At 34.6% G+C, this 57011-nt stretch overlaps 1 protein-coding gene and 2 long non-coding RNA genes across 3 annotated transcripts; 2 read left to right on the top strand and 1 right to left on the bottom strand.

The window, feature by feature from the left end:
• The first annotated feature begins 34756 nt into the window (after nucleotides 1–34756).
• LOC134238335 (uncharacterized) lies at nucleotides 34757–54460 on the top strand. Its single transcript, XM_062720460.1, has 3 exons — nucleotides 34757–34816; nucleotides 37943–38106; nucleotides 54246–54460. Exons 1-3 carry the CDS (start codon nucleotides 34760–34762, stop codon nucleotides 54376–54378), a joined length of 354 nt encoding a protein of 117 aa, XP_062576444.1. The 5' UTR covers nucleotides 34757–34759; the 3' UTR covers nucleotides 54379–54460.
• Nucleotides 37823–38450, bottom strand: LOC134238336 (uncharacterized). Its single transcript, XR_009985974.1, has 2 exons — nucleotides 38323–38450; nucleotides 37823–38079 (listed from the first exon to the last, which is right to left on the bottom strand). It is a non-coding gene; the product is annotated as an uncharacterized LOC134238336 (long non-coding RNA).
• Nucleotides 49022–50172, top strand: LOC134238334 (uncharacterized). Its single transcript, XR_009985973.1, has 3 exons — nucleotides 49022–49068; nucleotides 49315–49439; nucleotides 49825–50172. It is a non-coding gene; the product is annotated as an uncharacterized LOC134238334 (long non-coding RNA).
• Nucleotides 54461–57011: the final 2551 nt, after the last annotated feature.

Genomic DNA, 57011 nt, shown 5'->3' with positions numbered 1-57011 from the left:
ATATATTTAATTAATCCCCATAAATGAGTCAACAACTATAATCTTTGTGATATATTCTGAATTATTCTTAATTCTATAACTTATTTTTATTTTTTTAAATTCAGATATGTAATTAGAGTTACAAATCATTAAGGATTCTATTGCCGCATCATTGCTATATTCAACTTCAGTCTATGTTGTCACGTAGGACATGACCATTGTTTATATAACAATTATCACCTCAACACCTGCCTTTTAAAACACTAGCCTATATTTCAGTCGGAAGCACATGTAAAACATATCTGTAAATACAGTCAATATTACATTCAAGAAAATTATCGATGGATACCAAGAACTGTTTAATTATTAATTTAATAAAAGCCAAATTGTCGACACTAATATCGCTTGGGTATGACCAAGTTTTGTTTATACTTAAATACTGACATGCGCTTGCTATATATGCATTATACCGGTTAACATAACTTCATAACACGCTTGCCTTGGAATTAATTAAAAAGAAAATAATCAAGTATTATCTCTGATAAGATAATTATTAAAAAGATTAAATTTAAAGGTGCACATATGCACACTTAAAATGGGAAGATTAAAAAAAAAACTGATGTGCTACTTTTGTTTCAGATTTGTAAATTTTTCATTATTTTATTTTTAAGTTACTATACTAGGAAAATTAAAGTCACATTCATGCAATTTTTGGGATCACTTTTTACATAAGGACCTGCATTATTTTTTCATGATTTCACTCCAACTTCGGGGTGCATCCTTTACAACATTGCGGCCAATACACACGACATTACAGTAATGATAAATTGTATTTGCTGACAAGGTCATTGTATCAACCATGAAACAAACGAAATGGTGACTTTAAATGAGACTGCTGATATTCTTGTTTCATCTTCAACTTGTTTGTCAATAATTTACCTTGCTTTAGAAATTGTTTATATGTCGAGCATGCTTTCGCGTATTGAATCAGTTGAGATATATAAACCCCATATGCAGGTTATGAAGGTATATTGCTGCATAAGTAAGGGAAGTTGATAATTGAAAAGTTAAAGTCATCACGTTTATCATAAAGCTTGGTTCTTAGATTACCATTAAGTAAAAGTAAGTTTCAAGTAAAATATCTAAATATGAAACATATGTGTCAGACTCTGTTGTATCTTTTATTTAAAGCTCATCAGGATGCATCATATCAACACAAGAATGGAATACTGAATAATCCCTATTAACTGCCCCTACCCCTATAAGCACCCCCTGGGTCTTTTTCAATTGTCAGGAAATAAGGGCCCCCTTTACAGTGATCAAAATCATCCAGAATCGTATCAAAAGTCCGCCATAATGAAGAAAGTGAAAATGAGACTTTGTTATTAGGTAACTCATACATGAAATATTCTTGAAAGTAAAAGATTTTTAGAACGACCTAATTATGTATTTCTGAAAATGAATTTCGAAAGTTAAACACACACAAGTATAAAATTTGTTCTCCTTGTCTATTCCCTAATTTTGAAGTGGGAAAATGAGTCATATAGCATAATTTGGGTGGATTATTGTAATATAAAGGAAGGTTAGAAAATTTTTAGTGGTTCTCTGTTATTTGTATTTTTTTCAAAAGATTTCTTGAAGTCAAAATATGACATTCAAAATTTTACCAAGAATATCAAAATAACCTTTCTGCAATTTTCTAAGTGCCCGGGGCGGTTAATAGGGATTATATGGTAACCATTGTTAATTGACAATTAAGGCTTATGAGAATAAGGTAGGTTTATGTTGAAAATAATACCATATCTTTAACATCTACCAGGTTGGGTTCTTATAGTTACATTTAATTTGTTCAGCGATTCTGATTGCCTGTTATTTTAATATAAAACTAGTGCTAATTGTAACAGGGACCATTACAGATGTTCCCCAAATGCTCCCCAACTCCCTTTTGGTGCCATATTCCCTGTAAGCTTCAATAAATAAGACACACTCTACGCATTTGAGACTTTAACGTTTACTCAGAAGTGTACCAAGTTCATTCAAATTTTAGCATTGCACGCGTGTGCATGTGAATGCATGTGCGTAATGACCATATCATTTTGTCTACACAATCTATATATTTTGATATACTAAATATTAAAATATTTAATCCAAAATTATCCAATAAATACGCTCATTCAAGTCTATTTTTAGGTCACCTGAGTAAACTCACTTGACCTATTGCTATCCGTTTTCGTCTGTCGTCGTGCGTCGTGCGGTGTGCGTCGTGTGTTAACATTTGAACATTTTCAGCTTCTTCTCTGCAACCGCTCAACCAATTTCATCCAATTTTGGCATAAAGCATCTATGGGTGAAGGGGAACAGAAATTGTGAATTTCATGGTCCCTGCCCCCCTGGGGCCTGAGGGGTGGGGCCAAAACCACTAAAATTAGTGCAATCTTTAAAAATCTTCTTCTTTACTCCTGGACATCAAGCAGTCTAACTGTTGGCATGATTGTAATGAGCATTGAGTCCTCTACCAAAATTGTGAAATTCATGGCCCCAGCTGGGTCAGGGGTTCTAGTACTAGGGTGGGGCTATATAGATTATATAGTGAAAATGCATTATTTCTTTGAAAATCTTCTTCTCTGCTCCTGGGTATTAAAAAAACCAACTAAGTACATAATTATGATAACCAAGAGTGCCTCTTCCAAAATTGTGAATTTTATGGCCCCAAGGTCAGGGGTTGTGGTAATAGGGCGTGGCTCTATTGATTACATAGTGAAAATGCATTCATTCTTTTGAAAATCTTCTTCTCTGCTTCTGGGTATTAAATGAACAAACTAAGTACATAGTTATGATGAGCAAGAGTGCCTCTTCCAAAATTGTGAATTTTATGGCCCTAGGGTAATGGGTTGTGGTGTTAGGGCAGGGATCTATTGATTATACAGTGAAAATGCATTAATTCTTCAAAAATCATCTTCTCTGCTTCTTGATATTAAATAATTGAACTAAGTTCATAGTTATTATGAGCAAGAGTGCCTCTTCCAAAATTGTGAATTTTGTGGCCCCAGGGTCAGGGGTTCTGGTGTTAGGGTAGGGCTCTATTGATTATATAATGAAAATGCATTTATTCTTTGAAAATCTTCTTCTCTGCTTCTGGGTATTAAATAGACTAACTAAGTTCATAGTTATGATGAGCAAGAGTGCCTCTTCCAAAATTATGAATTTTATGGCCCCAGGGTCAGGGGTTCTAGGGCTAGGGATGGGTTCTATTAATTAAATAGTGAAAATGCATAATTTATTCTCTGAAAGTCTTCTCTGCTTCTGGGTATTAAATAAACAAACTAAGTACATAGTTATGATGAGCAAGAGTGCCTCTTCCAAATTTTTGAATTTTATGCCCCCAGAGTCAGGGGTTCTGGTGTTAGGGCGGGGCTCTATTGATAATATAGTGAAAATAAATTAATTCTTTGAAAATCTTTTCCTTTGCTCCTGGGTTTTATGCCAATGATCCAAGTATGTATATTTATAATGAAGAAAGGTGCATCTAGCAAAATGGTTATTTTTTATGCCCCCTGGGTCGGGGGGGGGGGGGGTGTTACAAAGTCTGAAAATAAATTAATGCTTTGAAATCTGCTCATTGGTATTAATCAACAATTTTATGATAAAATTTGCAAAATTTGGAAATACCAGGTATGTGGCCCCAGGGCCAGTGGTTCCTTTGAAGTGAGGTGCAAAACTGGTTATAAAGTGGAAGTGCATTTTCTCTTGTTACTCTGATATACCTCTGGGTATTAAGTAAACAGAGTAAGCATGCAAAGTTTATACATGTAATTATGATAAGCAATGGTGCCTCTTTCAAAATTGTGAATTTCATGGCCTCTGGTTTAAAACACAAACCAAAGGTAATTGTTTGAAAGTTGTTACACAATACTCAGGTGACCTATAAGGCCCGTGGGCCTCTTGTTGGTTTTGCTCATTTCCCGTGCACACACATGCATACATGAGCGTGGTGACCATACCTTCTTGTAGAAGTCCATTACATCTATCTATATTCTAAATATTACCCCATTTGGTTGAAAACCAAGGGAGTTATAGCTGTTTAAAGTTTCAACCAATCAAATTGCAGCGAACGTACACGCACGTGTTTGCATGTGCATGGTGACCATACCTTCTTGTAGTAGTCCATTATATCTATCTATGTTCCAAATCCCATCCTGTTTGGTTGAAAACCAAGGGAGTTATAGCTATTTAAAGTTTAAGCCAATCAGATTGCAGTACACGTGCATGCACGTGTTTTCATGATAATTCCTATATATCAGGTTGTAGGATATTCTAATGCATGGCTATGTTTAAAATTTCAAAGGATTTCGTCAGAAAACAAGAAAGATATTGAGACTTTAGTTTCAGCCAATCAGAGCGAAGCGCACGTGCATGCGTGTTAGATCTTGCTATTTCGACCATGTCATAATGTCTATGCTACTAATATATCCTTATGTTGTAAGTTTCAAAGCATTTCATAAAATTTTTTAAAAGTTACGCCTATATCAATTAAATCGGTCATATCACGTGTTGCACGTGCACGCTCTTGCAAGCACGTACGCGCAAAATGACCTTCGTTCCGCAAATCTACATAACATGCCTACTAACCTTAAAAAGGTTTTACCTAAGTCGGATGTGTAGTTTACAAGATCACTCCCGGACAAAAAAGTACCCAGGAAGAAGAAGAACTAGAGCCGGGCTCATTGCAAAGCAACGCGTAGGTCTTCCTTCGGAGCTGCGGACAGGGAGAAGTGACCTTGAGTCAAGGTCATGCCACGTTTTAATGTTAAAGCAATCTTTTAAGGGTAGATATCATCTTATGATTTACTATTTAAAAAATGAATAGTAAAGGAATGTTTGCGACCTTGACCTTGTCAAAATGACTTTGCGACACACCATGACACACGCTGGTAATGAGCATATCCTATTTGTCTGCTACCGTATTGACAAATTCACACATGTTCTTTAAAACAATGCATCCAGCCAGAACATCTTACCCTAGATGACCTTGATTCAAGGCCATGACACACTCTGCATGATTTAAAGGCCGGGGCCCGGATATAAAAGTTAGCCAATAGAAAAATGTTGGGGAAATTCAACTTTCTATGCAGCTTTCAGATCTGAGAAGCATTTTTGAGAAAATATGCTTTTTATAATCATTTTAAATTCTTATTTTTGGCATGGAAGCAGCCATCTTGATGGTGAATAATGTGTCCATCTTTCATAGTTGAAAAAAAATTATATCTTGAGAAATTTAGGAATAAAGTTTTGAAGCTGCACTGAATTTTGAATTTCTTCTCAGTGATTGACAAAGTAGGCGGAGATAACCAGTGTTTTGTTTACACAGGAAGTGGCTGTAGCCATGTGCTGCAGCACATGCTCTGTGTGGAATTCTGTTTTTCATACTATGCTATAAATAGCTTTCACTAGTATTTTTTATATAATTTATAAAGAGAAAAATGACAGGAAAACATTTTTATTTTGAACAGTAAGTAAACAGGTTTTGAAAATATATATACATTATCAGAATTAATTTTTTTTTCATACAAACCTTAGGTGAACAAGTGATAATTAGCTCACTTAATATATTCCAGTATATTCCAGTCATTTAATTATATATAAATAAAATATTCACATGTCAAAAAAATATTTTTAACATGGGTTTGAGTTCCCAATCACTCCCACATATGTCCCATGTACGGCTGATCATTAAGATTCAGTAGCCAATGTCTTACAGTGCTCACAACACATTTTGGCATAAGGTCCCTCCTGTGATAAATGTAATTTTTTCTGCGCGGATCCTGTCTTAGGGCATTCCTTTTCCGCTGAATGTATCTCGGATCCTTCCAAACATTTCTATGGAACAACATTGTCCAGAATCTTTTGTATTTGTCCTTTCTCCTTTGAGAATTGCTTCTGTTTGGCAGCTCCGGATCCTCTAACCACCACATTTGACGGTTGGTTTCCGATGTTATGCAAGGACGGCATAGACAATGGACACATTCCTCTTCTTCATCATTTTGATTTATAATTACGAAATCAGCAACATCTTCATTGTTCTGCTCCTCTTGGGCCTGGTTTACATTGTCCTCGATTGGAACCTCATTGAAATCCCACTCATGGTGTGCAAAAAGATGGCATATTGTTTCTCTCTGAGTTTCTGTAACTTCAATTGCTAAAATAGATTTGTCTTCTGTTCTCTCCATGTTGTAGTCAGCAAATACCAAGATGGCTTCACATTATACTTGGAACACTGGAAAGCCCAATCATTTCAAAAGGACCATACAGGATACATTGAATACTTACATGAAGAAAGAGAAGCAAACCACATATTTGTGAATTGAGAGCTGCACAAATGTATCATAATATTTTAGGAGCTCTACATTATCATTATTGTTTAATTAAAATATTTTAAGATAGATAAATTTTAAGAAGAATTTTATTAGATAACCCTAATGTGCCTCTGTAACTCTGCAGCGAAAGGTCAGATTATGTCATTGTCAGATGCTAGATCAGGATTTTGGTGGGGAACTGCTAACTACAGATAGGATTAGGTGTCAAGTCTGACCATTTTTATGTGAGGGGTGTCAAGATTGCAGATATGCAGCTTCTTGGATGTAGAAATCTAAAAATTAAATTGTTTTTAAAAATTTATGTTGAAAAAGAAATACAGTCTTTATATAAAGTGTTCATATATGCAATTCAGCATCATTTGTCGAGTTAAAAAAATTCATATGCATGTTTGTAAACAAACACCCCTTTTTCAACAATAATAGTATATTCCCAGAAATAGTATCTTGTACATTTGTAAAAAACCAAAAAGTTCAAAACAACCACAGCGAATGAAAGTGAATGTGTCTAGTCCACCGAAAGAGAACACCAAGTTTCAGAATTGAATTATCAGATGAAAATAAGACACCAAGAAAAGAAATGAGGAACACATCCAAGGTGATGTTCAAAGAAAAATCTCCAGCACTGAAAAAAATATCTTCTGGACCAGCTTATCTTGAGGGAAAATCCTGGTCAAACTTGATGACAAAGTGAAAACTATGAAATATCTCGAAAAGTTATTTCAGAATTGGATTACATTTTATGCCATGATACCTTTTATGTTGAAAGCTTCAACAATGTCACCAAGATAAAAGTCATGATGACATGGGATGAATCTGAAAAAGTCACCGTATGCCCAAGAAGTGTGGAAAATTGATTTACAAAACATTATTCTCTAAAAATTCAGCTCAGTGCAGTTCTTAGAGAGCAAGCTATCCTTTTTTCGATAACTGAACAAACATCAAGTGATGAAAGTCCTAATCTGCCAAGCCTCAAGGTCACATTGTCAAAAGTCAGTGTATTTAGAAAAGTGTTGTCTTAGGTAATACACAGGGTAAAATAAAAGCCCTAACTCTTCTCAAATCTCTTTTCTCTATTGGGGACAATACACACAAAGTTTTATCATGTCAACAAACGAAATCTGATGATCAAGTGTCACAGCATGAAAAACTCGGAACAGAAAGAATATACCAGCATTTGAAAGATCAAAATGTTACTGTAGGAATTCATACTCATGACAGGAATCTGTCAATTAATAAATACATTCGTGAGGAATGCGAGTCTACAAATCAAAATGACACCTGGCATGCAGTAAAATCAGTTAAATCTTCTTTGAAAAAAATATCTTCTGGACCAGCTTATCTTGAGGGAAAATCCTGGTCATCTCAACTTGATGACAAAGTGGAGCCAGTGTGCACTCACTTTCATTGGGCCATTAGGAACTGTGATGAAGATACTTCAAAACTTCAAACACTTCTATTGAACATAGTAGAACATTACAAAAACAATCACTCAAATTGTCATTCGTCCTCCAGGTGCCAAATGGATCCAAACTATGAAATATCTCGAAAAGTTATTTCTAACCCGTGTGCCGAGAAGTTGTTGCTAGGGGTCATAAAAAATTCTATTGTTTATACGCATCCACAGGATTACATTTTATGCCATGATACCTTTTATGTTGAAAGCTTCAACAATGTCATGAATGTATACCAAGATAAAAGAATATCATTTTCTGATGACATGTACAGAGCAAGATCTAATTTGGCTGTATGTTTAATACCCAGGAGCAGAGAAGAAGATTTTCAAAAAATTAATGCATTTTCACTATATAATCAATAAAGCCCTGCTCTATCACCAGAACCCCTGACCCTGGGGCCATGAAATTCACAATTTTGGAAGAGGCAGTTTTATTCAACATAACTATGTACTTGGTTAGTTTATTCAACACCAGAGAAGAAGATTTTCAAAGAAATAATGCATTTTTACTATATAATCTATTTAGCCCCGCCCTATCACAGAACCCCTGACCCCTGGGCCATGAATTTCACAATTTTGGTAGAGGACTCAATGCTGATAACAATCATGCCAACAGTTTGACTGCTTGATGTCCAGGAGTATAGAAAATTTTTAAAGATTGCATTAATTTTAGTGGTTTTGGCCCCATCCCTCAGGCCCAGGGGGAGGGGGGGGGGGCAGGGACCATGAAATTCACAATTCTTGTTCCCCTTCACCCACAGATGCTTTGTGCCAAAATTGGTTGAGTGGTTGCAGAGAAGAAGCTGAAAATGTTCAAATGTTAATGCATGGTGCATGACGATGGACAAAAACGGATAGCAATATGTCACCTGTGTTTACCCAGGTGATCTTAAAATAGGTCTGCTAATAATGGGGTGCAAATGGTACAAATGGGAATTCTAATAAATTTTTGGAAGACCTGGTCTCCCAAAACCACATAGATATTTTCAATCAGAAACTCAAGCATCTTTTGAATATCAATTTCAGAGTACTTGTGTGTACAATCAGATTGTTTTTAACAAAATAACTTGCAAATGACCACGGACAAGGTAAGTAATTTTATGAGTTCCATTTTTATTGAAAAAGCAGCTGACAATGATATGAACAAGAGGCCCACGGGCCTTATAGGTCACCTGAGTATTGTGTAACAACTTTCAAACAACTTAAATTTGGTTCGTGTTTTATAGGCCATGAAATTCACAATTCACAATTTTGAAAGAGGCACCATTGCTTATCATAATTATTAACTTAGCATGCTTACTCTATTTACTTAATACCCACAGGTAGATCAGAGTAACAAAGAGAAAATGCACTTCCACTTTATACCCAGTTGTGCACCTCACCCCCAAAGGAACCACTGACCCAGGGGCCACATTTTCCAAAATTTTGCAAATTTCATCACAAAATGGTTGATTAATACCAAATAGCAGATTTCAAAGCATTTATTTATTTTCAGACTATGTAACCCCCCCCCCTCTGACCAAGGGGGCATAAAAAAAACCACTTTGCTAGATGTACCTTTCTTAATCATAAATATATATACTTGGATCATTGGCATAAAACCCAGAAGCAAAGGAAAATATTTTCAAAGAATTAATGTATTTTTACTATATAGTCAATAGAGCCCCGCCCTAACACCAGAACCCCTGACCCTGGGGACATTCTAGCTCTTGAAAAAAGGGGGGTAAAGAATATTTTCCATTGAAATCAGACTTTCAAGCATAACCATATTTTGAAATAGACTTGGATATAATTTAATATTCATTATATCTTTTCTTATGTTTTAGGCAAATAAAACATAAATATAATAATACAAAAGGCCCATGGACCTTATAGGTCACCTGAGCATCATGCAACAACTTTCCAGTGATTGAATTTGGTTCAGGTTTTAAGCTAGATTAGCTATGGCATTCACAATTTTGAAAGAGGCACCACTGCTCATCATAACTATACACTTAGCAATTGCTTAGTTTGGTTACTTAATACCCATAACAGAGTAGGGGAACAAAAATGCATTTCAACTAATCAGTAATATTCAGCAATAATCAGTAGTGCCCCTACCACACACGAACCCCTGACCCTAGGTCCACACATTGCACAATTTTTGAAAAGGCAACCTTGCTAATCAAAAATGCTTGATTAATACCAAGCAGCAGATTTCAAACAATACATTCATTTTCAGTATATAATAGAGCTCCCCCCCTCTATGGTACCACTGACCCTGTGGCCTTCAAATTCACATTTCTGGAAGAGGGGCCCTTGCTCAGCATAACTATATAGGTAGTTCATCTACTTAATAACAAGGAGCAGAGAAGATTTTCAAAAATTCAATGTATTTTCACTATATAATATATAAACTATAATAATAGAGCCCCGCCCTAACACCAGAACTCCTAACCTTGGGGCAATAAGATTCACAATTTCGGAAGAGGCACTCTTGCTCATCAAAACTATGTAGTACTTAGTTAGTTAATTTAATATTCAGGAGCAGAGAAGAAGATTTTCAAAGAATTAATGCATTTTCACTTTATAATCAATAGAGCCCCACCCTAACACCAGAACCCCTGACCCTGGGGCCACAAAATTCACAATTTTGGCATAGGCATTCTAGCTCTTCAAAACTATGGAGCCTCATTTATCCGGACGCTTTGTTTCCCAGACAATTTGTCTGGATATGTGAAGCGTCCGGATACCTGAATCACCACTTAAACAAGACAATATAACGTTAAAAAATTCCGTTCCGCTGAAAAAATGTCTGGATACTGATACGGAAGCATCAGCATTTGAAAAAAAAAGAATAACAAGAGATGTTTGTAAAACACTTACGCCCCCCTCCCCCACAAATTGGAATTTTTCTAAGTCCAAAAGGGCATAACTCTGTCAAAAATGGTGTGATCATACCCAAAACATAACTTGACCTAGATATTCATCTGACTAATTTGTATATTAATTCCATTTCAATATGTGCAACCTCTCAAAAGAAAATGAACGAAAACTGCAAATTATTGAAATTCGTCCAAGTCCAAGGGGCATAACTCTGTCAATTATGGTGCGATCGTACCCAAGACAAAACTTGACCTAGATATTCATCTGACTAATCTGTATACTAAATTCCATTTCAATATGTGCAACCCCTCCAAAAAAAATAAACGGAAATTGCAAAAATATGGAATTTTTCTAAGTCCAAGGGACATAACTCTGTCAATTATGGTGCGATCGTAACCAAAACAGAACTTGACCTAGATATTCATCTGATATACCTTTATACCAAATTTCATTTCAGTATGTGCAACGGTTATGAAGAAAATGAACGGAAACTAAATGGACCGACAGACCGACCGACTGACAGACAGCAGCAAAGCAATATGCCTTCCGTCTTCGAAGGGGGGCATAATAATAATACCGTAATTTTGGGATTATAGGTCGATGGGGTATATAGGTCGAAAGGCTCATTTTCAGCCTTAATTTTTGAAAAATCCTAAGATAGGACGAACTTACTATATAGGACGAGGCTTTGTTTCCCGTTTTCTAAAGATTCTTACGCAGATACAACGTATCAGAACAGGTAAACCCTAAAATTACCGGGGTTATTTTGTGACATGAACGTATCAAGAAAATAAACAGGTATTTTAATAAGTACAGCATTTAAATAAAGTTTTTAAAAAAATGTAGTTAAAACTCCTTCGAATTGTGTTACTACTTATTTTTCTCCAACTTGCCTGTTTAATGCCTCCGTAGTTTCACACTGTTGTTAAATCGGAGGCATAAATAACACATAAACACTTTATTATTTTACAGCTATAATTTGGGAAATACCTGAGACCAAAGAATAGTAATTCCGATTTCAGAACAACTTGGACACATTCCTAATAAATTTTATTCAGACATTATTTACCGGTGGACGACAATTACTTCGATGTCCGCCATTTTTATTTTTCCTCTCCAGGGATTTGCTAAAATACGCAAATGACCATTGAATGCATATATCAAGCAACAGTAAAGAATTGAAATCATATTAACACTCTATAAGTTTAATTAGAGTACATTCACAATTTGACTATCAACATGAATTTCAAGGCTTTGTTTGTTCAATGATGTGTAACACTAATACCCTATCACGGCACGTGGGTTTGTTAATCATGCCCCGCAGGCATTTAAACCAACACCTTTGCGTACACATTGTAAATCCCTTTATCTGTCAGACAATTAAAATTCTGTTAGAAGCCAATCTTTGTTTACCGGTAATTCAATATACTTCTTGTGTACGAAGCTTTTAATAATTATCATAATTAATTAAAATTTTAAAAAAAACAGTAATGACTCGCGGATTTTTTTTTTGGGGGGGGGGGTAATTAAATTTAGGAATTGAATGACAACAAATAATTTCACTCATTTTACATTTAAATAAGCATAAGACAATAAAAATATTTAATATACTATTTCAATTTATCGCTACTAATAAATGGTAAAAACACTACAGTTGTGATCGTGAAAAATTTCCGTATTTTAAATTTTGATATGTTTGCGGTTTTACTTTTAGTACACGATCGCGACTTCCTATCTTCACAAGATGGATACCACATGATATTAATGGATAATCCGTTGAGGAATTATTTAACAGATGAAGCAATGTTGTTTTCCTTTGTCATCAACGGATAATTAATGGAATTTATTTTGTAAGTAAGCTATAGAATAAATATTTTATTGTGTACAGGGGCATTAATTTTTTTGCGAAAAATAATCAAAAAAGTTATGAAAGTGGCACAAATTTGCTTTGAAATTGACGTATATTTTACTGATTTCATTATGATTTGGGGGCATTTTTCGTAAACTTGAGCCTTAAATAGGTCGAATTCTGAATATTGGGCGACCCCAGCAGTTCTGAGAAAAAAAGTATCGACCTATATTCCGTAAATTACGGTAATAAGAAACAATAGAATAACTATAAGGTCTTCGGTGAAGACGGAAGACCTTTATGAAACAAAGATCCATGTCATAAAAACAAAAGTCGTTATCAACAATATCCTCAATGTTTAATTGAATATTTAAACATTATTTTACTGATTTAAAAATGCAAACTGTAATTAATTTTCTTTTATTTTATGCAAAATGACTCAGAACTCGGCAGTTTGAGTATTTTATGAAATTTGAGTGTTCACCATCTTCAATCGCCATTTTGAGCTAATTAACACAACTTACAAGATAAAAAGACTAAATTTTCCAAATTAAAGTGATAATTTTAGTTCAGGGGTTCAAAATTTTTTTTGTCATGGTCAAGTCCAGGACTTAACGAGTAAATTTTAGGCAAGTCCAAGGAAGAAATTTCAGAGTCCATATTTACCTTAATAATCATTAAATATATGTTACTTATAATTTATTTTCATTTGTTAAATTGAATGAATAAAGACTATATATATTAATATATGTTTTATTTTTCCTCCATAAACTGTCATATAGTCATACGTATGAGTATTTCAACACAATACCAGACTGATAGATTATTGGTACATTACAATAACTTTTACAAATACTCGATCACTACTCAGAATAAACCACCTGTTACAATAAATAGAAATTAGAATATGCTGTAAGTGACAGCTAAAACCGAAATTTTACAAACTCATTGCCGTTTGTCATATAGGAGGAAACATGAGGAATTGCGTAAACGCAAGAGTCTAACCGCAACGGAAAATAAAAAAGACGGATTGTATTTTCGAAACATTCGTAATGTTTTATGGGTATCTTAACGCCCACAAACCCACATTTTTACTTATTACATTTGAGAATTTGCTTTAGATTTAGCTTTACGGTAATTTTTTTAACTTATAAAAAAAGATAAACAAGAAACATAGCCAAGTCCCAGGACTTTATGAAATTTGAATGCCGAGTCCAATCGCCATTTGTTAGTCCAACGTCGGGCTTGAGGAATTTTGAACCCCTGTAGTTGTTTCTTGCATATTCATTTATACATTTTCATCAGCGACTGGCCGATTACCCAAAGTTAACTTTTTTGATATACAGGTGACTCTCGATCTCTTGAAGTTCAAGGGACCGCAAGAAAAGTTCGAGAGATCAAAGAGTTTGAGAGATAGAAAGTAAATAAAATCCGGAATTTTCAGTTCCGATCATCAAAGTTCTACTTTTATAGATACCGTAAGTATATGTAAATAAAGTCATTGCTCGTTTTCTATCGTATTTTACAGGTAATATTTACTTGATATCAACAACAATGATCGTATTTCGACTAAATAAAACTAATTCCTAAAGTTTCAATACTTATTTGTTCTTATTTAATGATTACATGAAATCCGAATAGCAATTGTCGGTTTGACTATTCCGCGGCTTGATCGGGTCCTTCACCTGTTCTCCAGTGTTCACAAGATTTTTCTTAATCTGTATTTAGTCCTTCAGAATGGAATTTCTTGTGCAATATTTGCCATACTGGGATTATGTCGACTCTAATAAAAGTTCATAGCCTATGGGAACTTATTTATTTGACTATAAATTATTTTCTAAAAATCATTGTCTCGTTTTCAAGTCAAAATAAGTTGTGAATCTAAAAACAGTTTATAATTTACCAATAATAATCAATTAATAATATCAACACACGGACTACTCACAGGTGAAGTGTCATCTATGTAAACACCCAATTAACACCTCAATGCCAAGCCCCAGGCGTTTACTGTTTTCCAGGTAAGTTCAGGCTGCATCAATTTTACGCTTGATTGCCTTGTATACACACGCAATCAAAACTTCGAGAGATAGAGAGTAAAATTCAATGAAATATATGTAACGGGACCCATGTTTTGGTTCGAGAGATAGTAGGGCTGGGTATTGGCCAGAGATTTCGTATTGCGATATATTGCAATATTTTTAACTGTATTGCAGTATGTATTGCAATATTTTCATGCAATAAAAATGGCATTTTCTTACTACATTTACTTTAATTTACATGCAGAATTTACATAACTGTGATAAGTAACCAACATGAAGAAAAAAAATCTTGTTGATTTCATATAAGTTCCCACAAAACAACTTCTGTCTTACTGTTTGTCTTAATAACAAACTTTCATAAGTCCTTTTTTATATTCAATCATTTTGATGACAAAATTCCTTAATCTAAGTATATTGCCAATATATCAATATTACAAAATCTTATTGTGATACGATATTTTTTGTCTTTGTATTGCAATATATTGAAATATCGATATTATTGCCCAGCCCTAAGAGATAGAGAACTTCGAGGGATAGAAGTCCGAGAGATCAGGAGTAAATTTGCTTAGTTATATAGAGGAAAAAAAAAGGGACCGGCATACATGCCAACTTTTGAAAATTCTCATGGGGGATTTAGCGCGTGACGACAATTTTCAAGCTTTAAATTCGCGACATTTTGTCGTGAAAATAAATGATTATGAAATACTTTTTTTTTAAAATTATAATATTGATAGCACTTATGAATACAAAACAATACAAATTAAAGTTTTATTTTTCAAAATTTAAATATCTTTGCTTAATAGTTGTAACTCTGTTCTATTAATTTACATTTTGTTTCTGGTATGTACCCTTAAAATCAAGTGTCACTTTATTCCCTATAAGTAAGTATATAGACAGTGCAGCATTAATTTTATCTCACACACGAAACAATTTGAAGAAATAGGCCTAATTAAATCATGAAATTTTTAACACAAGCCCCACCCCCACCCATTCCAAAGAAAAATTAAAATTGTAAAAGACTACATCATGAACATGATGAACTTTTGCAGTCTTGGCAATGCCATATGGGTCTCTGGTATTTCCTTGACATATGTATGTAACAAAGAAATACAATGTACAATATGAGTATGGTCTATGGGAGAAAGGGGGGGGGGGGGGGTTCAGTGTGCTTAACATACATGAGAGTATTATTTAATCTATATTATTTTCAATATTTTTTTAAATTGACAAACTATACAATATTTTTAATATTAGCAGTTAAAATCAGCAGCTTTATATGCTTTGAAATTTTCTACTTTCGTTTTCAAAAAACGATCTTTTTGGATTCCATTTTTATTGTTTGATTATCATTTTATTGACTTTAATTTTTGTTTTTAATACAATGACTAATAATTAAGCCCATAATCTATGTGTATCACTTCGCATACCCCTTCAAACTGAAAAGATTAATCCCCTAACTGCTCCAGGCTATAAGCTACCTGTACCTGCTAAATAAACAATGAGACTTATCTGTGTGCATTGAATAAACAACTCTGATATTCTTATCCCGATTGACAAAATTCGGCGGTAGGGAAACTGAAAATCTGAATTTTTTCAAATCGGGAAATTGGGGCAATTTTTCTCTCCCGATCGGGAAGGCGGGATGAAGGGGTAAAATCGGGAGAATCCCGCCTAAATCGGGAAAGTTGGCATGTATGGACCGGAGGTTAACTTTGAGAGATCGAGAACTTCGAGAGATCAGAGTTCGAGCCATCTCGAGTCACCTGTATATGCATATTCTTTTACTTTTGTAGGTAGACCAAAACATAGCGCAGACTTTTGTCCTAAGAAGAAAGTAATAAACTTAATCTCATTTTAATTCAGGGATCATTGACATACCGTGTAAACTACGTCAACATCAATGACATAATGGGGTAAAATAACGTAATATTAAATTGAAGGGAACAAACAATTTTTCCTATTATTATCAATGCTGTTTTAGATCAATCTAAAAAAAAAAAATAACAAGTACCTGTTCATTTCTTCTGATTTTGGAGACCAGGTCTTCCAACAATCTATTGAAATTCCCATGGGTAACAATTGCGCCCATTATTAACAGACCTATTTTTGTATTCATATGAAGCAGAATTTGTGCAAAATCTTATGCGTGAAAAGAAGAAAACACTTGCTGTCACCTTCAACTTGACATTCAGATATATCGACGACGTACTGTCAATTAACAATGGTAATTTCCTTTCTTATGTCAATACAATATATCCTGGTGAGCTTGAGATGAAAGATACCACAAAGTCTGATACATCTGTTTCATATTTAGATATTTTACTTGAAAAAAACCTTAATGGTAATCTAACAACTAAGCACTATGCACCTGCATAAGAAGTTTACATATCTCAGTTGATTAGATAAATTATTGACTAACAAGTTGATGAAACAAGAATTTCAGCTGGCTCATTTAAAGTCATCATTTTGTAAGTTCTATGGTCGATTCAATGACTTTGTCAGCAAATACAATTTATCATTGAGTCAAATGCTGACTGCCGTTTTCATACTAATTGTTACTCCATTATTTATAAACTGAATTGACGATGGATTTTTCCATTATTTCCCGATCATGACAAGGAGCATATGGTGGGTGTGACGAGTCGGCAAGAGATGCTCACTCCTCCATGGCACTTGATCCCACCTCTAATGTTTTAGAGGTACATGTTTGCTCTGCTCCTATTTGTATTGTTTTATAGACTTTTGATCTGGAATACTGTTCGTTATCTCCAAATGTTTCATTGCTAAAATCATTTGTAAATCTAACATAAAATCTGATCGTGTGACCATCCCACCAATCCACTCCATTCAGCTTGCCTGAGCAAGTCTAATGAAAAATTGCATCGTGTGACCGCACCTTTACTTTATACCTACAGTTTAGTTGTATCAGTTTTAGGAAATTAATTCAAAACAAGAGGCTCATGGGCCACATTGCTCACCTGAGGATATTGGCTAGAAAAAAAAAAGCACAAATCAATTCAGTATTGAAAAGTAGGGCTTGAATTTTAAACTACCTGAAAATGCTTCCATAACAATGACAATGGCTTTACTGTTCTTGATCAGAAGAATTTTTCTTATATATTCCTTTGTATAAATTACATCCCCATTTTGGCCCCTCCCTACCCCTTGAATCATTATTTCAGCAAATGTGAATGTACACTTCTTAATGATGCTTCCATATCAATATAACTAAACATGGCTTTTCCATTCTATAGCAGAGGATTTTTCCTATAAAAAAAATTGTTCATTTATTTTTTCCCCAGCCTTACGCCCCTCTATACTATCTGAGGATGCTTCCACTTAAGTTTTATCTTTCCTGGCCCGTCTCCCGTGTGGTGCAGTGATTAGAGCATCTGCTCTCTAGTGTCGCAGAGTAAAGAGTTGATCCTTACATAGTGGGTTCGAATCTCACTGTGGAATGTGGAGACCGGTCCTTCAGATGAGAACCGACGTCCCTTGTCACAGTAGGTGCTGGCACGAAAAAGATCCCTCCCTGCTCAATGGTCCTGAGTGCTGAGTATGGGACAAAATTTGCAGCTCTCCATTGGGAAGTGGTGGCGTCTCTATATGAGTGAAAAATTTCAAGAGGGATGTTAAACAATAAACAATCAATCAACCCCTCCTGGCCCAGTGGTTCTTGAGAAGATTTTTCCTACATATTCCTATGTAAAATTTTGATTTTCCGTTGTGGCCCTGCCCTACTCCCTGGGGCCATGATTTGAAGTAACTTGATGCTACACTACCTGAGGATGCTTCCACCTGAGTTTTATCTTTCCTGGCCCAGTGGTTCTTGAGAAGATTTTTAAAAGAGGTCATTAATTTTTCACTAATTATTAATCATCTCCCATTGGAAGAGGGTGTGGCCCTTCATTTTATTTTAACAAACTTGAATCTCCATCACCCAATGATACTTTATGGTAAGTTTGGTTGAAATTGGACCAGTGGTTCTTGGGAAGAAATCGAAAATGTAAAAAGTTAACAGATGGACAGACACTGGACAAAAATGACCAGAAAAACTCACTTGAGCCTTTGGCTGAGGTGAGCTAAAAATGTATTTTAGTGAGTATCAAGTAAATTTTGAGTAAAAACTATGAATCATCATACATTTATCTCAAATCCTTTACCTCATTACTTTGAAACAACTTCTGGAACTCCTCCTTATTCCCAGGCAGAATTGTTGGAGCACTTTGTCTCTGCAAAATAAATATTAATGTCATGAGAAGGATGATTTGTTCTGCAACATGAAACAAGAGGCTTATATTGTTCAGCTAAGTCACATTGGCCTTGCTCTTCTTTATCACATTTTCACCATTTATATGACATTGTGTATTTCAGAATGTCCTTTGTGTCCCTGTCCTTTATATCCTGTACATATAAATAAGTCCTTGAAATTGCAAAAGTAGGTCATCATGACCTACATTTTTGGTTAAAACACTCTAAGAGCCTAGGATAATCAACTGACGAAGTGTGATGATTCTAAGATCCTTATTATGTAAAATATAAAGATATTACCATGAGATTTCAAAAGTAGGTCACAGTGACCTAACGTACAGGCCATGAGTTTTCCTCATCACACTGTGTGAAATACTATGTGTTACACTGTGTACACGGTGTAGCATGGTGTGTGTGGATTTGAAATACTGTAAAACGAGAAAATTTGGCGCATACATATTTTAGCGCAAACGCAAGTGGGAGTACATTGGTGCAAATAAATTTTAGCGCTTGCACTTGTCAGTAAAATATATAAATGTAATTTTTATCCACACCCATATTTGACTTTTTGGTTAGTCAAGCACGGAAATACATTAGTACTCCCGTATATCAGTAAACATTCGTTAACATTACCGCGGTACGTGTTGCTATCACATGGACGTGGCACAATGTTAAAATTTATTTTATTTCTATTTTCATTTAAAAGAAATGGAGTATTAACTCATTTAAATCACATTAAAACAATGCATGCATCGACAGAAAATTACTTAGACAAAACGGTAATCCTAATCAGGTATTGTCTGCAAGCTCAATCGCCATGCTTGATTGCATTGTTTACCTCGAGGCGATAGATTGACACGCCGAGAAGCCAAACTTTGAAGGTGCTAATGATAATTATCCGGTAACAACTACCGGGGTAACAATAGTTTAATTAAATTATAATTTGGCAGAACTTTCTGTCTTCCGTACATGTGAAGTGCTAGTGTGTATATAAAATCCAATGACCCTTCGGCATTATGTAATCGCGCGTTCCGGTTTACATGTACTTATGTAAAAGCTTTGAACACACACAAAAAATGATATTTAGAAATCCTTTAGCGCATGATAGATTTTAGCGCTCAGGGGCTCTTGCGCCGAAGGCGCTAAAATTAGTAGTGCGCCAAATATTCTCGTTTTACAGTATACAGGTAGGCACACCATGCAGCACCGTGTCTAGAGAAATCTCTGCTAATGTCCTCGGAGTCGCATTGTGTCTAGTAAATTTCCCTCTGTGTCGCACAGCGTGTCCAGAAAATTCTCCTACAAGCTGCACTGTGTGAATAGTATTACAGACAAAATCGTTTCTTTCTGATAAAAATTTAATAATAAATTTTGATGACAATTTATAATTTTGGTTTATGTATATAATAATCGTTTTTATTCTACCAGATATAGGACTCTGAAAAGCACACATGATATTGAGATTAGATATTGGTAAAAATCGTTAAAAGAAAATTGGTTTTCATTTGAATTAAGGACATATGCAAGGTACCTTACCTACTGATAATTTTTCAAGATATTCTAAATTTTAAGTTATAATACCATTACATGTTCTTAGACAAAAAATCAGCATGTGTTACCAGGGGTTTTGAAAAGATATAACATTATGAAAATTTTTGCATTATTCAAAGAAAAATGTACAAAAATTACCAAACATAAATTCCAGATTTTTTTTTCATCAAAATTTGTTTTAGATGAGGTGTACAAATCCATATATAGACATTAAAAGTATTGCACATAGGTCCTTCATTTAGTGGAACTCTTCAACTCCAGGGAAGAACCCAATAACGTTCGAACTAAGTTGCGTATGACCTTAATTAACTGTGTGTCTAGAAGTTTCTATTTAGAGTAATTATTCATTCACGTTACAAAATCAAAATTACGAATTTAATTTTAAATGAATAATCTAATCTCATGTGCTCATGTAACAAAGGAAGAGGAAATGGTGTTGAGCTGCATTCGTGTCACATACACTGTTTGTACGAGGGTTGTCGTGGACAAGTTGTCTCGTGTGAATAATAATCATCGATGCCTTCTGAAATTTCCACTACTCTTTAGTTCGTATTTTCTGAATAAACTTAGCAAATTTCAAATAAATATATGCATAAATAAACAAATTATGAGATTTTATATTATGTATTGTATCGCCTTACAGCGCATGACGGATGATTACGTCAAAGTGGCTAAAACAGCGTTACATTTCATCTTTGTGATAAAAATAAAGTTGGAAAAGTCCCACTTACATTAAGGAATTTCATTGATGCACATAATTTAGTATCCATAAACAGTTGAGGAACCAATCTGACACAAACAAGCAATCTTCTGATGATTTATTGGTAAGTTACGGACAATATTCCCATCACTATTCAACTAATAGAAAATATTATATTGACGGTCAACAATGACAGTGTCTTTTGCTATTACAATTATAGCAGTTTGTCCGTATGTTTGAACTACCTGGGGACTCGATCAAGAAAGACTTCACTATGATAACTCCCATTTCGATTCTATACTAAGGATCTGTTGATTTTTTAAAAAAAAAATTCCTTCCGTATTAATTATAATCACTTATGGTATTATTACACCATCTAAATCAAACTCAAACTGCTTTCCGGTGCACCGTAACTTCATCAAACGTCATATTTTTTGTATGTTGTGTTTACCACTTTCCCATTTCAAATGCTCTGGAAGGAAACTGCCAAAAATTAACCAGATACCTTCATATTTTTAAGAAGACGACAAAATTAATTGTGGAATCGAATAAGGATATTCTTAACCCAATCTTATCCGTTTAAATCTTTTATTTTGAATCAATACTCTTGTAGTCTCAAAAAAAAATCTTCGTTTTTTGAACGTGCCCCGTAGGACCATACCCTGCGCACATTCAAGCATAATAAACTCTTTATTTTAGTCTATATTTTATCCAAAAATTTATGTCACACTTCAGTTTGATAAATAAAGATCTACTGAAAAGAACAAGATAGGGTTTCAATATATTATCTGCCCCTCTGAACTGGAACAAATAAAGACTTCAGTCAGGAGTTGGTTTTTTATAAAAAGGAAGAAACTGAATATATATTTCTATAAAAAGATAATTATTTTTTAAGTCATCGCGAACTCGGCCAGTGACGAAAGAGAAAATCCAGGATTTATCCGGAATGTTTTATTAAGAGTTGAATTGATGATTATTGCTTAGTCTGTCATTTACAACATAAATTACCTGAGGTATAGTTTTTGTTGCACTAATGTGAATCAATCTTCGATTCAAATATATACTCTGAAAGGGGAAAATATTTAAGACACGATTTTACTTTTACTTTTTCTACAAAATCTAAGTGAAACAACAGAACAAGTTCTGGTGTAATTTTCTCTTCCATTATTTTTTTTTTCACTTAAATGCTCCTAGTACAACAAATACGTTGGAATTATTGCTGATCAAACATGATCCCATTGCTCTTGTTTTGTGAGCTGGCTGACAACGCTCTATCAACGCCGTGAAAACGCACTGTGATCGCCAACGGACGCTGTAGAAACGCCATGGGAGCACAATGATTGCAGTGACAACTCCGTGCTGTCGCCGTATAATCCCAGTCGAAAAAATCACAAGACGATAAATATCATTAGAAGCGCCGTAAAAATGCGATAGAAACGCAGTGAGATCTCCAAGGTCTCCGTGACATCTCCCTGAGGTCTCCGTGGAAGCGCAGTCTAATATCACTGCGTTTGTGCCGCGATCATGTGCGTCTTCACGGCGTTCGTACGGAGCTCCCACTACATTGTTGGAGATCTCACCGCACTGCTACGGCGATCATACTACGTTTCTACTGCATTCTTATCAGACCGCGATCACACGGCGCGTACTTTGTGCATGCCCAAAGTGATCGCCGTCCCCTGGCGTTCTAGGAGACCCTACGCGACCTCACAGCGTTCAGTGGAGATCTCGCCGCGTTGTTACGGCACTGCAGGAGACTCTACTGCGATTACCTCGGCGTTTTGCATTTTTTGAGGACGCCTTGCAGTCGCTGTGAGGAGGCAGCCCCGGTGTGACAGGGGTTTAATCATCATAACTGTATCAAAACATATCAGTCTAGTGTGCCAATTATTAACACAGGTAAGGTGATTGTGTGCGTCCAGCCAGTAACTAATCCCCTCATTATCGTACTCAAAGTGTCAGACAGTGTAAACAAGGGCTTCACTAAGGAAGTAAGAGGTGTGAACAAGGTCACAATTATCAAAAAATACTACGATGGTCCAAATTTTTGTATCAGATAAAACAAAATTCTGATATTTTCTCATCAGATTATCAGAAGAAATTATTAATAAATATATAAGAAATGGTTTTGTGCTCTGATATTATATTGAAATAGCCGAAATATTCGTTTAACCGCTATCCGATTAAGTGGAAGCCACTGTATGTACTAGGATGTGAAGTTTGACACTAATTTAGGAAAACTGAGATCAAGGTGAAAGGAAAGGTCAAGAACAATATGTTGATGCAGTTGAATATCTCTCATCAATTTGTATCAACATCTGAAGTTTGATTAAAATATCTTGAATGATTTCTTTAAAACCGACTTGAACACAATAAAAGTGAGGTCAAAGTCAAATGAAAGGTCTAGATCAAGGTGAAAGGAAAGATCAAGGTCAAATGTTGATGCAGATGAATAGCTCTCATCAGTACGTATCAGCTAATGAAGTTTGATAAAAATATCTTATATGGTTTCTTAGAAACTGAGCTAACTCTAATTTAAGACAAATGTGGACAAGGTCAGAGGAAAGGTTGAGGTTGAATTGCTTACATGAGTATGTATCAGCACATGAAGTTTGAAACTAATTTAAAGACAGTGAAGTCAAGGTCAAAGGAAAGGTCAAGGTCAAAATGTTGATGCAGTTGAATAGCTCTCATCAGTATGTATCAGCTAATGAATTTTGATAAATATATCTTAGATGGTTTCTTAAAAACTGAGCTAAAAACTAATTTAAGAAAAATGTGGTCAAGGTCAAAAGAAAGGTTGCAGTCAAAAATGTTGATGCAGTTGAATAGCTCTCTTCAGTGTGTATCAGCATATGAAGTTTGATAACACTATCTTAATTGGTATCTTTAAAACTGAGCAAAGCACTTATTTAACAAGAGGCCCAAGGGCCTTGAATTGCTCTTCTGATAAATTGTACAATCTATCACTTCTATTAGAAGCCTCCAACTCTATTAGTATCATAAGACCCAAAATGCATCAACTTACAAAGTTTGATAGTATTAAGCCAGCTAAGACTGAAGATATTATAATATAATTATAAAATACCATAAGTAGGTCACAGTGACCTATCTTTTGATTAAAATTTTCTGAGGACTCAAGTTACATTAATTGACAAAGACTGATGATTCTAATTAAATAAGTACCTGAGACATTCAAAAGTAGGTCACCATGGTCTACTTTTTGGTCATCATTCTCTGAAAACCCAAGATGCATCAACTGCCAAAGTTTGACGATTCTAAGCCAATTAGTATTAGAGATAATTAAATATAGCCATCAAATGTCAAAAGTAGGTCACGGTGACCTACTTTTTGGTCGACATTATTCAAAAACCGAAAATGCCTAAACTGACAAAATTTAATGATTCTAAGCTAATACGTACCTGAGACATTCAAAAGTAGGTCACCGTGACCTACTTCTTGTTGGACATTCAATGAAACCATAAGATGCCTCAACTGACAAAGTTTGATGATTCCGAGCCAATAAGTACTAGATATAATTAAATATAGCCATTAAATGTCAAAAGTAGGTCACAGTGACCTACTTTTTGGTCGACATTCACCGAAAACCCAAGGTGCCTAAACTGACAAAGTTTGATGATTCTAAGCTAATACGTACCTGAGATATTCAAAAGTAGGTCACCGTGACCTACTTTTTGGTCGACATTCTCCGAAAACCCAAGAGACAAAGTTTGATGATTCTTAGCCAATAAGTGCCTGAGATACTTAAATATAGCCATAAAATGTCAAAAGTAGGTCACTGTGATCTACTTTTTGGTCGACAATCTCCGAAAACCCAAGATGCATCAACTGACAAAGTTTGATGATTTTAGGTAAATAAGTACCACAGATACTTAATAATAGCCACAAAATGTCAAAAGTAGGTCACCTTGACCTACTTTTTGGTCGTCACTCTCCGAAAACCCAAGATGCATTAACTCACAAAGTTTGATGATTCTAAGCCAATAAGTACCGGAGGTACTTAAATAAAGCCATAAAATGTCAAAAGTAGGTCACCATGACCTACTTTTTGGTCGTCACTCTCTGAAAACCAAATATGCATCGACTCACAAAGTTTGATGATTCTAAGCCAATAAATACCTAAGATACTTAAATATAGCCATAAAATGTCGAAAGTAGGTCATCGTGACCTACATTTTGGTCGATATTTTTCAAAGACCCAAGATGCATCTACTGACCCAGTTTGATGATCGTAGGTCTGAAGGTAATCAAAATATGCGTTTTAAACAATTTGAAAACAAATGTCGGCAAAATTCAGAAAGTAGGTCACAGTGACCTACTTTTTCATGAATATGTTTTAATGACCCAAGAGGCATCAAAGTACAAGATTTGATGATTCTAAACCTCCCAATGTCTGAAATAATGGGATTTAATGTTTTTAAAAATATGTCATTAAGTTCAAAAATTAGGTCATTGTCACCTAATTTTAAGTTGACATTGTTTGAGGACCCAAGATGCATCAACTGACAAGGTTTGATGATGATAGGCTTTAAAGTGTCCAAAATAAGCCTTCAAATCAATTTCAAAACAAATCCCCGCAAAATTTAAAAAGTAGGTCACCATGACCTACTTTTGAAATAACATGATGTGAAGTCGTAAGATGCATCAACTTACAAGATTTGATGATCCTAATCCTTATAGTAAGCAAAATATACACGTTTTTTATTAATAGTAAATTTAGGTCAACTTTGAAGTGACCTTGAGACCACAAAATATCTTGGATAGTTTCTTTGAAACTAAGCTTTAAACTGAGCTAAATGCAAAGTTGGACAGAAGGACGGAAGACGGACATGACAAACACTATATGCCCTGGCCATATTCATGGCAGGGCATAATAAAAACAAATTTGTAATCTTCAAGTACTAATGAAGCTTATTCATTCTGAAGATTTAATTTTTCTGGCCAACTGGTTCTTGAAAATAAGAGGCCCATGGACCACATTGCTCACCTCAGTAACTTAGGTGATGCATTCTTTACCAGATTCCCCCTCTTGTTATACCTATTGTGGCCCCCTACTCCCCTCCCCTGTCATGATTTTAATACTTTAGAATCTACACTACCTAAGGATGCTTCCACATAAGTTTCAGCTTTCCTGGCCCAGTGGTTTTTGAGAAGAAGATTTTTAAAGATTTGTTCTATATATTTCTATGTAAAACTTTGATTCCCTATTGCGGCCCCGCCCTACCCCTGAGGGTCATGATTTTAACAATTTAAAATCTACACTACCCAAGGATGCTTCCACATAAGTTTCAACTTTCCTGGCCCAGTGGTTCTTGAGAAGAAGACTTTTAAAGATTTTTTAAAAAAAATATATCTATGTAAAACTTGGACTCCCTATTTAGGCCCGCCCTACCCCCGGGGGTCATGACTTTTACAATTTTAAATTTACACTACCCAAGGATGCTTCCGCATAAGTTGTAGCTTAAATTATTTTATTAAAATTTTAATCAAAGTTTATTTCATACAATTTGCATAACTAAGCCCTTCCTCCCTCTGCTTTTGTTTACATTTACCAATATTATGCAACAGGCACGCTGATTTTCATGTCCATCAGTCATTGGTCAATAGGTCAAGAATAGCTAGTCACGTGCCTTCTTATCTTTCCATGGTCCCAGACAGCGTCAGTACCAAGCTATTATTGTCTTCATTAATCCATAGGATTACTTCATAATCATCGATCATCCGATTTGTTTGTTTGTGTATTTATTTTCAGTGTACTTAAATTGTGTTTTTGACCATGTTATTCTGGGAAAAACACTTCATTAATTAGTGAAATTGTGATATTAAAATCAATGTATCTCAAAACAACAATGGCGACCAGGAGAAGTGCCAAAAGACAAAGAACCACCGGTGATTCTCTTGACATGACAAATTATTTAAATTGGTCCGCTGTTGTTTTACGTGAAAAACTTTCAGAGGCTAATATCAGCGCATCTTCCAATTTTCCTATCTCTGTGTTGCGGAAATTGTACGTGGACAATGTGTTGGGAAAAGATATTGACGCTTCAAACAGTCAAAATGAAAGCAGGGCCATCGATTTGAATTCTGTGGATTATTCTAACCACACAAATAGTTTTTCCAGACAATCTTTGAATCTCCAAAGTTCGTCTGCGGTATCCGTAGCTAGTACAACATCCTTTCCAAGTACGACTTATCCAAGCTCAACTACTTCCGGCGGAAACCAAAGGTGGTAGAGGATAGTTTGGGATTAAGTACCGTCCAAAAAAAGAGGAACCTGACGTTTGAATGCATATTATAGGTAATTTTATAGCTAGAATATTGTATGGGTGCATTGGAGGGAATTGGTGGCCTTGTATATTTTATTGAAATATGACACTTTAGTGTCACTACTACTGTATATGAGATATGGACTAGAAATACAAAACTAAGCTCAAAAATCACTCTTCTGGTATTTCACCAGAAAAGCGGGGTGGATTCATAGGATGAATTGTAGCTTGAAAACGAGGTGGTTGAGCCATTATCTCTTCCTGTTCAGTGGTATGTACAAATGTTCTGCAATTTGTGTGGTAGCTTAGGTCATGAGCACGGGCCTGGAAGCAGTTGCGGCTGTGGAGAAATAGTGAAATTAGGCTTGATTTACATGAAATATTGAGATTGTCCCTGAGCCATCAGTTTAGGGCTCATTGTGTAAGTTGTACATGTTTTATTCCTAAAAACTTCAAATTCTTCAAGGGACTTCATCATACTATTATTACATGTAGAGGAAATTTAAAATTTTTCAATGCACATTTTAAAAGCAGCTCAATATTAAGTAAGGCGTCAGTCAAACTTTTTGATTGCAAAAAAAACTATCCTCTGCCACCAAAGCTCAGCTACCTCAAGTTCCCCAGCAGTTATCGAGTCGCTTGTGCACACAGTTCAAAGCCTCCAGACGATGGTTTGGAGTTTAACTACCCTTATTACAACGAATGACACAAATGCTAACAGCTTGCCATCATTTAATTTACAGCAGTTCTACCAAACGGCAAATGAAAACACCCAGAGCACGAGGAAATTCGGCATAAACCCTGAGGAATTGCCCCAAATGGAATTGATTTCCAATTCCATTCGGAAAAACATCATCGACAGTAAGGATGTTAATCTTGCTACATTGCTTATTCCTTATTACGAAATTACTACCTCAGAAAAAGAGAAACCAGACAAGGAAGATGTCCGACTTAAAAGGTGCCTTACTATTGCTGAGTTTTTAACTGCATTCGGAAAATATAAACGATGCATGTGCCAGGCATTCCCTAATCGCAGAGAAGAACTTGTTCAATATGAAGTATCAATATCATCGACATATACAATGTTTACGGAGAAAGATTTTATGAGTACCACAAGCTATTTTCTCTGTGAAGTGCCAATGCCTTGGCCGTTCACAAGATTAAAGTTGACTGGTCTGTGAGAGACAGAGATCTCATTCAGCTCATAGCATCTGAATCCAGATCCTGCTCTATCTGCTCAGAAGTTTCTCATGATACCAGGTTTTGTCCTCAATCACAGAACAATTCATCAGCGACTTCTCATCAATCCTCAAATAGTAATACAGATAAGCATGGCAGAAAGAGGCTGTTACATGATGGACAGGAAATCTGTAACAATTTCAATTCTACTAGGAAATGCGGAAGAAACAACTGCCCTTTCCTTCGTATTTGTAGCCAATGCAAGAACAAGGATCATTCGTCGCTCACTTGCAATTCAAAATCCACCAAATCTAAGAATACATCTTCCTCTACTACCAATCCCAAATGACTATCTGTTCCAGGATCTCCATGCTCAACAATTAACATTCAACAGTTGAAACTAGAACTTGAGAATCATGAAAATCCTAACTTTGTTGCCTACATTCTAGATGGTTTTACTAATGGGTTTGACACTAAAGTGCAGAAAACAGACTTGAAAACACTAGAAATACAAAAACTTAGGTTAGTCTTCTCCTCAGAACATGGATATTGTTGATGAGTTTCTGTCAAAGGAAATTGAAAAGGTTTTCTTTCAGGACCTTATGAGGAACCTCCTTTTGAAAACTACAGAGTGTCTCCTCTGGAATTGACAAACATAAGTATTCTAAAAAGAAAAGGCTAATCGTGGATCTTTCTGCACCTCACAACAATGAAACTCACCGAAGTATAAATGAACTCATTGATAAAAATCAATGCTCTCTTTCTTATGTGAGTATTGATGATGCCATCAAAATTATTGTGCAAAATGGTCAAGGCTCTCTGATGTGCAAGACTGATATTTCAGATGCCTTTAAACTTATTCCCATACTACCTTCTCAGTACCATTTATATTGTGTGAAGTGGAGAAATTTATACTATCACTGCACTCGTTTATCCTTTGGATGTAGATCTAGTCCAAACATCTTTGATCAGTTTTCCCAAGCAATTTGCTGGATAGCACAAAACAATTACAAAATCGAACTATACTGCATTTGCTGGATGACTTCCTAACCATAGAAAGACCAGATTTTGATGCGGATCGATCCATGGCCCTCCTGACAATGATCTTTAAGAAGCTGAATATTCCAATTGCTCTACACAAGACCATGAGCCTAGATACTGTTATGGAATACCTTGAAATAATTTTCGATTCTTCTAATGCAAGCACGACTTCCTCCAGACAAAGTTCTTAGAATACGAGAAATGTTAGAAACTTTTAGCGTGAAGAAAAGCTGTATAAAATGTGAATTGTTGCAACTTTTGGGACATTTGAACTTTGCTTCTCGCGTTATCGAACCAGACGATCATTTGTTTCTTATTTGTTGAGCCTAGCATCTTCTGTGCGTGAGCTTCATCATTACATTCATCTGACCTCAGAGTGCAGAGAAGACATCAGAATGTGGAAATTGTTCTTAGATCAGTGGAATGGCTTTTTTCTATGATATCGCAAGAACTCCAGCTAATAGTATGCATTTGTATACAGACGCCTCATCTACCCTTGGATTCGGGGGATATTTCAAAGGTCACTGGTTCATTGACAAATGGCCAGATGATTTACCAAGCGAACAAGACAAGGACATATCTATGGCGCTACGTGAACTGTACCCTATCATTGTTGCCTCCATTCTCTGGGGACATCGTTGGTCTACCAAAAGAATAGTTTTTTATTGTGACAACCTAGCCACTGTGAATATTTTACAAAAAGGGCGTTCTAAAGTTCTTTCTATTATGAAACTAATGAGACAGTCAACCTGGTGTTCACCTAAATACAATTTCTGCATTTATTCTGAATTCCTTCCAGGTAAAACTAATGTAATCGCAGATGCTTTATCTCGATTTCACAAGTTCAGAAGCCTAGCTCCTCAAGCAGACAGACACCGTCATCCCTGCCCATCCCTGCAGGACGTCCTTTGGAAACCTCTCACAGAATAGAAGCATTGATGGAAGACTCCATATCCGTTTCAACTAAAGCTACATATAACTCCGGATATCAAGCCTTCTTAAAATTTAGCTGTATGAACAACATGTGTCAAAGTATGTCAGAATCTACTTTAATGGAATTTGTCACCTGTTACGATTCCACGAACCTGTCTTACCAAACAATAAAGCTTTACCTCTGCAGGATTCTGACACCATCTCATTCTGCTCGGTATACCTAACCCCTTTACCGATTTGGCAGGCAATTTACCTAGATTGCACATGCTACTTAGCAGTATAAAAAGACAAAGTCCATCCTACCATCCAAGCCCACAACCTATTACTTACAATGTATTACAAGACATGCAGCGTGCTTCAAAAAGGTGTGAACTCAAAATACATGGATACGTTAATGACAACAGTGTGTATAGTGGCTTTTTTCAGTTTCCTCAGATGTGCTGAATTTACATGCAAAGCAGCCTTCGACCCTCACGTTAATCTGTGCGTAAGCAACCTACAATTCTACGATGACCACGTCGTTCTCTTCTTTAAACAATCCAAGAATTACATGTTCCGAAAAGGATTAGGGATCAAGTTGTTTAAAAATAATTCTGTATTATGTCCATTTCAACAACTAAAGAACTACTTATCTACAAGAAATGCCATTTTTGATCCCTAAGTGCACTTCCCCCTCTTCATCATGGAAAATAGAAGTGCCCTTAGTCGGTGTAATTTTTTGACTATGTTAAGGGATCTACTGAAGCGTTAAACCATGGTGACAGCTACATCACTGGACATTCTTTCCGAATTGGTGCTGCTACATCTGCAGCAGAAGCCCCCATCGAAGACCACCTTATCAAATCACTAGGAAGGTGGACCTCCGATTCATATACGAGATATATCAAAACCCCAGACTCAGCCATCTAACACGCGCAACAGTCCATCCTCATCACCAGTTGACTTTTGCGAGAGATTCTGAAAGCACTGTTCAACAGTCTGATGACTCGGGCACCATTGTGAATGTGTACATAGTGTTTAATTGATTTCTCAATATTTTTAAACTTATTGTTTCCTGATTACAGATTAATTTTCATGCTCTCTTTCGAATTTATGTATCGTTTATAACTTGCTTTGTATTTCTTGTGTCGCTATCATGTTGTTATATTTTTCTTGTATAAAACAGCTTACTATGTCGCAATCCCCCTTCACCCAAGGATGCTTTGTACTAAGTTTGGTTAAAATTGGTCCATTGGCTCTTGAGAAGAAGTCGAAAATGTGAAAAATTTACGGACAGACAGACAGACAGCTAGACGGACGGACAAAATGTGATCAGAAAAGCTCACTTGAGCCTTCGGCTCAGGTGAGCTAAAAAGATTTTAAAGAATTTTTCCTACATTCTTAGTTTATCAATGTCAAACTGTTATCCTCTATTGTGGCCCCATCCTACCACTGGAGGCCATGATTCAAATAATTTAGCATTTTCTTCTCTCTTTCACCTGTTTAGTGCTTCTTGAAAAAAAGTTTTTTAAAAGACCCCACTTTATTATTGCCCTTGGCCCTTCATTTGATTAATATAAAATCTCCTTCACCTTAAAAAGTGAAAATATTTCTATGCATGATGCAAACATGGGCTTAATCAGAGAGCAATAGTCCAATTTGACTGATAAAGTTACAAAGTTTTCAGTGAACTCACCTCGAACTGTTTTGTAGTAGGAGTGTCTCTAGAAGTTGATCCAGAAAAAGGAGAATGAAACCCATCTTGGGCAGATTCTTTGAACATCATGGGAGCATTTTGGAAATCAGCAGTCTCGCTGAACAATGAAGGTTCTCCAGTGTTTAATGTCATATTAACTGCAGGACATGTGGTCCTAGAAAATAAAGCTTGACTTTGATTATCATTAGCTGAAACTGGAGGAGGAAGGGACATTTTCTTCATTAAAAATCCAGACACAAAGGGTTTTTTAATGTCCTTGGAACTCAAGAAAAAAAACTGGGAAAGGGTTTGGGCCTCCCCCTCACTATCACTGTCATGTTTTTCTGGTTTGGGGGGACCAACAGCCTCCTTGGGTGCGAGCTCGACATTACATTGAAAGCTTGTGGAGCTGGCTTCTTTGTTAGTGTATGAGGAATTAAGGCTCTGTTCTTCTCTTTGATGGTGGCATGAATTGGCAGAGGAAGTACAGCAAATAATCCACTTTTACCCTTGAAATAAGAATAAATCTGTGAATATTTATATAAACATTTATAATCACATGTCCTTTTTTCACTTTTTGAGAGAATTTGAAAAACAAGATGCCCATGGGCCACATTGCTCACCTGAGAACATGAGCTAGTTAAAAATCACAAATCAGCTTAGTATTGAAAAACTTACTTGTTGGGGAGGGGGATTTGAAGGATCCATGTCTCCAGAATGTCACTATATCAGTAAAGCATACATGTATAATTTTGCCATGCTTGAAAAGAAGATTTTTAAAGATTTTTCCAACATATAACTCGATCTCCAGTTGTGACCCCTCCCCTCTCTCCCGGGCATTATTTGAATAAATTTAAATCTTCACTTCTTGCAGATGCCTACATGTCAATTTGACGAAACAAAACTTTTTTGATCTGAAGAAAATTTTCTGATATATTCTATGTTTATTATATATGCAAAACTTTTGTGGCCATCCCTCATTGTGGCCAAACTTGTATCTACACTACCTGAGGATGCTTCCACATGAGTTTGATCTTTCCTTGGCCCAATGGTTCTGGAGAAGATTTTTCAAAAGATTTTTCTATAATATTGTCCCAGAAAAACTTTGAACATTTTTAATCGCTTTTGTTTCACTAGGACTATAAAGTTAAAAACTGGCATACATCATGATCTACACTACCTGAGGATGCTTCCACATGAGTTTCATCTTTCCTGGCCCAATGGTTCTTGGAGAAGATTTTTAAAAGGATTCCATTAATTTTTCATTAAGTCATATTATCTCCCCTTGCAAGAAGGGCTTGCTTCTTCATTTGAAGAAGCTTCTTTCTACCCCCTTCACCCAAGGATACTTTGTGGCAAGTTTGGTTAATATTGGCCAAGGGGTTCTTGAGAAGAAGTCGAAAATGTGAAAAGTTTACAGAAGGATGGACGGACAGACGGAACTACAGACAAAATGTGATCAAAAGCTCACTTGAGTCTTCAGCTCAGGTGAGCTAAAAATCAGATAAAGTTTAACTTTTGTCTTGAAATTTATCAAACACAAATTGAAGAACTTTTAAATATTGCTGTTCAGGGACCTTATTCACAAAGCCTCCGTAATTTCCGCAGTCGCGGCGAGTTTACCGAAGGATTGCGGGAAAGTTTACGGAAAGATTACGGATGGTTTACGGCGTATTCACGAAGCTCCCGTAAACTTTGCGAAATTTACGGAAAGTTTCCGCAAGTGAAACACGCTGAACGGGCACCTGCATTGACAGAATATAGAGTTATGAACACATTAAAATTTGAAATAGTATAAGCGTGTTTTGTTTATTTTTTTAATCAAATGTCTTGCATTCTCTAAATAAAAAAAAATGTGAAGTGAGAACAGAATAGAATCAAAAATTAAATGAGTATAAATAACTTTCTAAGAAAAGAAATGGAAAAAGACAGTATTTTTTCAAGTATATAAATATTTTAATATAAAAAAATTATAAAGGTTTCTAAAGATTAGTTTTAACTATCATAATCAAGATATTTCTTATTCAATGCATTCATGAGCTCGTTAGTAGGTACATTAAAATTTGTCATTGTATTCTTTATTAGTACAAGTTTGACTCATAGTTAAACAATTAAATTTCAAAATATCATAATAGTATAAACATGCATAGATCCACATGACCTTACATGTATATTGTAACTTATCTCCGATTCTTACTTGTCAGATTGTGACGTCATTTCATGAAAATGCACGTCACTAAATCAGAAAGTCTGAAGATGGAAGAGAAAGAAGAAACCCCGATTTTCGGAAAAAGAAATTGACATTCTAGTGCAAAGGGTAAAGGAACGATCAGAAATAATTAACTCAAAATTTAGTGATGTCGTTAATAATGCAAAAAAGCAATCGTGGATAGAGATTATGGAAGCGGTGAATGCAGTTTCCTTCTCAAGAAGAACAATTGACGAATTGAAGAAGAAATGGGATGATCTTAAAAGGGGGACCAAAAAGAGGGCCTCTGCCGTGCAGAGAGAACGTACGAAAACGGGAGGTGGTAAACTAAAATAGTGCCCCTAAGTTCAATGGAGAAAGAGGTGGTGTCGGTTATGGGCGAAGAGAGGATCTTTGGGTTTAGCGCGGCAGTAGACACCATGAATCCTCAAGTAAGTAGTTTCTTCAAGTTAAATTCATTAACAAGAAAAGAAGAGTATAAGCTTGTTTCTACTTCCCCGGACAATATAATCGTCATGATCAACTAGAAAACTGACCAGTCAGCAAGGGCCCCGCCTTGGGGTAGAATTAAAAGGGTGCAGCTTACGAATGATTAAAAATGTACGAAGAATAAGCAACAGCAACTGTATTCTTAAAATTTTAAGATAATTCCTGAATATTTAAAAACCTGAAAATAATATCCTTGTATTTACATTAGGCAGTAAAGAACAACTTAACATTGAATGTATATTTAAACAATTATGAAGCTTGTGTTATATAATAACGCCAGCCTTTAATGAATGCAAGTATCATGAAGGCTTGACCTTAACTTCAAACAAACAGCAGTTGCGACAAAGGTTTTTCATTAATCTTAAAGATAAAGAAAAGCCTACTAAATTTTCTGCAGCAGGCTAGACAGAATTAATCCCAAAGGATTAATTGTATCTCTCTATCACTTTCTTCTAAAGTTACAATAAGAACTTTTTCAGTATTAATGATAGAATGGGGTTTTTATACAACTACCTTAAAAATTAATTAACATAAAGTGAAAAAAAGTAAATCAAAAAATCTTTTTTAATCTATTTCTTGTTTTTAGCATTCAATGAAATCATAACTATTAAACAAAAATAAATTACAAAAATTTATATTTAAATCCACATTTCTGAGTGTTCATAGCATTCCAAATTGACTTAACTTCAAAACAAACTTCATTTGCAGATAGAGGTGGTAATTCATCTCAATGTGACAGATAAAGATAATGCTCTGGATTTTCTTCAGGAGGAAAGCTAATTAATCCCAAGGGACTCATAGCCAGCATTCAGTTTACAATGGGAACATCTTCAGCAGTTATCTCTCTTTGCCAATGCATTCTTATAAAGTTAAGGAATCTACCCCACCACCCCAGCTCCAAACCAGGGGACATAGAGAACCAAACTTAGCATCAAAATATGTATTTCTGCCTACTGAACTACCATACCAAATTTGTACTTGATTGGGCAACCATAAAAAAAGTTGCCCATTCATTCTTATGCATAGTTAAGGAATCTACCCCACCACCCCAGCTCCAAACCAGAAAACATAGAGAACCAAACTTAGCATCAAAATATGTATTTCTGCCTACTGACACACACACACACACACACATTTGAACCACCACATACCTTGATTGGGCAACCATAAAAAAAGTTATTAGAAAAAAACAGAAAATTTGTGGACGGAAGAGTGACAGACGGACAGACAGAGTGATTACTATAGGGCACCCGCAAATCCTTGCGGGGCCCTAATAAAAACAAGAGGCCCATGGGCCACATCGCTCACCTGAGCACCAAGGGTAGGACTAGTATAAAATGGCTTTTTATTGTAAAGTTCAAATCCAAAAGTAGTCCCATGACCAATCTTGGATTTGCTATTTTTTAGAAAATGATTGAGAAGAAGATTTTTAAAGAATTTTCCTATATATTTCTATGTAAAAATTTGGTTGGCCATTTTGGCCCCGCCCTACCCCCGGGGGTCATGATTTGAACAAAATTGAATCTACACTACCTGAACATGCTTCCATATAAATATGATGAATAATGGCTTTGTCCTTCTTGAGAAGAAGATTTTTAAAGAATTTTCCTATATATCTCTATGTAAAACCTTGGTCGGCCATTTTGGCCCCGCCCTACCCCCGGGGGTCATGATTTGAACAAATTTGAATCTACACTACCTGAGCATGCTTCCATATAAATATGATGAATTATGGCTTTGTCATTCTTGAGAAGAAGATTTTTAAAGAATTTTCCTATATATTTCTATGTAAAACATTGGTCGGCCATTTTGGCCCCGCCCTACCCCCGGGGATCATGATTTGAACAAACTTGAATCTACACTACCTGAGCATGTTTCCATATAAATATGATGAATTATGGCTTTGTCATTCTTGAGAAGAAGATTTTTAAAGAATTTTCCTTTATATTTCTATGTAAAACTTTGGTTGGCCATTTTGGCCCCGCCCTACCCCTGGGGGTCATGAATTGAACAAACTTGAATCTACACTACCTGAGCATGCTTCCATATATATATGATGAATTATGGCTTTGTCATTCTTGAGAAGAAGATTTTTAAAGAATTTTCCTATATATTTCTATGTAAAACTTTGGTCGGCCATTTTGGCCCCGCCCTACCCCCAGGGGTCATGATTTGAACAAACTTGAATCTACACTACATGAGCATGCTCCCATATAAATATGATGAATTATGGCTTTGTCCTTCTTGAGAAGAAGATTTTTAAAGAAGTTTCCTATATATTTCTATGTAAAACTTTGGTCAGCCATGTTGGCCCCGCCCTTACCCGGGGGGTCATGATTTGAACAAACTTGAATCTACACTACATGAGCATGCTCCCATATAAATATGATGAATTATGGCTTTGTCATTCTTGAGAAGAAGATTTTTAAAGAATTTTCCTATATATTTCTATGTAAAACTTTGGTCGGCCATTTTGGCCCCGCCCTACCCCCGGGGGTCATGATTTGAACAAACTTGAATCTACACTACCTGAGGATCTTTCCCCATAAGTTTCATCTTTCCTAGCAAAGTGGTTCTTGAGAAGAAGATTTTTAAAATATACCACTAAATTTTCATTAATTCCCAATTATCTCCCCTTGAATAAGGGTGTGGCCCTTCATTTGAACAAACTTGAATCCCCTTCACCCAAGGATACTTTGTGGCAAGATTGGTTGAAATTGGCCCAGCGGTTCTTGAGAAAAAGTCGAAAATGTGAAAAAGTTTACAGACAGACGGACAGACAGACAGACAGACGGACGCCGGACAAAATGTGATCAGAAAAGCTCACTTGAGCCTTCGGCTCAGGTGAGCTAAAAAACTATTACAAATTTGTTAGTGTGTTCGGATAATAGGCACCTAAATAAAAAATTATCATATTGATAATAATAATGAAAAAGGAAAACATAATACATAATATAATTTATAGATTTATTATTTTTTCATACACCCATTCTTTTAAAATTTATATCTATGAAAGGTAAAAGTCTTAATATATAACATTCAAGAAAAAGTATTTCCCAAATATATAGACTCCAGCCAAGCCATCGTCTGCTGATATTCCGGTGTCATCTGATGTTCCGGAAGCTGTCCAAGATCACCCATTCAGCAACAGTAGTGTTCAAATTACAGACGACAACTTGGAGAAGAAACGGAAAATAGCAAGACCCTACAGTCAAAAAGAAAGTGATGAAAGGTGATGAAAGATGAGATGTCTTAAGAGTATTTCTAATACAGTTGAAAATTTATCCCTACATGACAATTGTTATTCTATAAACCAACTTTATCCCGGGAACATTAATGAAAATCGCTAACCATTTATTTTGATTTGTATTTTTAGAAAACAAGAAATTCACGAATATTTTTTTATATTCAAGATTAATTTAATTTTCGTTCTTTTTAGTATACATACAAGAAGTCATAAAAACGGATCCCATATAATTTATCTTAGGGTGGGAGTAATTTATTCCTATAAAATTTTCCTCCGCATTTCATCCACTTCAGTCCAAACCTGATTTCCCGATAAATTTCTGGCTCCGCCTCCTTCGAATATTAATGAAACATACTAAAAATACAATTCGGGCAAGTGCATTACTCCGGACGTATTACCAAGAAAATGGGCATTTTTAATTTACATTAACAAAAATTTAGCGCAGTTTTTCATTTTAAAAAATTTGCAGTTAAAGACCGCGGAACATTAACTGTCAAGATTGGAAATATACAGCTTACGTCATTTCTATCTGCTACAATCAAAACATTCAGTGATAGACAATGAAATGTGCAAGTACAATTCGACGCGGACGTGGGGAAAACATCGGAGTGAAACTGCAGATTGAAATTCATTCTCAATCCACCTCAGCCAGGCTAGAAGGCACATTACTGATTGACCCAAAAGACAAATAATTATGTTCCCCAAACGGAGTTTGGGAACAAATTGTTTTTACTCTGTTTCTTATTATTAAGTCTTCCGTTCACAACAGAAGACTTATAGTGTTTGTATTGTTTCTTTTTAAGGTCTTCCGTCTTCACGGAAGACCTTATAGTGATTGTATTGTTTCTTATTATTATTATTATTAGGGCTTTTCGACTTTTGTCGAAAAGACCTATTGTTTTCGTCTTTTTTATTATTCTTTTTCTGAACACTTTTCTGTCACAGATTCAAGGAGATCCTTTGAAAATATACATTTTATTTTATAACCATCTTAAAGATCATGCAAAGATCTACGGAATGAAAAGTTTTTGTTCTCTGGATACGTCACTTCCGGTTTCTAGAAAAGAAAAACAAAAATTCCTTAAAACGCCTAAATCTTTCTTATTTTAAATGCCTAAGCTCCAAAACAGAAAAATACAAGTTTTGAAGTTCAAGATCAAGTAAAAAAAATTGCATAGGCGTTTTTGACCACAAAGATTTTTTGAGATATAAGACTTCAAACATTGCAGAAGGGGGGTGATTTTTTTCAAAAATCACAATAACGTTGCAAAAATTATTTTGAGCATAGAAATATGTTTGAACTATTTAGTAGAGCATATTCTGAAAGTTTCACATCAATCAGAGCAGAACTTCCGGTTTTATGGTCTTTGAAAATTGTCTATGGGAGTTCTATGTTAATTTGAAATCACGCATGGCACGTTTTCTCTTAAAGTAATGAAAATTTTCTCGTGAAGTTTTAAGTCTAGAATGACGTTGATAATGTCCCTACCTGAAAATACTCTGAAAATGAAAATCAGAAAAATTAGGGATTTTAAGGGGCAAACATTGAAAACAGACCTTTGCCTGTAACTTTTTTATTTCTCAATAAATTTTCAAACACTTGTCAGATTTGAGTTAAGCATAAAAAGGACATTTTAAAAAATATGGTCCGTGGGGTCAGTTTTTGACCCCTTATAGGAGTTTTAGAGACCTGAAATATTGTATTTTTAAGTCTTTTGATAAAGAATGACGTAAGAGTTATCTCTCTTTGTCAACCTGTTTGGAGTCTAATATGGTCTCTACGTTTCAATTTTGATATGCATATAAAGAGTATTTCCGGTTTTATGCGTCCCTTAAAATTGCCTATGGAGATTTCTATGTTAAATTTGAAATCATCCTTTTCTAGTATCTCAAAAGGGAAGCAAGGAATTCTTTAAAGAAATCACATGAATAATAAATCTGGCACTGTCTTTATGCTGTAATGTCAGGAAATCAAACTCTCCCAAAAAAGAAGGGATTTTAGGGGTCAGTATAGAAAACAGTTTTTTGACTGTAACTTTTTTATTTGCTCACAAACCTTCAAACTTATTTCGGGTTTGAGTTAAGCATAAGAAGGGCAATTTAAAAATAATTGGCCGTAGGGTGACTTTTTGATCCCTTAAAGGACATTTAGAGTCCTCAATTATCGTTTTTTTAGTCATTTCAAAAATAATTGTGCAAGAGTTATCTCCCTTTGTCCACATTTAAAGAGCCCTTATATTTTCCCTATGTTTTCATTTTGGTATGCAATAAGGAGTACTTCCGGTTTTATGAGTCCTTTAAATTTGTCTATGGAGATTTCTATGTTAAATATGAAATCACGTTTGTTCCATTAATTTAAAAGGGAAACAAGCAATTCTTGTGATATTTCACATGAATAATGACTCTAGTATTGTTTCCAAGTGGTTAGATCATGGAAATAAAATCCCTTAAATAAAAGGGATTCTAAGGGTCGGTATAGAAAACAGCCTTATTTATATAATTTTTTTATTTCTCAACCAATTTTCAAGTTATTTTTGGTTCTGTAGCAAGCATATAGAGTACGATTTCAAAATTATAATCCGTGGGGTTACTTTGTGACCCCTTATAGGAGTTTGATAAATTGAAAAACAGCACTTTTTCGAATGTTTTAAACATTCATCAAAGATTTATGTCTCTTTGTGTAGAAGCTAATGGACATAGAGACTCGTTATGTTTCCATTTCAGTATTGATCTTAAAACAACTTTTGTGAAATTGAACCTTATTAGTTTTAAATTATGTAAGTTTTTAAGCTCTTGATTTTTAAGTGGTCGAAAAGCCCTCCGTTTTTGTTGAACGACAAAAAGATCTAGTTATTATTCTTTTTTTGACAAAATTTTGTGCACGCGATTTCTCGAAAACTATTCAGCGGTTTTCAACGAAACTTTCACAAAAAATGCGTCATTATATGAAGTTGTGCAGTCTATAATGTTTTTTGGAAAACTCGCTTCCGGTGCCAAGTTATGGACAATTTTCTGATTTTAAAATGCGATTTTGTCGCGCACTTTTATCGAAAAAGGCTAAAGATATGAACTGGAGACTTATTGGAGACAATAGCTCGTGACTTTCTGGTTTGCAGAATCACCTTTTTGTGCTTCGTCAATACTTCCGGTCGTTACGAGATGCAAATTTAAAAAATCATATTTTTCTAACTTTTTTGTTTTTCAATATTTTTTTTATTTATTTTTAGAATATTAATAGAGACCCTTCTATTGATGCTTACTATATAAGTTGTTTGAATATTGGTTAATCTGAACTCTAGATATTAATATTTGAAAATTTGAAGCGGGTCCAAGATGGCGTCTGCCTCTTTCAACTCCGCCATTTCGCGAGTAGGGGTTTCTGGAGGCAGCTGAGCGTTTGATTAAACCATTCTGACATATGGATACATGAAATGTAAAAAACTACTTTGACTTTCACGTAGTAGTACGTTGTAATTACGTGTCAATCTTAAAACTTAATTTCCGTTTCACTGCTTTAGTTTAACTGGGCTAGATACCATATGTAATGTGTACAATGTGTTAAATATTACCTTCTTAACGTCGAAATAAAATAAAGGCGATAAGTACGTTTTATTTATTTAATTTCATTGAAGCTATCACACCTATTTAATAGATCAGTCCAAAGAAAAGCGCAAATATTTACTCGTGGCGTTTGGCGCGAAATTATCAATAGTGGCCCGCCTTTTATAATTCTTAGACAGGTGTCCTGTTGCAAATGTATACACAAGTATATTTAGAGCAGTGCTCTCAATAGCTTAATGGTTTGCGCGTTAATAGATCACGTAGTAATTACGTTACAATTCTGTGTCAAACTAAAGATTTATTCCAGGGTCTTCTCAAACGTCTTCTGTAACTGGTTTTGGTTGGTTCTCAAAGTAGAAAAAGAAAAGACTAAATGTGCAAATGAGAGATACCTATTATCATTTGTTGTGCAAGACGGAAAAACAGATCTTAAATCATAGCTATAAGTTATAGTTTTTCAAGAAACAATATCGATGTATGTATATAGTAAGTATAAAACGTATAACCACTGTTTTCCCCATGCACACTTGTGTGATATTAAACAAACAGAAAAGACAAAAATAAGAAAACCATTTTAATAAGATCGTCTAATGCAGTTTATATTCACATTCTTTTCTCAAAGACCTGAATCAAGTTATTGAACATAAATGGTAACTGATTCCTTGACTGTCGAAGAGCGAGGCATGTTTTTCGGCGAAACATTTCAACCTTTTTATGAAAGTGTAACTAATCGGCATAGTTCACTTCTGAGACGGGAAATAAAAAAATTAAATTAAAGTCATTTCACTGCTTTTGTGTTACTTTTCTATAGAATGTGTACAATGTGTTAAATATATTTTCTAAACCTCAAAATGTAGGCTATGAGAACGTTCTTTTTTCTTAATTTCATTGAAGCTATCACACCTATTTAATAGATCAGTCCAAAGAAAAGGCGCGAAGATTTAACGTGGCGTTTGGCGCGAAATTATGAATAATGGCCAGTCTTTTATAATTCTTAGACAGGTGTACTGTAGCGAAAGTATACACAAGTCCATTTAGAGCAGTACTCCCAATAGGGTAATGGTTAGCGCGTTGGGGATAAAAGGGGAAAAAAGCGGATTGGATTTTCACGCTGGCGACCTGGATTCAATTTGTGACCAAAATTTTTAATCACTTCTCAGCTCGACTTTACGAGTTATTTTTTTTTTAGAATCGGACGGAAGACCTCTCGTTGCTCGCAACGAGATCGTTTCTAGTTATTATTGTTATTATTCCTCCCAAATTTTGTGAGCGCGATTACGAAGAGATGGTTGGATAGATTTCGACAATTTTTCACATGATAGTAGGCTGATTAAAAAAATCAAAGCACATGTACCGCAAGGACTGACAGGATATTTTTGTAGTAAAAATCAAAGTACTGTAAGTTCTGAGACGTTGTTTTCTCGATACTCACCCATTAAATTTAAAAAAAAGTTAAAATATGCTTCTTGATAAAAAAAAAAACTGCACGCATACAGTATTATACATGAGGACAACAGATACATTCATTTTTGCAGTAAAAATCAAAGGATTGCAAGTACTGAAAGGAAAAATCTAGTATCTTTATAATAAAATTATTACTTAATGTACACGTTTCTCTACATACAAAAATCAATGCAAACGGTATCATACAGGAACGGAAGACTTTTTTGTTGCCAGGACTTATAGTGTTTGTATTGTTTCTTTTTATTATTAAGGTCTTCCGTCTTCACGGAAGACCTTATAGTGATTCTATTGTTTCTTATTAAGGTCTTCCGTCTTCACGGAAGACCTTATAGTGATTCTATTGTTTCTTATTATTATTATTATTATTATTATTATTATTATTATTTTTCCGTACACCAAATTTTGTGCACGCGATTTCTCGAAGACTACTGGGTGGATTTTCATGAAATATACAGATATTATGTATTGTTATCTGAAGTTATTTTTTCCGTGAGATTTTTTGAAAATTCTTATCTGGTGCTAAGTTACGGGACATTTCCTGATTTTAAAATGACATTTTGTCTACGGTTAATCTCAAGAACGGTAGAAGATATAAATGTGAAACTTTCAGGGATTATAGATCGTGATATATGCTATCCAGGACGCGACCTTTCGTTCGTCGTCAGTACTTCCTGTCGTTAGGACAAGCGAATTAAAAAAAGCTTATTTTCTAACTTTTTTGTTTTCCAATATTTTTTATTTATTTTTGGAATATTAAAAGAGACATTTCTATTGATGCTTACTATATAAGTTGTTTGATTATTGGTTAATCTGAACTCTAGATATTAATATTTGAAAATCTGAAGCGGGCCCAAGATGGCGGCTGCCTCTGTCAACTCCGCCATTTCGCGAGTAGGGGTTTATGGAGGCAGCTGAGCGTTTGATTAAACGATTCTGACATAAGGATACATGAAATGTAAAAAACGACTTCGACTCTCACGTAGTAGTGAAATGGTTGGAGGAGTTACGTCCCGTTACTTGTTTATATTATAATAGCTAATCAATAAAAATATTGTAATTAATTGGTCAATTGACAAAAGAATTATACAAGTATTATTGATAAATGATGTTCTGTTAGAAAATAATAATAGTGTTGCCAAAAGAAAGGCAGTCTGTTGTATTTTATCAATATGATATCTGATAACTTATGATCATTGATTAAGTTGAGGTACAAGGGGGCAGTACAGCCAACTGGCTTGTATCTTCACTTTGGTACAGAATCCAATTGGTGTAACGATCAAATCATGGATTGTGCAAAGTTGCTGTAGTTAGTGACTAGTTAAAATATAGTTGCGTGACATTAGCTGTAGGTTTGTCATTAGGACAGAGAAGCTCTTACAAAGTTATATCATACTGTGTAAGTATATTGTAGCCACTTGGCTAGAGTTATATAGGCAGCTTGATAAGCAGTAATACACCAGGCAGGTGTTAAAGGCTAAATCAAGAGGCACCAGGCAGATAGATGTTGACTTATATAGTCAGTTATACGAGTATAGTGAGGCAATTATCAGATGGCACAAGGCAGGTGCCGGTATTAACTGAAGATATATAATTATACAAAGCACTTAGGTCATTTGATTTAAAGACACCAGGCAGGTGTCATATTATTATCTGTATATATTGCATTCAATCATATCCCTAGTAAAACTCGGTAATCCGAGCACGGACCTACTGACCGCTCAGATCCGACACGTTACAGTAGTACGTTGCAATTGAGTGTCAATCTTAAAACTTAATTTCCGTTTCACTGCTTTAGTGTAACTGGGCTAGATACGATATGTAATGTGTATAATGTGTTACATATACTTTCTTAACGTCGAAATAAAATAAAGGCGCTAAGAATGTTTTATTTTTAAAATTTAATTGATGCTATCATACCTATGTTATAGATCAGTCCAAAGAAAAGGCGCGAATATTTACTCGTGGCGTTTGGCGCGAAATTATGAATGCTTTTTATAATTCTTAGACAGACTGTTGCAAAAGTACCGTGGTATACACAAGTATATTTAGAGCAGTACTCCCAATAGCTTAATTGTTAGCGCGTTGGGGATATAAAAGTAAAAAAAAAAAGCGCATTCACGTTGGCGACATGGTTTCAATCCTCCTTGTGACCAAAATTTTTTATTCTCTTTTCAGCTCGATTTTACGTGGGTTTCTTTTCCTAAAACGGACGGAAGACCTCTCGTTGCTCGCAACGAGATCGTATCTAGTTATTATTCTTATTCTTATTCTTTTTTTTGACAAAATTTTGTGCAGGCGATTTCTCGAGAACTATTCAGCGGTTTTCAACGAAACTTTCACAGAATATGTGTTGTAATATGAAGTTGTTACTTTTGAAGGAAAATTTGGAAAATACGATTCCGGTTCCAAGTTATGGCCAATTTCCTGATTTTAAAATGCAATTTTGTCGCCCCTTTTTATCGAAAATGGCTGAGTATATGAACTGGAGACTAATTGGAGATGATAGATCATGACTTTGTGGTTTGCGGAATCATCTTTTTGTGCGTCGTCAGTACTTCCGGTTTGTACCGGAAGGGTATTTAAAAAATGCAATTTTCCAACTTTTTTGTTATTCAATATTTTTTTGTGATGTTAATAATTTAAATAGAGACTCATTTGCGAATGCGTTATATGTAATTCGTTTTAGAATCGAAAAAGCCAATCTCGAGATATTTGCATTTAAAAATTTGAAGCGGTGTTTTCAATGGCCGAATGGTTAACGCGTTGGATTGTCACGCAAGCGACCCGGGTTCGCTCCCCCGAATGTCCGATTTTTTTTAATCACTTTTTCTGCTAGATTTTTTGCATTTTATTTCAGAATGGGACGGAAGACCTCTCGTTGCTCGCAACGAGATCGTTCTAGTTATTATTATTATTATTATTATTCCTCCCAAATTTTGTGAGCGCGATTACTCAGAGATGGCTGGATAGATTTTCACAATTTTTCTCGTGTAAGTAGGTTGATATATGAAGTTTATATAAAACTCCATTTATTGAAAAATTCACTTCCGGTCCGAAGTTATGGCCGATTTTCGAATTTTAAAATGGACTTTTGTCCGGCAGTTTTCTCGGAAACGGTTTTAGGTAAAGATATGAAATTTACAGGAGTATTAGATCATGATATTCTATTTGTTTTGAAGTTGTTTTCGTGTGTTTCCAGTATTTCCTGTCCGAACCGGAAGTGAATTTGTTTTTGGTCAATTTTTGATTCTTTTGTTTTTAGATATTTTTTCAAGATATTCCTATGTAAAACAGAAATTTTTCTACAAATACTAAATATATAATTTGTTTTTAAATCAGATTCCGCATTTTGTATATTTTCGGTACCGAAATTTTCTCTATTTACGTAGTATGTATAAGGTGGGCAAAGAAAGATAACTCTGACCTGTGAATGAGAAAAGAACTTTCGAGATAAAGGCGGAAATAGTATTGATGACGTTAGAGACATATATAAGTTCTCCAGATCAACATATTTACACATTCAATATTCTCTCTTTTGCATGTTACTTAATTCACTATATGCATATTAGTTTAAATTTGGCTGTGTAGTGTTAGTCTGTAAATTGAAAGTTTTTGATTTACAAATTTATATCTAAAAAAAAATGTCCGTTCTGTGTCAACTAAGCACTTTGAAAAAAATAATTTTGTAAGCAGTATACATTACAGCGATGTATATACAAATTATTCTACAAAAATACTTAACATATTATTTATTCAATCGGATTCTGCATTTTGGAGATTTAAGGTTCGGTCAATAAATTCATTTTCTCTATTTACTTAGTGACAATGAGCAAAGATCGATAACTCTGACTTGTAAGTGGGAATAGAACTTTCGAGATAAAGGCGGAGGTAGTATCCATGACGTCGCAAACGTCTATATCCACACTTTTCACATAAAAAAATAATTAGACTTTGAGTTTCCATATGCACTTCTGCATGAAAGATTACGTTGGTTACTGCTTTCAGTATATGCATAGTTTAAAGTTGTCAGCGTAGTGTAAATCTGTAATGTCTGTTATGATTATATTAAAAAAAAATATTCTTAATTCATTCTCTAATTTGAATGCGAAATTGTCCCGGAATCCGAGTTTTATTTTCGATTCTAAAATATTATATGTACTCAAAAGGGGACTGAGAGAAAGAAGAGTAGGTGTAAAGCCTTTAGAAATAAATTGATATCTGCAACTTAAAAGAAAGAAAATCAATCTTTAGATTGGATTTGGTTTTAACACGTATATTTCATTGATTAAAAGTCTTATAGTGTTATTTATTATACATGATCTATACTTTCATATAACCGAGAAGTTATTAAAGATGAAAAAAAGCGATTCTTGGATTTTTGTGAAATACTAGTACTCAAAGGGTTAACATTATGTGAAAGTTACGCGTTTCTGTGTGAAATAATGCTACGCTAAAAACATGATACAAAAACATCTGCAAAGGTCTGTTGATATGTTAGATAAAGTATACGAATGAACACAATTTTATGCAATGCTATATAATCATATGTATGTACATGCAACCTTAAGTACCCCTGCGAGGTGAAATTCATAATATCAAGAACTTTTATGAATCGTTCATGAACATTCATGATGTATTCATGACTGGTTCATGATTGGTTCATAAAGATGGTTCATGAACTTTATTCATGAATATATTCATAAAATGTAGTTCATGAACAAATGATGAATATATATGAATATTGGTAATTTTCATTTTAAAGACAGAAAAAATGTAGAGTTCAAGGTATTATGAATGTTCATGAATTTCCATGAAGACTAAAATAATTGACAAAAATGATTGACAGAAAACACTCAATACTCTCATAATACAACTTTTGCATGCAGATGCAATTGTTGAACAAGCCCCTAGTATAATTTATAGTTAATAACATTCTTTCACCATCTGAAAAAATAAATCATGAAATCTCTTAACATTTCGTGTTTTTATTTGATTTTAATTAAACAAACAGTGCATCACCATTGACAGCATTTTTTTTTTCAAATTCATTACTTGTGTTTCTTCATAATTTAAATTAAACAGTTATATTCATAACGTGCTTTATTTAATGTCGTTTTTCATCACACAACTTTGTTCGACCGAATTTTCTCTAACATCAAACTTTAAACAAGTTGTTGGAAAATGAAACATTCTGGAAAATGAACTTTGTGAGCTTCGTAAAAATCGTTTTATATATTTATCAACAACTAAAAAGTTATATCACTTGTCTGTACTGTACCGTATTATTCCTGGATCGAAACGCTATATACATTTCAATTTTGGTGCAGTTAAAATGTCAAAAGTTTCCCTTGCTTCGTGCGTAAATGATAGAGCACAGACTGCATGGTTGTAAAGTATCTATGATATAATCCGCATTCGTATTTTGTAGTTTTAATTCTCCTATGCATCTTCACAGCTCAGAATATTCTGTCTGAGGGCGAGAGATTGTTATTATCATGTCATATAGGGCCGCCATACTTGCTATACGATACTAAAAGTCATGTATAATTTATGACGTAAAAATTCGAATTCTTCATTGATAAAACTTATTTTGATATAAAAAATTGTATTTTCAGTGAAAAATTATTCAGATAGTGTTTGTAATTTTTTTTTAACGGCAATCTTGGAAATTCGAAACTAACGTATTTCTTAGCTCTACCGTACATTTTTGAATGGACGCAAACTTGAAAACGCGCAAGACGTTGGAAGTGGGAATTGTAGAGTGGAAGAATCAGTATTTGTGATCTATTATTTGCATAGTCACTGTGCCGTTTTTGTATTGCATAATTTTATTTCGATCGGGTTCAATATTCTGTTTATACTAATATTATGGTAGCCATGCGTTTTGGCTGTTAAGTTTGGTGATGTTGGCCTCCCTAAGGAGTAAGTTTTATATTGTTTTACTTGAATTTATATCTAACTTGATCATCTGTATCTAACAGTATTATGCAATATATTTTATCATGTTTAAATTCTGCAACTACAAAGTTTTGTAAAACCGCGCATTTCCAGCATGCGATAGGCATAGGCCAGTTCAGCTCACATGTTAAAGTTACGCATTTAATTTTGTATGATTGCTTATGATTTTAATATTTTGTCAAATTTTTATTTTGCTTTTGTAATCTGTAGTTTTTCACCCTCTCACAAGGTGTGTCCAGTAAACAGTACAGTCACTGATCTTTCTCAACTTTTTAAGAAAATAACAGAATATGAAGAAGGAAGACTATATATAGGATCGATCTACTTCATAACTGGTGAGTGAAAAAAAATGGAGGCAATCACCGAGTCAGAAATCTGTCTGTAAATGTTACTGTCTATTTGTAAAATAACAACTAATTAAAGCACATTATGATAAATTAATATGTCTCTTTTTTTAATGCAATTTTTGTCTAACTTTGCTTTGAGTTTGGATCCAACCAAATAACATACATTAATTATAGACTGAGACTCAAAACATTCATTGGCCTGATTGATCTACAAAATGGCAGTCCAAGAAAATAGGCTTAAATTCCACTCAGAATGTTTTAGTTTGGAAGTGTCTCTGATGCAAAATTAAATGAAAGTAAAATGCAAGAAAATACAAAAAAAGTCTTATGTTTTACAATCATGGGTACTTTCAGAAAATCTTTCTTTTTGAAGGAAAAAGAGAAGCAGTTCACAAATGTTGATGAGCAGAAGACAAGAAACTCTGGCTGCACAAAAATCTGAGCTCTTGAAAAAGAAAGAAAAAAAGAAATGAAAATATGAATGATATTCAATCAAAGGATCCAAATGATGAAATTCTGGAAATTTCACATGGAGAGACAATAAGGATTTTTGAATTGACCATCTTAATCTTTGCTCAAACTGCTTGAAAGCACTGAAAACTGTTACCCTGGTGCTGAACAAATTTTTCTCCTAGACTGGAATTAAAAACTGTTCAATTTCTGGCATTAAAACACAATTTGAAACATGCTGAGGAAGGATCCCCCTCTTCCATTTGACCAAGTAAGGTTATACATTCTGCAAAGAGTTGAATTTGAATTGAAATTTTTTATACTTTTACCAGGAATGAACTACATTACTCATTTACTATGGTTTAATGTGTCAGAATTGTCTATTTTAATTTTTTTAACAAAGATTTTGTTGCCATGGTTGGAAAACAAACAACATTTCTGTGAAGTCTTTCAAGATGCTGTATTATAAATCATCTACTGTTACTTTTTTAGCATGACTTCATGCATTTTCATGAATAAACATGAATAATAATACTGCATTTTTTGTTTACAAATAAGCAAGAATATTCATGAATGTTAATGGTTCATGAATTTTATTCATTCATGAACATTCCTGAAAAAATTCATCAAATTATTCATGAATAGTTCATGAAGATGCAATGAACTTATTATTGGACATTCTTGAAATGATGAATCTTCATGAATATGACTCTTCATGAATTATTCATGAAAAATAATATTCATGAATATTCATCAATTTTCTTTCATGAATAAAAATTCATGATTTGAAAATGTCCAATAATAAGTTCATAGGATCTTCATGAACATTTCATGAACATTTCATGAATAAAATTCATGAAAAATTCAAGGAAATTCATGAATTATTCATGATCATCTCGCAGGGGTATTTTCCTTTTAATTCATAAAACATAAAATTACCGAGTATGTAATTCTTTTGAAGCCCCCCTCTTGATTTTATTCAGAGACATTATTGACTATAAGCCTTTGAATTATAAATTCGTTATACAATTAAATCTGGAACATTTGGTTATAATTACCATTAACATGTATACAGAATTCATATTCTATAATAGTAGATTTTTCATTACGCAAGATACTGAAATTTACATGTCTGAGAGAGAGAGAGAGAGAGAGAGAGATTCCCTTTTAATCCCGATTATCCTATTTACATTTACATAGAAAAAATCAGTTCTATATCAGTTGTACCCCTTCTTTATTAAATATTTTCTGATTTCATAGTCCATCACAGTCACTCTCTGTATATTTTTCTGCTTAAGAAGTATCACTCGAAGTGCACCTGTCAATCAAAATCATCGGACGCTGTATGCATTGCAATGAAGTTGTTCGAAATGATCTTTATTAAGTATGATCTTTAAGTAAATCTGATGCAACAAATTTGTGAAAAGAAAAATAAAATAAAAACATGGCTAGAGTTATATCCGTATTATGGACTTTAATTGTGGCACGTGAAAACCGGTCCTTCAGATGAGATCGTTTAAATCGAGGTCCCGTGTGTCAAATGGTACGTACTGGCTCAAAATGATTCCTCACTGCTCAATGGCAATAGACAACATTTTGCAGTCTCCACCGGCGAGTGGAGGCTTCTCCACGTGAAAAATTCTCGAGAGGGACGTTAAACAACATATAATCAATTAATCGATTGCTGAATAATTCCCGTAATTGAATAATCTTTCTGCTGGCAAATCTCGATATTATTACTTTAAAAATCAACGACTTTATGTTTAATGTGGTACTAACTTAGTTCATGACATTTTTATAACACCATCACAATTGTGTCAGAACATAAACACAGTGAAGTTTATGAGAGTACGGTATTCGTTTGTCTGTTGGTTTGTCTATGATACACGTGTAGCTCTTGTGAGTGCCAAAATGCATCAGAATAAGATTGATCATGAAAATCAAAGTACCTTAAGTACTGAAAGACCTTTTTGTAGTTTTTTTTTCTTTCAGAGTACATATGATATCTATGTTTTTGCACAGAAAAAGGCAAATTCTTACAGATTTAGAAGAACGGAAGACTTATTTGTTGCCATGGCAACAAGATTCTAGTTATTATTATTTTTCTTCTTCTTCCTGGGTACTTTTTTGTCCGGGAGTGATCTTGTAAACTATACATCCGACTTTGGTAAAACCTTTTTAGGGTCAGTAGGCATGTTATGCAGATTTGGGGAATGAAGGTCATTTTGCGCGCACGTGCTTGCAAGAGCGTGCACGTGCAACACGTGAAATGACCGATTTAATTGATATATAAGTAACTTTTCTATTTTTTGATGAAATGCTTTGAAATTTATAATATAAGGTTATATTAGTAGCAGAGACAATATGACATGGTCAAAATAGCAAGATCTCACGCGCATGCACGTGCGCTTTGCTCTGATTGGCTGAAACTAAAGTCTAAATATCTTTCTTGTTTTTTGACAAAATCCTTTGAAATTTTGAACATAGCCATGTGTTAGGATATCCTACAACACAATGTATAGCAATTATCATGAAAACACGTGCATGCACGTGCGCTGCAATCTGATTGGCTTAACCTTTAAATAGCTATAACTCCCTTGGTTTTCAACCAAACAGGATGGGATTGGGAACATAGATAGACATAAACTTCCACAAGAAGGTATGGTCACCATGCGCATGGATACACGTTCATGTACGTGCGCTGCAATCTGATTGGCTTAAACTTTAAACAGCTATAACTCCCTTGATTTTCAACCAAACGGGGTGAGATTTAGAACATAGATAGATGTAATGGACTTCTTAAAGAGGGTATGGGCACCATGCTCATGTATGCACGTACGTTTACGTGAAATGATTAAAATCAAAAATACATTTGAATGAGCGTATTTTTTTTTTATACTTTTGGATTAAATACTTTAATATTTAGTATATCAAAATATTTGGATTGTGTAGACAAGATGATATGGTCATTATGCACATGCATTCACATGCGCACACGTGCAATGCTAAAATTTGAATGAACTTGGTACACTTCTTGGTAAACGTTGTAAAAGTCCCAAATGCATAGAGTTTGTCTTATTTATTGAAGCTTACAGGGAATATGGCACCAAAAGGGAGTTGGGGAGCGTTTGGGGAACATCTGTAACGGTCCCCGTTACAATTAGCACTAGTTCGAATTTTGGTATAGTTTGAAGAGAATTTATATTATATAAATCACAATTTTCTGTCCATTGTTTCAAACAAATGTTTGATGGGACAAATATTTGATTTCTGTTTTGTATAATTTAATATGTAAGTGCGCGAGGGAGGGGGGGGGGGGGCTTAATGATCTTGGGAAAAAATAAGAGTTGTCAAAAAAAAAAAATCATTAAGGACAAAACTAAAAAAGCTCTTGTCATCCTAAAAATTAATTAGTACAAAGCTATCTGACTCGACAATTTTTACACTCCCTCCTAGAATCTAATATCTCCTGAAAAATAATCTTTGTCTTCTATGACCTTTCACGTCCTTAAGAGTACAAGCTAAAACTCCTATTAAAGTGAACTTCAAACAATATGTCGGCCTATTTGGGAGTTAAAATTAGTTGATTTTTTGATCAAACATTCACTCTTTGCTTTGAAAACAGCTAAGGTGGATTGAAAATGATTTTCAATCTGCAATTTAAATCAGATGTTTTCCCCACGTCCGCGTCGAATTGTATACCCGCCCATTTCACTGTCTAACATTGAATGTTTTGTCTGTTACAGATAGAGATGACGTAAGCTGTATATTTCCAACCTTGTCAGTTAATGTTCCGCGAAAATATAAGAGTACCACAAAGATATCAAATCACAAGAGTGTAAAAGAAGTATATAATAAGTTTCAAATACAAAATAAAATTGATTTGATTTGATTTGAACATATTTTATTATGTAAAATACATAAATGGATTGGGCAGCAGGCATAGCCTATATAAGCCCTCTCATACGTGTCTTAAATAACTTGTAAAGTTCAGATAAGATAAAAAATAAAATTGATGTTCCAGAGGTCGGCAAAAATGGCCACTGCATTCGGCTTAAACATAGATTTCAAGTAATTCTTCGCCCGTTATGAAAATACTGTAGAAGTACTTTTTTCCACGTGGTATTAATTTACGCTATGTACGCGGTCACAAACTTTCCGCGGAAATTTGTCCAAGCGTACTTAACATAAATATAAGGCATATAGTGACAGTCTAAGAAATCCGCGTAATTTTCTACCCGCGGATTAAAGAGAAATTATGACTCCGTGGAAAAAAGTACGTCTACAGTATTCCCACGTGTAATTCCTGTACTAAATTATGATTGAGTTATTATTTCGTTTTAGTTTAACCTTACAAGGAGAAATCCTGCAGATTCAGAGAGAATCTCTCGAGGTGGATAAGGAAAGGTTACGAATGGAAAAGGAGCGACTGAATATAGAACGCCGTCGTCTTGCAATGGAAGAAGAGCGTTTCTGAAGCTACCAGGAGAGTCAGTTTTATCCACGACAGTCTCCAGTGCTACAGTTGGAGGTTCTGATGAATATGAACTCTTTAGCTCTGCTTTTATGAATAGTATACACATGTGTAATACCGGTACATAAGCTTGGTAATGAGTTAACTGTTAGACTTTTGAAGTCATTTGTAGTTTTATTTCATTTAGGAAATACATTCTAATAGAGAGGAATAAATCTATTTACCCATAACAAATTATCGAGGTCATCACTACGGAAAAAAATAAAGTGTGGTTTACTGGTATCATTGTCAAAGTATTATTTTTAAATTATTTAAGACCAAGAAGAATGTGATTGAATAGAAATATACAAGTATCGATATATATTATATTATTTCTTGTAAATCAGGGGTCTATTTTCATTGCCGGTTGAAGAAATCAGTATTAAAGTGCACAAATTGTTCACAAGCGACTGAGAGGAGATGGTATTCGTCCACGACATCCGTACATTGGAAACCCACCAGCGTTGAAACGTCGCACAGTATATCAATGGTGCCTGTTTTGGAGGGTAACAGTTGAAATTGACACCCCAAGGAAAACCATTGTCAACCGACGCGTCAGCGGAGGTTGACAATGGTTTTCCGAGGGGTGTCAATTTCAACTGTTACCCTCCAAAACAGGCACCATTTATTTTATTATACTGAATGTCATTTTTGATTAAAAGATATCTGCAAAAAAATCGTCGATTGTCTTTATGTTCACGTTTATAGAAAGCTTTCAAACTCCCCGCTACTTCGAAAAAGATTTACTAACCTCTTTATTGTTATTTGATACTCTAAGAGTCTTTTATCATCATCTAAACTTTCGTTATCTAGCACTCGCAAGCATGTTTCGTCTGTCTTTTGTTGTTTTTAAGTAAGCTACATCAGACGCAAGCTTTTATTTACATCAAGTTTATTCCGGTTCTTTCAAACGCGCAACTGACGTAATGAGAATTATTTAACATGAAAGTATAATAATACATATTGTTATGCCCCTTGAATTTGGGGGTTATGAAAATGACATCATCATGTCTTTTCAATTTGCAACATAGGACATATTTGATTTTTATCACAACACACTCTAAGTTTACTTAAATAAAATAAGGTTTAAATTTAAAACTTAGATTTTCATATTAATCTGAATATGCGTTTCTTTTTTTTGTTGAGTATATATATACTACGAATATATCTTCTACATTTTTTGTAAATTATCATTCAGGAAGCGTATTGACCAAAATATTAACAGTTATACATGTGTACACACAATATTTGAGTCATTATATTTCATAACGCGATATACAATTCATGCGGTACATTGGATTTTTAAAATTTATTAAAAAGGTCTTGTTATCATTTAATGCATACAATTAATAAAAATTAACTGGGATTTTTTTTTTACCAATTAGAATTTCATTGAATACCTTATTGTAAAGTACATTTCATTTCCCCAATCATAATGACTGCTCTTTTAAAGCAATATGAGCTGCATGTTTGACATCGGAAAAAATTTTTAAATTTGTAATAAACTATTTTATTGACAGGAAATTAAAACATTTATTAACTTTTGTTGTTTATATTTGCTATTCAAGAATTTTTGTAAGCTTGATTGAAGCAAAATTGAATTATTGTTGTCCCTACAATAATGGTTTTTTTATAATACTGTATATTCAGTTTACAGAAATATATCTTCTGAAACATTTTTAAACTTTATTCTGGTTTAATTCATCATGAGGGTTTAGATTACATACAAATTAATCATAATAACACATTTTACCAACAAAATAAAATTCTCAAAAATGCAGCTCATATTGCTTTAAGATATGCCTCTTAAAGGGACATTTTATGCTATGTACAAAGCCTATATCGTTTTTACTTGGAAAGGTAAAAATCAATAGTAAATACAGCAAACTGAAGGGGGGACTCTTTAATTGGGGGTTGGTAGGGTGTGTGAGATAAATAGATAGAGAGATAATAGATTAGATATGAGTCTTACTGTTTGTTTTACGTTGGATATCCTATTTAACAATATCTGGATTCACAAGAAAAGCAATGATAAGACATATTGATATGGAAACATCCTCCAGGTAGTGGTCAAATTTGTTCAAATTTTGAACCACATCCCCCCCCCCCCCCCCCCCGGGTAGGGTCGGGGCTCAATGGAAATTAGAAATGGATTGCTTTTTATATTTACAATTATGCTATTACAATATTACATGTATATGAATTTTCTTTATTCTTAGAGTATAATTTTGTTCACGTCAGATAAAAAGAAGGTTATGGAGATAACGAACAGTATTCAATCTCAAAGTAACTTTCCATTTACTGTACATAAAATGTTATAACTATTATATCACCTAATTTATTGGGAAAAACAAGCCTTTTAGAAAAGCTCATGTTTAATGTTATAAACCAGTATAAATATAATACGAACCAAATTTTTGAATGCAAAGTCACCGACTCTTCCATCACCCGAACGTATCTTCAATTCTCTGTCTTGCTCTTTTGTGCACAACATTGAATGCCCTGTCAGCTGGTGTATTCGGGGCCCTAAGAGGGGTGATTAAATATTGCCTCAACGGGTAGGCTTGGTCGCCCAAAAGATGGCCAACATAGGGCTG

This window comes from Saccostrea cucullata, unplaced genomic scaffold (assembly GCF_032062105.1).
Source record: "Saccostrea cucullata isolate Sc308-1 unplaced genomic scaffold, CSIRO_AGI_Scuc_v1 ctg3213, whole genome shotgun sequence".
Lineage (NCBI taxonomy): Eukaryota > Metazoa > Mollusca > Bivalvia > Ostreida > Ostreidae > Saccostrea > Saccostrea cuccullata.
The sequence above is the reverse complement of the archived record's forward strand: the minus strand, read 5'-3'. Positions and strand labels throughout refer to the sequence as shown.

What these genes read in the sequence shown, in the direction of transcription:
- LOC134238335 (XM_062720460.1), top strand. Translation starts at nt 34,760, where the DNA reads ATGGGCGAAGAGAGGATCTTTGGGTTTAGCGCGGCAGTAGACACCATG. An exon ending in TAGACACCATGAATCCTCAA is followed by an intron (nt 34,817 to 37,942) that starts GTAAGTAGTTTC and finishes CCAAATATATAG; the next exon opens with ACTCCAGCCAAGCCATCGTC. An exon ending in CAAAAAGAAAGTGATGAAAG is followed by an intron (nt 38,107 to 54,245) that starts GTGATGAAAGAT and finishes ATTTCGTTTTAG; the next exon opens with TTTAACCTTACAAGGAGAAA.